General features: G+C 43.8%; 23 protein-coding genes across 23 annotated transcripts in view; 12 read left to right on the forward strand and 11 right to left on the reverse strand.

Moving 5' to 3' along the window:
* On the forward strand, positions 1 to 1,473 carry BDB00DRAFT_114796 (uncharacterized protein). The gene is made up of 2 exons (XM_053116108.1): positions 1 to 836; positions 917 to 1,473. Exons 1-2 carry the CDS (start codon positions 368 to 370, stop codon positions 1,348 to 1,350), a joined length of 903 nt encoding a protein of 300 aa, XP_052973728.1. The 5' UTR covers positions 1 to 367; the 3' UTR covers positions 1,351 to 1,473.
* A 477-nt stretch (positions 1,474 to 1,950) lies between these two features.
* Positions 1,951 to 3,494, reverse strand: BDB00DRAFT_885170 (HAD-like domain-containing protein; the record flags this gene model as incomplete). The annotated part of the gene is made up of 8 exons (XM_053128391.1): positions 1,951 to 2,042; positions 2,103 to 2,206; positions 2,292 to 2,394; positions 2,470 to 2,617; positions 2,816 to 2,962; positions 3,082 to 3,173; positions 3,255 to 3,323; positions 3,416 to 3,494. The coding sequence occupies 8 exons, from the start codon at positions 3,492 to 3,494 to the stop codon at positions 1,951 to 1,953; spliced, it is 834 nt and encodes a 277-aa protein (XP_052973729.1).
* A 1,113-nt stretch (positions 3,495 to 4,607) lies between these two features.
* Positions 4,608 to 7,510, forward strand: BDB00DRAFT_878494 (kinase-like domain-containing protein; the record flags this gene model as incomplete). The annotated part of the gene is made up of 6 exons (XM_053127733.1): positions 4,608 to 4,734; positions 4,851 to 5,990; positions 6,093 to 6,685; positions 6,760 to 6,948; positions 7,028 to 7,129; positions 7,211 to 7,510. 6 exons carry the CDS (start codon positions 4,608 to 4,610, stop codon positions 7,508 to 7,510), a joined length of 2,451 nt encoding a protein of 816 aa, XP_052973730.1.
* Positions 7,511 to 7,819: 309 nt separating this feature from the next.
* Positions 7,820 to 11,188, reverse strand: BDB00DRAFT_878495 (oxoglutarate dehydrogenase, E1 component; the record flags this gene model as incomplete). The annotated part of the gene is made up of 4 exons (XM_053127734.1): positions 7,820 to 9,111; positions 9,208 to 10,093; positions 10,204 to 10,439; positions 10,540 to 11,188. The coding sequence occupies 4 exons, from the start codon at positions 11,186 to 11,188 to the stop codon at positions 7,820 to 7,822; spliced, it is 3,063 nt and encodes a 1,020-aa protein (XP_052973731.1).
* Positions 11,189 to 12,212: 1,024 nt separating this feature from the next.
* Positions 12,213 to 13,442, forward strand: BDB00DRAFT_774341 (mitochondrial carrier domain-containing protein; the record flags this gene model as incomplete). The annotated part of the gene is made up of 4 exons (XM_053120150.1): positions 12,213 to 12,413; positions 12,518 to 12,848; positions 12,941 to 13,273; positions 13,336 to 13,442. The coding sequence occupies 4 exons, from the start codon at positions 12,213 to 12,215 to the stop codon at positions 13,440 to 13,442; spliced, it is 972 nt and encodes a 323-aa protein (XP_052973732.1).
* A 1,208-nt stretch (positions 13,443 to 14,650) lies between these two features.
* Positions 14,651 to 18,968, reverse strand: BDB00DRAFT_885173 (P-loop containing nucleoside triphosphate hydrolase protein; the record flags this gene model as incomplete). The annotated part of the gene is made up of 6 exons (XM_053128392.1): positions 14,651 to 14,776; positions 14,848 to 16,031; positions 16,139 to 17,051; positions 17,135 to 18,324; positions 18,418 to 18,644; positions 18,712 to 18,968. The coding sequence occupies 6 exons, from the start codon at positions 18,966 to 18,968 to the stop codon at positions 14,651 to 14,653; spliced, it is 3,897 nt and encodes a 1,298-aa protein (XP_052973733.1).
* Positions 18,969 to 24,609: 5,641 nt separating this feature from the next.
* Positions 24,610 to 27,074, reverse strand: BDB00DRAFT_114881 (regulator of G protein signaling domain-containing protein). Its single transcript, XM_053116109.1, has 2 exons — positions 26,225 to 27,074; positions 24,610 to 26,118 (listed from the first exon to the last, which is right to left on the reverse strand). The coding sequence occupies exons 1-2, from the start codon at positions 26,720 to 26,722 to the stop codon at positions 24,730 to 24,732; spliced, it is 1,887 nt and encodes a 628-aa protein (XP_052973734.1). The 5' UTR covers positions 26,723 to 27,074; the 3' UTR covers positions 24,610 to 24,729.
* A 3,026-nt stretch (positions 27,075 to 30,100) lies between these two features.
* BDB00DRAFT_792634 (uncharacterized protein) lies at positions 30,101 to 31,147 on the reverse strand (the record flags this gene model as incomplete). Its single annotated transcript, XM_053121139.1, has 3 exons — positions 30,101 to 30,124; positions 30,210 to 30,387; positions 30,597 to 31,147. The coding sequence occupies 3 exons, from the start codon at positions 31,145 to 31,147 to the stop codon at positions 30,101 to 30,103; spliced, it is 753 nt and encodes a 250-aa protein (XP_052973735.1).
* A 3,861-nt stretch (positions 31,148 to 35,008) lies between these two features.
* Positions 35,009 to 35,779, forward strand: BDB00DRAFT_114942 (uncharacterized protein). The gene has a single exon (XM_053116110.1). The coding sequence runs from the start codon at positions 35,236 to 35,238 to the stop codon at positions 35,623 to 35,625; it is 390 nt and encodes a 129-aa protein (XP_052973736.1). The 5' UTR covers positions 35,009 to 35,235; the 3' UTR covers positions 35,626 to 35,779.
* Positions 35,780 to 39,182: 3,403 nt separating this feature from the next.
* On the forward strand, positions 39,183 to 39,999 carry BDB00DRAFT_115040 (uncharacterized protein). Its single transcript, XM_053116111.1, has one exon. The coding sequence runs from the start codon at positions 39,303 to 39,305 to the stop codon at positions 39,750 to 39,752; it is 450 nt and encodes a 149-aa protein (XP_052973737.1). The 5' UTR covers positions 39,183 to 39,302; the 3' UTR covers positions 39,753 to 39,999.
* A 750-nt stretch (positions 40,000 to 40,749) lies between these two features.
* On the forward strand, positions 40,750 to 42,642 carry BDB00DRAFT_774372 (uncharacterized protein; the record flags this gene model as incomplete). The annotated part of the gene is made up of 2 exons (XM_053120153.1): positions 40,750 to 41,296; positions 41,390 to 42,642. 2 exons carry the CDS (start codon positions 40,750 to 40,752, stop codon positions 42,640 to 42,642), a joined length of 1,800 nt encoding a protein of 599 aa, XP_052973738.1.
* Positions 42,611 to 45,396, forward strand: BDB00DRAFT_853817 (uncharacterized protein). The gene is made up of 5 exons (XM_053125651.1): positions 42,611 to 43,682; positions 43,794 to 43,920; positions 43,984 to 44,428; positions 44,554 to 44,979; positions 45,069 to 45,396. The coding sequence occupies exons 1-5, from the start codon at positions 43,077 to 43,079 to the stop codon at positions 45,268 to 45,270; spliced, it is 1,806 nt and encodes a 601-aa protein (XP_052973739.1). The 5' UTR covers positions 42,611 to 43,076; the 3' UTR covers positions 45,271 to 45,396.
* Positions 45,397 to 46,767, reverse strand: BDB00DRAFT_853824 (uncharacterized protein). The gene is made up of 7 exons (XM_053125652.1): positions 46,525 to 46,767; positions 46,247 to 46,436; positions 46,067 to 46,154; positions 45,925 to 45,977; positions 45,748 to 45,856; positions 45,589 to 45,672; positions 45,397 to 45,520 (listed from the first exon to the last, which is right to left on the reverse strand). Exons 1-7 carry the CDS (start codon positions 46,600 to 46,602, stop codon positions 45,421 to 45,423), a joined length of 702 nt encoding a protein of 233 aa, XP_052973740.1. The 5' UTR covers positions 46,603 to 46,767; the 3' UTR covers positions 45,397 to 45,420.
* Positions 46,768 to 48,626: 1,859 nt separating this feature from the next.
* On the reverse strand, positions 48,627 to 50,654 carry BDB00DRAFT_892021 (uncharacterized protein; the record flags this gene model as incomplete). The annotated part of the gene is made up of 6 exons (XM_053128483.1): positions 48,627 to 49,254; positions 49,358 to 49,481; positions 49,769 to 49,959; positions 50,034 to 50,091; positions 50,339 to 50,522; positions 50,651 to 50,654. The coding sequence occupies 6 exons, from the start codon at positions 50,652 to 50,654 to the stop codon at positions 49,084 to 49,086; spliced, it is 732 nt and encodes a 243-aa protein (XP_052973741.1). The 3' UTR covers positions 48,627 to 49,083.
* On the reverse strand, positions 48,629 to 49,067 carry BDB00DRAFT_853826 (uncharacterized protein). The gene has a single exon (XM_053125653.1). The coding sequence runs from the start codon at positions 48,879 to 48,881 to the stop codon at positions 48,666 to 48,668; it is 216 nt and encodes a 71-aa protein (XP_052973742.1). The 5' UTR covers positions 48,882 to 49,067; the 3' UTR covers positions 48,629 to 48,665.
* Positions 50,655 to 51,149: 495 nt separating the features above from the next.
* BDB00DRAFT_792640 (uncharacterized protein) lies at positions 51,150 to 52,407 on the forward strand (the record flags this gene model as incomplete). Its single annotated transcript, XM_053121141.1, is given in 6 exon segments — positions 51,150 to 51,609; positions 51,672 to 51,726; positions 51,740 to 51,846; positions 51,900 to 51,950; positions 52,083 to 52,244; positions 52,355 to 52,407. The coding sequence occupies 6 exon segments, from the start codon at positions 51,150 to 51,152 to the stop codon at positions 52,405 to 52,407; spliced, it is 888 nt and encodes a 295-aa protein (XP_052973743.1).
* Positions 52,408 to 52,792: 385 nt separating this feature from the next.
* Positions 52,793 to 53,308, forward strand: BDB00DRAFT_885175 (uncharacterized protein; the record flags this gene model as incomplete). The annotated part of the gene is made up of 1 exon (XM_053128393.1): positions 52,793 to 53,308. The coding sequence occupies one exon, from the start codon at positions 52,793 to 52,795 to the stop codon at positions 53,306 to 53,308; it is 516 nt and encodes a 171-aa protein (XP_052973744.1).
* Positions 53,309 to 53,903: 595 nt separating this feature from the next.
* BDB00DRAFT_878507 (uncharacterized protein) lies at positions 53,904 to 55,199 on the forward strand (the record flags this gene model as incomplete). Its single annotated transcript, XM_053127735.1, has 6 exons — positions 53,904 to 54,038; positions 54,150 to 54,329; positions 54,420 to 54,555; positions 54,620 to 54,666; positions 54,741 to 55,093; positions 55,163 to 55,199. The coding sequence occupies 6 exons, from the start codon at positions 53,904 to 53,906 to the stop codon at positions 55,197 to 55,199; spliced, it is 888 nt and encodes a 295-aa protein (XP_052973745.1).
* Positions 55,200 to 57,327: 2,128 nt separating this feature from the next.
* BDB00DRAFT_878508 (uncharacterized protein) lies at positions 57,328 to 57,671 on the forward strand (the record flags this gene model as incomplete). Its single annotated transcript, XM_053127736.1, has 2 exons — positions 57,328 to 57,501; positions 57,600 to 57,671. 2 exons carry the CDS (start codon positions 57,328 to 57,330, stop codon positions 57,669 to 57,671), a joined length of 246 nt encoding a protein of 81 aa, XP_052973746.1.
* Positions 57,672 to 58,555: 884 nt separating this feature from the next.
* On the reverse strand, positions 58,556 to 60,060 carry BDB00DRAFT_853833 (uncharacterized protein). Its single transcript, XM_053125654.1, has 3 exons — positions 59,863 to 60,060; positions 59,336 to 59,762; positions 58,556 to 59,236 (listed from the first exon to the last, which is right to left on the reverse strand). The coding sequence occupies exons 1-3, from the start codon at positions 59,930 to 59,932 to the stop codon at positions 58,912 to 58,914; spliced, it is 822 nt and encodes a 273-aa protein (XP_052973747.1). The 5' UTR covers positions 59,933 to 60,060; the 3' UTR covers positions 58,556 to 58,911.
* Positions 60,061 to 60,921: 861 nt separating this feature from the next.
* BDB00DRAFT_115205 (transcription factor S-II, central domain-containing protein) lies at positions 60,922 to 63,327 on the reverse strand. The gene is made up of 2 exons (XM_053116112.1): positions 63,194 to 63,327; positions 60,922 to 63,125 (listed from the first exon to the last, which is right to left on the reverse strand). Exon 2 carries the CDS (start codon positions 63,015 to 63,017, stop codon positions 61,038 to 61,040), a length of 1,980 nt encoding a protein of 659 aa, XP_052973748.1. The 5' UTR covers positions 63,018 to 63,125; positions 63,194 to 63,327; the 3' UTR covers positions 60,922 to 61,037.
* BDB00DRAFT_853837 (uncharacterized protein) lies at positions 62,907 to 65,350 on the reverse strand. The gene is made up of 4 exons (XM_053125655.1): positions 64,323 to 65,350; positions 64,086 to 64,180; positions 63,194 to 63,276; positions 62,907 to 63,125 (listed from the first exon to the last, which is right to left on the reverse strand). The coding sequence occupies exons 1-4, from the start codon at positions 65,311 to 65,313 to the stop codon at positions 63,014 to 63,016; spliced, it is 1,281 nt and encodes a 426-aa protein (XP_052973749.1). The 5' UTR covers positions 65,314 to 65,350; the 3' UTR covers positions 62,907 to 63,013.
* Positions 65,351 to 65,440: 90 nt separating this feature from the next.
* BDB00DRAFT_853841 (S-methyl-5-thioribose-1-phosphate isomerase) overlaps positions 65,441 to 65,660 on the forward strand; it is a 1,677-nt gene continuing 1,457 nt past the window's right edge. Inside the window, exons 1-2 of the mRNA XM_053125656.1 lie at positions 65,441 to 65,503; positions 65,618 to 65,660. The exon at positions 65,618 to 65,660 is cut by the window's right edge and continues 477 nt beyond it. Of these exons, the coding sequence (XP_052973750.1) occupies position 65,503; positions 65,618 to 65,660 (44 nt within the window). The 5' untranslated portion in view covers positions 65,441 to 65,502. The remainder of the gene's footprint in view (positions 65,504 to 65,617) is intronic.

Consider the following 65,660-nt stretch of genomic DNA (forward strand, 5'->3'; position numbering starts at 1 on the left):
TATATATTTTGTAGTTAATAGGACTTAACCGGTATACGTACTGTAACGGTGTATACCGTTACGATGGTAAGTATCCAACCTGCATGGTTGACGATCGACAACGCATGGTTGAATAAGGAGCAGTAGGGGTGGATACTCTAGATAGAATGTATGATGTTGATCAATACATAGACGTTAGCTAGCCCTCTATTACTCAGCGTATATATAATGACGGGATCCTGAGCTATATGGATACCCATCGTTTTATCCTTTAATACATTCGAGTCTCACGCTGTTTTGTTTGTGATTCACATTGTCTACTCCTTTACGTTTCCGATTGTAATTATCTCCTGGGTCGACATTTTTGCATCTGGTAGCGAAAGTAAAGATGAACGATGAACTCTGGAGAAAGTACAACGACAGAAGCGAGGTTGAACTGATCGACTTGGTCAATGACGAGTGTCTACCATTGTGGCTTGCAGTGTCAATACTGCAAAAAAGGCAAATCAAGCGCAAGGCCAACTTTGAGCAACTGGTCAGAACGGAACATATATGGAAAGCCGCCCATGACAATTTTGCCCGCCAAGCTACTGCCAAGAAGCATGAAGACAATATACTCAAGGAGTTCAATATGAACAAGACTATGTACGAAGCGTGGATACAAGCCAGGCAAAAGAGAAAACAAAGAATTGCTGTATCCCAAAAAGAAGTTGATAAAGCTAGAGAAATCTACAGAGCTGCCATCAACGAATTGAACAAGGCAATCGAGCCAAGCGTCGAGCAGTTTGGACCTTTGTACGAATTTGAGGTTGCCAGGAGGGCTGCGCGCAAGAGTATCCAAGTTCCTGACGAAGAAGGCAGGAACAAATTAAGCTGTGATCGACGGTATGGATGACGAGGAAACTGAGAAGCTGCACAAGAACTGACTTCAGATTAGGGAATCAAGAGCGCTTGCCAAGCTGCCAACTATGTACGACGAATTCATGGACTTTCGCAACGAAGGACCCAGTCAGCCAAGCTCTTCAGAGCAACCTCGGGCAGGAGGAGTGCCACAATAAAAGAAAGGTAGCTTGGGAGGTTTGTGCGGCACTCGTGCAAGAACGACACGCCGTGTGCCGAAAGAAAATGACAAATTTTTCCCTGGCCGGAAAATTGGAACCGTCCCTCTCCGACCTCCCATTAAATTTGACGGAACATGGGTCGAATACCATGGTTATGGGCCACAGACATGCTTTTTCCACGACATACTTTTCGAAAACGATGCCAATGAACCAGGACTCGACTACTTGCGCAGGAAAACACTTACCGGACTTGACAGGTGGCACAAAGTTGACGAATATCCACTTGGATCAACTGGAGATTTTGAACTAAAGGAGGAGCCAAAGACAGTCGCGCGCGCAATTGGCCTCACCAAGCTCAAGCTCAAAGTTCCAAAAAAAAAATACAAGATGGGCATGACGTGCATCAGCAACCCAAACGCACACCCAGGGCCCCGATACTCTACTAGATAGAAGTATGATGTAGATCAATACTTTACATAGACGTCAGCTAGCCCCCTATCATACATGTATCGTTTGCAAATAATAGTGACACTGTTACACTCAAAGGAAAAGTTCCTAGAAGTGGAGCTGTGGATACTGCGCAAATTGTTTTTCACTGTGCGGCTTTACTGACTCAATCTCATTTCGCTCTTTATCAAACAAAGTACAAAAAAAAGATGATGATGACGATTCCCGAGCGATGCTAGAAAAAAATGCGCTAGCGCGCACAATAGACGACTTGATACTGCATATTGTGTATAGACAAATATTTATGTACCAACATAACGTACCTAAAATCAGATAACATGTAATAATCGACAACAGCAATCTATTATTTCTATAATGACTCTTTTGGTCTAGTTTGCTATAATAAACGACTTTCCTACGCTTGTTTATCGCTCTGGTGTTACACGGTCTACTGCCTCTTCTTTCACTGGCTAGCAAGATCGGCAAAGCTGGGAATGTAGTAGGTAGGTTTGATCTTGTTGCTGGGTGACAGCATTTCTTCCTTGCTCGTGATACCTGTAAACAACAAGTGGTTAGCAAAGCCAAGGTGTACATGGCTACCATGCCTAACGTTACCTGTCAGCACACAGAGTGTCTCGATTCCACCTTGGTTTCCAAAGTCAATATCGGTGTCCAAACGATCACCGATCATCACGGTCTTGCAGGGCTTGAGATCATACCTATATGCATAATTTCGCGAATCAGTATTCCGTTTGCTACCTATTCCTATTCAAATACACGAAAAAAACAACCCGCCATCCTTACTCGGCAAAAATAGCTTCCATCATGTTCTGTGCTGGCTTTCCAAGAACAGCATCTGGTCCTCTATTCAATGCCTTCGTGATGGGAGCAGCAATCGAACCGGCGCCTAACATGTGAAACAATTCAGTGATCCTGACTCTTTCGAACCGATTATACCGCACTGTATATGTTATGTACTTACCAGGAACAATGCTGCCATGTGTGGGGAACGTGGTGTCGCCGTTGGTCAAGATAAAATGACATCCAGGGTTACGCTTAAGGTACGTGAATGCTTTTGCATATTTTGTGTAATTAACGTGGAGATCCAAACCAATCACCACAGCGCCAACCTATTTGAAATGGAGATACAGATCCTCCGTTAATTGTTGAGTCATATCTGTAGGAATGAGATGATCAAATTACTTGCCTCTGGATCATCAGGAATAGGCTTGTCGTCATACACTGCACTAGCATCCTCCTACAAATGTTTCGGCCCATTAGTTTTATCGAAGCAAGAAAACCCGTCTCACATATAACCAGCAACTTACTTCTCCTCCACATGTGCGGATGCCCTCTGAATTAAGTTCATCTCGAATACCCTCCATACCAATGATGTAGACCTTCTTATCAGCCGGGAAGTGAAGCACCTGCTTCAAATAAGCCGCAGTGGCAAAGGCAGAGCTGAAAATCTCAGTCTACCCACGCGTCCATACAAAAAAAAAGATGCATGAGACTTAATATCCAGACCTGAACAGCGAACACTTTATATATACTCGTCCCACCAGTCAGCACACTTTCTCAAAGTCTTACATACCAAAGAAGCTTTGATCCCAAATCCCTGTAGTTTCTTCAAAAACGAGCTACGCGACTTGGTGCTGTTGTTTGTGACAAAATAAATATTTTTGCCTATATTCAAGCTTGCGTCATTAGCATTGACACGGAGGATGCTGATCGATGCTTTAACAAATGCTCTTTCAAATTATGTACCTTTGCTACGCAGCTCTTCCATGGCTTTTTCAACACCGGGAATGAGTTTTGTGCCCTCCCATAATACACCTAAATAGGGTTGTAGTATACTGATAAGCCAACTGTATCCATATCGGCGAAATTGACCAGGAGCAAAACAAAAAGGGATTAGACCAACTTGCCATCACAATCGAACAGAAAATTGTCAAACTTGTCGACAAAGGTTTTGCGCTCTTCAGCAGTTACAAGCTCTTTAGTCATTCTCGCGTGTTTCGTGTTTGTATGCTTAGTGGGAAAAAAAAAGAAGCTTTGAAGGGGTGCGGGTTTCCACAGGCTTTTTGCTAGTCTGGTGTTACACAGATTTCTGTTTGTTGCTGGTATTGTTTCAAAAAGCCATTTATATCTTATAAAGCAACACGCTTAAAGTCTAAGCATATCCAAAGGAGCTCGCAGAAAAATGAAATATACGAATCTACTAGTGGTTTCTTTGTCTTTATGAAATGTCAGCACTATGGTATCTAAGAACATCTGCTGGGGCGACTTTAATAGCGTCCTTGTAGCTTTAAGGGGTAACGATGATGCATATAACTTGCTTAATTAATGAAACTAACACAAAGAGGAGGCCAAAACACGGCACGAAATATCAAACTTAACTAGCTGTTTTCCAGGATGTAGAAGATAAAACAAGGCAAGGTGTTGGCGGCCAAGTACGAGTTAAGGGTATCTTAATAATGATCTGCGAACGTCATTATTGGGACGATGCACAGACCAACATGCTGATATGTATGGCCTAGTCATTGAACGGTAAGACAGGTAATCCACGGATAACATCTTCTGGACAGGAAGGCTTCCTTTTGCCTCGATGTGTGTCTATTATACCGAATACTTCCAATCAAGTGTCAAGCAGCGTGCCGTTGGACCTAACGTACAACTTTTCCGTTTCCATTCTTCCTAGTTACTGCACACATGACAGTGGTCGTCACAAGGAAGCATCAGCTTCTCTCCTGGGTTCTGTCATGACAACGACTGGAATAAATTCTGTTGCCATCAAAAAAGGCCACGGACAAACAAAGCTAAGAAAAGACGATCATCCTAGAAAATGCCAGAATCCTGCTTTTGAAATGGCGCTCGTACTACACCAAATGTCATCTGCCTGCATTTTGCTTTAACGTCTTGCCCTTCGTCGCTCGCCCTTTCTCCTCCTTTTATTCACACAGCAGCAAAAATACCAAGAAAGACTTGTGCCATGAGCTACATTTAAGCCGTCCTTTATACTCTTTGTCTTTTCCCTTGTCATTTTTTAGTATTCTCGGCTCCTTTCCTTCTTCTTAAACTTAAACTGTTCTCAATATACTCTTTCTTGCCCATACCACAATGTCGGCCGACAAGTCAGATTCTGATTGTGCCGATGACTCGTCCGACTGTTCAAACAAGTTTTGGCATCGTCCTCCTGAACAAAGCCCAGAAGCCACCGTGAACAACGATTCCTCAGAATCGCTGGGTACATATATACCATACTTTATCTTTTTCTTTTTTGTTATCATCGTACTTTCGCCTAAATCTTTCTTCCGATCATGCCCCTAATTTTGACACGCCACGTACCATTAATGCTGTTAGGAACCAAGGCATTTGGTGGTGTTTTAACGGGGAAAGCCAAGAATGGCATGGACGACGATCGGGGCATTTCAAAACGTCGCCAGACAAAAATGCTCTTAGTATCACTGATTGAATCTTTTTGTCGTGTTCATGGCGACACGCCCGAGGCCAATCGACGTGTCTTTTTCCTTATCTGTCAAACGCTCAGTTCACTTGGCTTTATTGATTCTGAGTTTGTCGATGAAATGGCGAGCGTGCGGTCGACCTTCCAATCTGCTTTCCAGACATTATTTTACACTGCTGTAGAAACTGTAAACGACCCGGGTTTTCGCAAGCCCATGATGATTGCTTCGACCGAATTTCATCAGCAACAGCAGCAACAGCAACAACAACAGCGCGTCCAAAACCAGCAACCACCCTCATCGTCATCGACGCCTCAGCCAGAACAACCACCGATATTTGATCTGAATATACAAAACTCGCGTTATCGCAATGATTTTGTTCAAGTCAGCTTGTTGGGTCGTGGTGGGTTCGCAAGTGTATGGCGTGCACACAACAAACTGGACAATATTGACTATGCAGTCAAGCAGATTCATTTGGGTCCTGACCTGTCGGATGATGCTCGCTGTGATGATGGACAAGGTCCATATGACAAGATATTCCGGGAAATCAAACATTTAGCACGTTTAGAGCACAAAAATGTTGTGCGGTACTACTCGTCGTGGTTGGAGTATACAAACCATATTCCCGAGAATGGCGGCAAATCATCGACTCAAGGTGAAGTTTACAACGACGGCAATAGCAGCGATATGGACAGCGTATTTGGTGGACGAGATCCAACCTTTGATGATGACGACAACAGTGGTGAACCATCCTTCTCTCCCGTCAAGCTATCAGAAGAAGACATGAGTCGCATCGACTTTGTGGATGATGGAGCAAGCAAAGATGTCGTTGCTGGAGAGTCCATCAACGCAGCAACAGACTATGTAACGAGCGAAATAAACAGCAGCAGCAAAAAAGACGCAGCTGTCTGCATTCCGAATTTTGAAGCGAAACGATCCACACGCAAGGAATACGAACGACGCGTCCGAAAACGAGCAAGAACAAGGAGCGGCTCTCGTTGCGGATGGACATTGTATATCCAAATGTATCTATGCCCTGGTATACTATTGCAAACCATTTTTTCCTCCTCCGGTCTTGTCGCTTTTGCTGTCAATGTTTCATTTCCTCCCTTTTTTTTGACATAATCTCTTGCCATAATAGCAACACTCTATGATTATATCAAGCATCGAAACGACACGGGCACGTCTGTTGACAAGGAACGCAATATTGAGCTTTTCACGCAGATACTCGAAGGTGCAGCGTACATTCACGCAAGCGGATTGATCCACCGAGATTTGAAACCAAGCAACATCTTTTTGACCATGACGACGACCAATGAATATCACAACAGCAATGGCAGACGACACTGGCGGTCGTCATCATCATCACTCAACAACACAAGAATGCACCATCAACATAGCTTCTCGTACGATTCAGTCCGCGGCGAAGACGGTACGCTGCGCGACTGTATGTGGAATGAAGTATGGATACCAAAGCTAGGTGATTTCGGTTTGGCTGCTGCTGTCATGACAACGCATTGTAAGCAGGCTCCACCTTCGTTGCTGTCGGCGTCATCGCCTACTACTATCACGGATCATCTGTCGTTTATGGATTGTCATACTGGATCACAGCATAGCTTGATGACCTTGTCTTCATCCTACTGTCGCCGTGGAAGCAATAGTAGTAGCAGCGAGGAGGAGGAGGATAGCCGGTTTGTAATGCAAAAACTGACGAGTGCTGTTGGCACGCGAACTGTAAGTCGACTTGTATAATGTTGGTTGGCCTCCCTCTGGATGGCAATATACTTATTGAGACTTTGCTTCCTTAGTATGCAGCACCGGAACAATTGGCTGACCCGCCACGACCATACGATGATAAGGCTGATATTTACTCGCTTGGAATTATATTTTTCGAGCTATTCCAGCCTTTTACAACAGTCATGGAAAGAGCATGCGCAATCCAACGGCTTAAAAAGGGTGTTTTTCCAGACGGATTTGTAGAAAAGTATCCAAAAGAGGTAAGCCCTCTTAATATCATTTTGCTCATCTATTCGTTCAACGTTCGAAGTATTCACCCAATTTTTTCTTTATCCCAAGTCTGCACTTATCTTGTGGATGATGGATGAAGAGCCAGCTCATCGACCGAGTGCTGAGCAGCTGTTGGAGTTTGAGCTATTTGTACCCCAACTGGCAGTTGTTGTACGTGTGTTTGCTATTTGAATCTAGACCTCAACTCGGATAAAATATATAACTACTGATGACCAATATTTAACTGCATAGGAAGAGAACATGTACAGCACCATACAAGCACAACTCCAAGCAAAGTCGGTGGCGCTAGATACAAAGGACCAAGAAATGGCAGCACTGCGTAAAAGGCTGGAGCAGATTGAGCAGCAAAATAAGCGGGATATGGATGCAATGCAGCGAAGAGTCGACGAGTTAGAACGCCAGCTCAGTGCACAACTAGGCGTTGCTGAATGCACACCCAGCCCTACAACGACAAGCAGTAGCGATAGCAGCAATGGCGAATCAATAAGAACCAAGGTACTACTTGGTCGTGATGATTCGCAATGTAAATAACAGTAAGCATGTTTATAAAAGAAAGGAAGCTGGTGCACAATATATGAGGAATGGATGTTCTTCACGATGCAAAAGAGGATTGTGTGGATAAATTTTATTCTTTTTATCTGCTGTTTTTTTGTTGTTTCGCATATTATCTTATGAGCAAGATATGCACATAGGATTGAGAGGAGGAAAATCTTTTATGGAGGAGGTGAAGGGAAGAAGACCATTGCTTGATTGGTGAAAAAAAATGATGTACAATTAAAATAAAAAAAACAGTAGGTGCAAGAAAAAATAGATGTGAAAGAGAATATACGGGTTGTTTTTTTAGGCTTCAGTCAAAAGGGCTTGGTTGAGCAGATTCTGCTCTTCCTGGTAATGCTTCTTCTTGTTACCAGTAGCGACGGAAGCGGAAGGCTCACGGCCAGCATACTTGGGCGACTTGCCGGCATGGTGGGTGGTTTCGGAAAGAGCGGTGGTGATTCTAGGCTGGACGTGAGCCCAAGCACCCATGTTCAAGGGTTCCTCTTGGCACCAGACGATCTCGGCGTTGGGGTACTTGTCAGCGTGTTCCTTGACCTGCTGGTAAGGGAAGGGGTTGAGTTGCTCAACACGCGAGATGGCGACGTTCTGGAGACCGTGCTGCTCACGGGCCTTAAGCAAGTTGTAGTAGACCTGACCGCTGCAGAGAATGTGCTTGGTGATCTGTTCGGGCTCAGCGAGGGTCTCGGGATGAGGTTCAGGGAGGTAGAGCTGGAAGCTGGTGCCAGCAGACATTTCTTCCAAAGAAGAGCGAGCAAGAGGATGGCGGAGCAAAGCCTTGGAGAAAGGAAGGATCAAAGGCTTGCGGAACTCACGGTTGATTTGACGACGGAGGACGTGGAAGTACTGGGCAGGCGTCGAGGCGTAAACGACCTGCATGTTGCAGTCCTGGTGCTGGCGCTGCAGTTTTTCGGGCGAAGGGAAGACGTATGGGTTGTCGTCGCACAGCTGCAAGTAACGTTCGATTCTGGAAGAAGAGTGCTCAGGGCCCTGACCGTCATAACCGTGGGGCAAGGTCATGACCAAGCCAGTGCGCTGCAACCACTTTTGCTCACCGGCAGCCAAGAACTGATCAATGATACACTGGGCAGTGTTGGCAAAATCACCAAACTGTCCTTCCCAAACAACCAAAGCATTGGGGTCGACAAGCGAGTAGCCAAGCTCGAAACCGAGGATACCGTATTCGGACAGCGACGAGTTGCTGATGGTCAGCTGGCCTTGCTCGGGCGAAATGTGGTTCAACGAAGTGTAGTGTTCGTCCGTCTTTTGGTCGTGCAGCACAGCGTGACGCTGCGAGAAGGTACCACGCTCAACATCCTGACCAGTGCAGCGGACGTGCTTGCCTTCCAACAAAAGCGAACCCCATGCCAAAGCTTCGGCGGTAGACCAGTCGATGTCCTTGCCGGCGTTGATGGCCTTGCCGCGATTCTGGAGGATACGGTTCAAGTTGCGGTGGACATTGAAGTTCTGGGGCAAGGCGGTCAACGAGGCACCAACTTGCTGGAGGGTTTCCATTGAGACGCCAGTAGGGTTGTGGGGCAAGATCTCTTCAGCGCACTCCTTGGGCGACTTGAAGCCTATACAACCAATGGCCATTCCAATTTGAGGTCAGGTTACCCGCTAATTTTTCAACTACGACACTCACTGTGAAACTATTCTTCCTCTTAATTTACCTGGCCACGAGCTGGACAACCATTCACGCGAAGTAGGCTTGTAGTCCTTGCTACGCGAGTAGCTCTCCTCCAAAATACCCCAGACACGCTTCTTGTTGGTATCGATCTCATCGGCAGTCAAGCTGCCTTCCTTGACCAACTGGCCAGCGTACATTTCGGCAACAGGCGACTGCTTGCTGATGGCCTGATACATGATGGGCTGGGTGAAGCTGGGCTGATCGGTTTCGTTGTGACCGTGCTTACGGTAGCAGACCAAATCAATAACGACGTCCTTGTGGAAGGTCTGGCGCCAGTCAGCTGCGAGCTGCATCACATAGGTCACGGCCTCAGCATCGTCACCGTTGACGTGGAACACAGGGGCGTTGATGGCCTTGGCGATATCGGTACAGTACGAGGTCGAGCGGCCGAAGCGGGGATCGGTGGTGAAACCGATCTGGTTGTTGACGACAATGTGGATGGTACCACCGGTGCTGTAGGCGGGCAAGTCGTGGAAGCCCATGGTTTCGTAGACGATACCCTGACCAGCAAAGGCAGCATCACCGTGCATCAAAATAGCCATCGAGTGCTGGTGCTGGCTGTCCTTGCTGTAGTATTGAAGGGCGCGGGTCTTACCCAAAACGACGGGGTTGACAGCCTCCAAATGAGAGGGGTTGGCAACCAGCGACAAATGGACGCGCTTGCCCGAGGGAGTAGGACGGACATAGTTCATACCCAAATGGTACTTGACATCACCGCTACCTTCCTCAGAGGGCTCGAGAGAGCCGCTGAATTCGCAAAAGATGGACTCGTTGGGCTTGCGAACGACGTTGCTGAGGACGTTCAGACGACCACGATGGGGCATACCAATGACAATGGACTCGACACCCAGATCGACAGAGCGATCAATCTAAAACATCCAAGTATGTGTGTTAATCATAGATAGCAAGGAATATTACCAGTACCAACAGAACCCCGCTTCGGTGTAACGTGACGTTACAGCCCGTTTTTGTTACTTACCAGGGCCTTCATACCGGGAATAAGAGTTTCACCACCTTCCAAACCGAAACGCTTTTCGGAGGGGTACTTGGAGGCGACGAAGCGCTCAAAGCTGTCAGACCAAGTTAAACGGTCAAAAATCACACGCTTCTCGTCGACGCTATATTTGAACGGCTGAGGAGTCTCGATACGGCTACGGATCCAGTCGCACTGAGCACGGTCAGGAATGTGGATATATTCAATACCGATCGAACCGCCTAGCGTTGTATATAGTTTCCTTATTTAGTTTTCTCTCAGACAATCACTCAATCTATTTGTAATGGCTCCAATCTCAACAGATAACACAAGAAAGCTTACAGTAGGTCTTGCTCAGGTTGTCGATAATTTCACGGAGAGTCAAGGACTTGCCGTTGTCCATAAAGGCAGGCAGGATACCGGGACCGAGCGAGAAGGTGCGGTCGAGGTCCTTTTCGCTGAAACCATAGTACGAATGCGACAGCTCAGGTGGGCTGGAGTTGAGGATATCGGCGTGCTGGATTCCAAGGGGATCCAAGTTGGCGAGATGGTGACCGCGCACCTGATATGCTCTCACGAGAAGTTGGATCTTCATATGGTCGACGATTTCTGACGACGAACCGTTCATGGCGTTAGGGATGACTGCGTCGGGCAAGCTAGGGAGGCGAGCGCTGCCCGAGGGCACCAAAGTAGGAGGAGGTGCATAGGCCTGGCCGGGTGAGACACCGTTGGCCATGTTTTTAAAGTACACTTGCCACGACAAGTGGACAGACGAAGGGTCCTTCAACCAAGCTTCGTACATTTCCTCAATGTAGTTTGCGGCATTGCCCTGAAGGAATGCATCGTTCGTCTCGGGAGCTGTCTTGGCGAAGCGAGATTGGCTGGTGTGGAATGAAGAGCTGGCAAGAACAGGTGCGCGCTTGGGTACCTGTTGAGCAATTCTCGAGGAGAGGGGTCTAGCGGCACGCGAGAGCGCCGTCAATCTGTACATTGTTCAAAAAAAAAAGATCGAAAAAAAGAAGAAGAAAGTGGGGATCGCCGGGATTCTTAGGCGGAGGAGGTGGTGTGCCTTTATTATTTACGCGGCCCTTCAAGTGTGTTGTTTTGGCAAGTTCTTTTTGTTTCCCACTTTTTTAAGTGACGTACGTTTATCCGGCTGCGGTAATTTTCGGGTTACGGTGCATGTGGGCGTGGATATGCCGGTAAATCTTTTTAACATTGGGTCCTTTACTGCTGCTATTATGTATCTGAGGAAGAAATTTCTAGCAGTAGAATGATCATCCTCGGTTTCAGGATCATTTGTTGCAAGCCAACGCACACATACGCACACGCACACAGGGACGTGGAAACGCACCTTACGCTTGGGTGTTGTGTGGGGCTAATAATGACAAAAGAGAGCGGCTGTAATAGAAAAAGAAATTGAGGGGGACGCTTAATCCGAATAAATTCCGGGACACCCGTAATTTCCCATATTGTTTGCGAGGACTTACTCGGGGCAACCGCGTTGCCATGGTTTACTATTGCAGCTTTTATTGATTTTCAGTTTTTCAGGTACCATTGGCATGGTGCCTTCTTTGTTTGTGGCCATGGGAACTATTATTGAGAATTACTATGGCAACCAAATAAACAAATGCGTCATGCCTCGAATGATCGACAGGAAGCTTTCGATATAAATAAAAGTAATAAGGAGCATCTTATCGCGGCGCGTTTTTATGTACCACCAAGCCAAACAGCTGGCAGGCAGCGCTGAAGTTGTTTTGTTTACGTAGGCAAGATTAGCGGCTGGGTTGAACTATTTTGCCAGGGTCCGCTGAACTCCGGTTGTCAAAGAGACGAACAAAGCATGCTTTTCATTGGCTGAGCACCTCTTTTCCCCCCTGACGAAAACTTTTTTTTTTTTGCGCCAGTAAAGTCGCTGACCCTCAATCGACAGGGAGCCGAGATTGAAAAAAGAAAACAAGAACGGGCGGTATATTCTTGCTTCCTTTTCCGCATATCTTCCCTTCATATAAGCCATGTTCCCCTCCCAGCAGACCTTGAAGAAGAACTTTTTCGTCCCCTCGGCCGGTGCTGATGCCGCTGCCCCTACTGGCGCTAACTTGTACGCTCGTTTCGCCTTCGCCGGTGCTGTCTGCTGTGCTATCACCCACGGTGCCATGACCCCCGTCGATGTCGTCAAGACCAGAATCCAGTTGGAGCCTGAGGTCTACAACCGTGTAAGTAAAAGCCCCCCTTCCATATAACATTCCATCACCTTTGAAAAGATGATACTTTAAGGCGAAATAAGATATTGACGTTATTGCCTGCCGAATTATTTTAGGGTATGATCGCTGGTTTCCGTCAGGTCGTCAAGGCCGAAGGTGCTGGTGCCCTTCTCACTGGTTTCGGCCCCACTGCTGCTGGTTACTTCTTGCAGGGTGCCTTCAAGTTCGGTGGTTACGAATTCTGGAAGAAGACCTTCATCGATGTCATCGGTGTCGACAAGGCCCGTGAGAACCGTACTGCCATCTACCTCGGTTCGTCCGCCATCGCCGAATTCTTCGCTGACGTTGCCCTCTGCCCCTTGGAGGCTACCCGTATCCGTCTTGTCTCGCAGCCTGGCTTTGCCTCTGGTCTTGGCAGCGGTTTCGCCCGTATTTTGAAGGAAGAAGGTAATGTGTATAGTTGAAAAACGTGGTTACCATTGAAAAAAAGGCCCTCAGTGAGACAGAAGACTAACAATTCGTTAATCGGTGATTATTAGGTGTCGCTCGCGGTTTCTACTCTGGCTTCGGTCCTATCTTGTTCAAGCAGGTCCCTTACACCATGGCCAAGTTCGTTGTCTTCGAAACCGCCGCTGAGAAGATCTACGCTTCGCTCTCCACCCCCAAGGACCAATTGGCTCCTAGCACCGTCACCACTGTCAACCTTGGTGCTGGTATCATTGCTGGTACCGCTGCTGCCATCATCTCGCAGCCCGCCGATACCTTGTTGTCCAAGATCAACAAGGCTCCTGGTGGTGAGGGTCAGTCCGTTGCCTCGCGTCTTGTCCAGATGGCTGGTCAGCTTGGTGTTAAGGGTCTCTTCCTTGGCTTGGGTAAGTACTCCTAGTATAAAATGATCAAAAACAAAGATGCTAACTATTTTCAATTCCTTTAGGTCCCCGTATTGTCATGGTTGCTACCCTTACTGCTGGTCAGTTCGCCATCTACGGTGACATCAAGCGCGCCTTGGGTGCCACTGGCGGTGTCGAAATCGCCAAATAAGCGTATCACACTCATATCAACAACAGCAACAGCAACAGCAACAACCACAGCAACAGCAACAGCAACAACAACAGCAGCAACAACAACAACAACCAAAACAACAATTCCTTTTATACACACCTATAAAACTACTACCATCCGGATAGACCAAAATCACTCTTATAGATGCGATTGTTATAAATACACGTCATTAGACTTTTTCTCATGTACTGTACAAAGTAAATCTTTGTCCGTGTTTACATTTTTTAAGTTTTGGGAGGGGTTCGGGATATCTTCACGTGTGGTTGGCCGTTGGTTGTAGGACTGCGTGCTTAAAAAAGACCGACGATGAAAAATCTTAAAAATATACTACGATCCGTATATGGATACACAAAATGTACCAATGCTTGCTCCCATCAATGCAGAGGCGCCATACAGACAAGTTGTATTCTACAAATGAGATGCTCAAATTCCAGTGAATATTTCATCTAACATTATGCTACTCGAAAAGAGTAGACTTCTAAATAGTAGTAATGTACTATGCACGCCTTGCTTGATTATGGTATTTTGCTCATCGCGACTATAAGATTTTAGTTATCTTTATATCTTTTGAAACAATGATTGAACTGCAACAGTGATGTCGCACTGTACTTATAGCGTGGATGAAAGAAAGCTCAAGTGATGGATGGCTGATGATGTGCAGTAAAACAACGTTACATGGCGCATTTTATGTAGGCATGTATGATACGCCAACCGATTTTTGGGTATCGACAGTCCGAGCATCTAACACCATACTAATGGTAATAGCTTCTTTATATCAGTTTTATCATATTCTTAATAACGAAGCTGACCCGATGTATGGATTACACTTCAATATCGTTAGTTTAATAAAAATACGCTAGTGTGAAGGGCTTTAAGTTTAAGAAGATTTTATGGATATACATGCTTATGCCCATCCATTATACCACAAAAGTCCGTTTGCTACATTAATTTACCTTACTATTCGTGTTAATGATTTTTTAATAGTAGCTACATACTATTGTGGTCGTTGGATGTCGTAATCAGCGAATTTCTTTTTCTGAGGGCGAATCAGCAGCATTAAAACGACATCATCTTTTAGAAAGTTTGGATTTTTCATATTAAATGATATGATATTACATTGTAATACGGTTACAGTGTATTAAACAGTTTGGAGTATTGACAATGAATTAATTGCGAGCTTCTAATCGTTAAATGGTGCTCAATGATTGTTGTTGAACCAACTCGGTATATATTCCATTTAGCTTCAGCAAGTCCCAGTGAGTTCCTTGTTCCACTATCCTTCCGCCCTCAATAACGCAGATTTGATCAGCACCCTAAATAATATGAGAAGTTAGTATACCTATAGCAACAACTAGATGACTTAAAAAACATCGAATTAATTTACTTGTATTGTTGATAACCGATGAGCGATTGTGATTGTTGTACGACCGCCTTCGCTAATAACGTTGTCGATAGCATCTTGAACAAGCTTTTCAGATTCGGAATCAAGCGCACTAGTAGCCTCGTCTAGCAGCAATACTCGTGGCTTTCGGATCAATGCACGCGCTATGGCAATGCGCTGCTTTTGACCGCCAGACAGCTGAGAGCCCTTGTCGCCCACACGCGTTTCATAACCATTCGGTAAACTGGTAATAAAATGATGTATGTTGGCGGCTCGACATGCGTGTTCCACTTGTTCTTGAGAAACACCTTTTTCAGACAAGGCACCAAATCGAATGTTTTCGCCAATAGTCAAATCGAACAACACTGGCTCTTGGCTAACTAAAGCCATGTGACTTCTGAGATTATGTAACGAAAAGGATTGTGTGCTATGCTCGTCCAGGCGTACCGTGCCAGCTGTAGGATCATACCAACGCTCGAGCATTCCTATAGTAGTTGACTTTCCGCATCCTGAGCTGCCCACCAACGCAATCGTCTTGCCTGCCATGCCTTGCAAAGCAAATTCACCACGGAAAATGGGTACACTTCGGGTAGGATACTGGAAACCCACCTTGTCACATGTGATATCGCCTCGCACAGTATCAGGTTCCACCCCTTCCAGCTCTGGATCGATTTTAGACCGCCGCTCAATGATCTCATAAGCAGACAATGCTGCATACTTGGCCTTGGCAATACCCGACATGTAAGTAGTGACACGTCCGATATTTTGCGATGTTATCATGACAGCGAGTAGCACCACCATCATATCTTGGAGTGTAATCATTTCAATTTCAATCAAGCGTACGCCTCCATAGAATGCAACTGCGTGAGTGAACAAGCTGATGGCTTGACCCAATGCATAGCCAATCGATGCAAGGTAGGCTTTCCGTTGTGCGAGTTTGTGAGGTCGTTCTATTGCTTCTTCATACTTGGCTTCAAAATAATATTGCTTTGTCAATGATGCGACAGTGCGAATGGCTTTGATGGCTTCACCGGCAACCTCGCCGCTTTGAGCACTCGCTTTTTGCACATCGTTAGCATAGCCCATCTCAACCTTGGATTCGTAGGCGGTAGCAGCGACCATAAACGGAACACATCCCAATACAATCAATGTCAATGCCCAACTATGTGCAAAGGCAATAACAAAGCCTTTTTTCAGAAACAAAGAAAGAAAAGGGTTATTTTTAAAAAGCTTAGTTAGACTGAAATTATGAAATACAAGATAATATATATGCAGATGTCTCCAATATACATACCTGTGACGCCGGTAAACATGAGACTGGCAACTTCACCGCAAATCTTGGACATGAGTTCGTTTACATGCTTTGCATCCACCGCAAGCATCGATGTTAGAGCCCCGACATTGTTCTTTTCCTCATCGTAAAATGCAACTTCTTGCTTCATGTAGGCCCAGAAAATTCTGCTTCGTAACCGTTTCGTATATCGTTCGCCTGCCACTTCGAATGAAGCCATCTGAATAACAAATCCTAGCAGAGCTGCAAGTCCGACGATTAAAAAGAGAAATGCGTACAGGTTCGCACCCTGCATCGGTCCTGGGTTAATCTCCATGTGCGGGTCAATGATAATGGTAATAACACGCGCCAGTAGTAGAGAACACACGGGAAAAACGGCGCCTGAGATCATAGCGCCAAACGTGCCAGTGATAATGAGCAGCCATTCGGGTCGCATCTCCATCAAAACTTTGAAAAATGGCAACTTTGGTTTGCCACATTCTTTTTCTTGTATCTCCCGTTGAATTTCCATTTTGACTTCGTGTTTGGATGATGCTGTGCTATTTGTTCGTTTAAGATCCAATATGTCTTGTTTATTCGCAATGACAGCGTTATTATTTAGCGCTTCAGTCGATTGCGAAATATCCAATGGTTCGTCGTCGTGTAGTTTTTGTTGATGTAGATCCTCCTTTTCTTCTTCTTCCTTCATTGCAATTTCTTGCTTCCGTACCAAGTCTGCATATGCACCATTCATCTCAATAAGCTCTTGATGATTGCCTTGCTCGACCATAACACCTTGCTTAAGGACAATAATTGTGTCGGCGTTGCGGATGGTTGATAACCGATGGGCGATGACGATTGTTGTACGATTTTCTGCTGCCGCATCCAAAGCATTTTGTACTAGTCGTTCAGACTGTGTATCCAGCGCAGACGTCGCCTAATTGGATGATTTTTTAACATGGGTAATTTTTGACCAATATACACTTAAAGAACAAAGTATACTAGTTAAAATAAGATTACCTCATCAAGTAACAAGATGGTCGGATTCTTGATAATGGCACGAGCGATTGCAATCCGTTGTTTTTGACCACCAGAGAGCATACCACCATGTTCTCCCACTGGAGTATCATACGCTTCGGGTAACTGTTTGATAAAGCCGTGACAGTTTGCCTTTTTACATGCTTCGATTATATCTTCGTCGGTAACATCATCGCGGGTCGTGCCCATCAACAAGTTTTGTCGGATCGTCATATTGAACAATACGGGCTCCTGCGATACAACGCCAATTTGTCGACGTAGCCAACTGACATTGTATTCCTTGATGTCCTTCCCGTCCAACAGAATTGAGCCGGATAATGGATCGTAGAAACGTTGCAGCATCTGTACAACCGTGGATTTGCCAGAACCGCTTGCTCCAACCAACGCGATCGTTTTGCCAGCATGGACTTGAGCATTGAACTTTTGTAGTACCTGAATGTCAGACCGTGTCGGGTACGAAAAGTCGATATCGCGGAACTGAATATGGCCTTGAAGTTTGACATTGGCAATGCCATCGGTCGTGTCGGGATCAATATCAGGTACGCGATCAATCACAGCAAAAATACGATACGCAGCACCGCATGCACTCGACACGGCAGCCAAATTGAGTGGCAATGACAAGAGCGACATTGTACCAATGAGCATGGCATAAAAGGCAATCAAGACCAACGGGCCAGATAGTTTTTCTTCGTCCGCTAACTTGGAACCATACCAAAATGCCAGACCATAGCTCCAAAACAAGATGCATAAAAATACACCAAATTGACAACCCAGCAGCACACCACGCTTGCTGCCTGTTACACAGGCCTTTTCGAGTTCCTTGTCGTATCGTGCAGAAAAGCGGCGCTGGAGCGAGAAAGCATAAACCGTACGAATACCAGCAAAGACTTGCTCGGCGATAGCGCCAGCATCGGCATAAATGTCTTGGGTACTTTTGGTGTATTTTGAGTAGAAATAAGTCATGGCAGTGCTGACACCGGCCAAAAGAGGGATTGGTGCCAGCATAACGACTGCCAATTGCCAACCTTTGACAAATGCAACTACGACACCTGTGATAACCGCAGCTACCATTTGAACGAGTAGTCCAAGCTTCTCGGAAATACCGTCTTGGATCATCTGAGTATCTGTGGCGAGCCTTGTGGTCAGCGATCCTTCTTCTGACTTGTCGAACCCTAAGAACAGCCAAAAAAAAGTTGTTAAGATATTACTGCTACTAGTTGTTTAAGATGAACAAAAGCAAGAACAACATTGAAAGAGGACATTACATGACATATCTTGTGCCAAGATGGAATGAACATAGAATTGACGTATCCGTCTTGCTTGGCTTTCGCCAGATAGAACCCAAAAAGCGTGAGCAACATAGCCGGCAACAAAAACCGCGACACCCATATAAACAAATATTAAGATCATATCTAGCGTTGCTGCTAATAGTTCATCCGAAGTATACAGCGTGCCTGCGAGGTTCTCGAGGAATTGACCGAAAATGATAATGCTAAGTTACAGTTATACATTAGCAAAAAGCATCACCACTGGTCGATGTTTGTATGGGCCAAAGTTACCTCACCGGATGGATCACACCGATCCCGATAGAGCCAGTCATGGCCACGGCGATCATCAAAAAATCGGTTTTGCTGGCAAATCGAAATAACTTGTAAATTGGTACCGAAGATTTTTCATTCTTCTTTTTTGAATCATCCTGCGGTGTGTGTTGTTGTTGCTGCTTGGAATTGTCATCACCAGGACTACCATCATCCTTGATGAAAGCGTCGTTTTTGGGTTCGTTTTCCTGATTCATCAGATTCTTGGCTTGTTGCATTTTAGAGCCAATGAGTTTTATATTACTGTTGTTCTTTTCAGCTGTATCTGGTGCTTCAATCTTTTCATTGATGACCGTATCATGTTGATGGTTGGTTTTTTCGGGCATCCGATTATTGCTTGGTATGAGAGAGTAACAAGACAACCCGGAGCAATAACAATTAGATAAAGAAAAAAAGAAGGAGAAAAAAAGGAAACGGTTCTCTGTTGCGCACAATCCGCGTGTGTAAATTCAAGCGGCCTCCATTATATACCGAACTTTTGATTTACAGACAATCCGTCCACAAGAGCCGGCAAATCCATTCTTGGATGGCTCATTCGCCTGTTCTACCACGCCGGCTACAGAGTCTTATAAACACGTGCTGTTGCCATCACTTTCGATAGGAACGTACCCCATGTTACCATACGAAAATCGTCTTCTATACCTTGATCTCGTCAGTGAGCTCTCGCCTGATTCATGCCAGGAGATGATGCTATGTAACGACCTTTTCGGCGTCAAATACCTAAGAAAAAAGTTAATCTGATAACGTGAAATGCTCATTCATATATTCCTCACAATCCATGGTACGACCTGACATATCATATGCCTATACAATGCTCAAATACTACTGGGATCAAACCAACTTCATGGTTGTGATGGCCGAAGATGCCCGGACTTGTACTCTTTTCCTCGGGTCTTCCACTTCCCTCTCTCTCTATTTCTGTTTTGTTGCTGAAACAAAGGGCCTTCTCCGACTACACGGCAGTTACAACCTCAAAGCTCAAACCGCGTTCCTTTCTCCATCTGGCTTTTCAAGCCGAAGATCCCCGGAATTGTAAGCACGCATCGGCTGATGTGTTGTTACACAAGCGTTTCAAAATGCTGGCGGAATTTTTTTAAGACACCCTGCCTACGAGCTTGTATGTTGCTTTTTTTCCCTTCTCTTACCTGTTGTAAAGGCCATGGACAAGAAAAGGGTACTAAAAAGAGCAGCATTTACACTCAATCCTGCTTGTGCAGCCCAGTCTTAACGTCGCCGGACTCTTTACAACAGCAGCAGCACCACCAATGGCCATGTCTATGCATTCAGGTAGTTCCTTCACACCAGATTCGACAACAGTTCAGCTTAGTGCTTATTTGGTCGACTCGTGCTGTTAACATATCAACGTGGCTTTACAGAAATCCTACAAAGTTATATTGTCGCGAAGGATGTGAAATGATCTCATACACACAAGTGTATATGAAACGCACAAGCTCTTTTACAGAACTCTTAATTGATAGTATGATGGCCAAAATTAAGAGATTCTTTGACCCAGTTTGAATGTTGTTATAGACTTATTGTAAAGTGCTCTGAATCTATGTGATCCTTCGCAAATGGCGCAGCAATCCATACAATGTTATAATGCTCGAACAGTGGGCGGCTATGTAGTACAAAATCGCCGGAGGAGCAAGGATTACGCAGGATCGACGCGAAAGAAAATGTATACTGGCACTGGGGAAAGTGCGACAAGTGTATAGTACGTTACAAGTGAAGTAATATATCATAACCGTGTTGGTAGTTATTATGATTGTGGAATATGAAATGAAATGGATGGGTATTTTTTGGATCAAGCAGGAATCATTACTTATAAATTTTATGCTGCCAAGGCAACCTCGGCAACCCATTCGCTGTATTATTCTTTCTCAATGTTATCATGCTCTAGACAAAGCCTATTGTTGGTGCCTGTGTTCGTTATAGCGTTTCCCAAAACACGCAGCGATTTTATCGATCTCACCAGGAGCAGTGCCCTGCCTTTATCCTCCGTCGTTCCTGAGTGCTTAATTCGCATTGGACTGTAAATTTTTATCATCTCGGAATCGTCTTGTAATTGACGTGCTCATTGGAACGTGTTGGCTTTCAAACTTCTTGGTTTTTTTGACGTGTGCACGGACGATCACTTTTTTTAAAACAAGCGGCGACGGTATCGGAGGATACACTCAGCATATAATAGTGAAACATTTTCAATGTGATAGTGACACACACGCTGATCACTGCATATACGTCTTCTTGACGATTGTCACCACATGCTTTTTTCACTTCAGACGCCTAAGTTCAATATAATGGCGCTCTTTACAAACTAAAACGAGCCAGCCAGAAATTATGAAAAGTCGTAAAAGTGATTACATAATTGGTTTTCCGCAAAACAAATTTTCTATATAAAGGAGCCCCCCTTCCTGCTAATTTCACTTCCTTCGGGTTGCCAGCCTACGTGCTTGAAAGTTCAGGTGCGTTGGCTAACACATGACTTTCCACACACGGAATCTTGACGCTTGACAGTGACTGTCGCATAAATTGTCTGTTTTGCAAGCCGCCTTTTGTTCCCGTTACTGGACATGTACCTTCCTGGTACCTCTGTCCTCAATCAAAAAATAATAAGAGAAAGATAATTATAGAAAAAAAGCTGTGTGCCTGGGTCTTTGCAATATCTTGCTTGCTTGCGCATGCACTGTGAGCTCTAGAAGTATACCATGGCTCCGTTTCAGAATTAAATGTACAGACCATGCTATTGTGTATAAACAAACCTGGTGGTTACGTGTGGCTATATTATGATGCAGGATCCTTTCGAAAAGAGTGGGTCATTGATAGAACAGCTGATACGCGTTTGTTGTCGAGTCGAACAAGACTGACAGCGGCGCAATCGTCATAGTAAAGGATGTTGCGAAGATCATTTATTATAATGTTATATACGTTATTTTGCTGCTTTGAATCCAAGGGAATGGGGCTGTAAAGCGATTCGGTACACGCGCGGTCTCCTTATAAGTTTAAGACGCCGAATGTTACGATAGAGAACTATTTGACAGCGATGCTGACGGATCAGCTTGCATTACCCCTCTTTTCATACCATTCTGCTTTCTTCTCTCGTATGCTCTCCTCGCCTCTTTGATAACTCTTCGTCACACATCCGCGTATTACGGATCAATAATACTGTATACTGTACATATTGTTATGTGCCACTTGAATACTACCATTTTTTGTCGTGGACCCTTCTATCAATCTTCTGTATGGGACAATGATTTCAAAAGAGGTATACTGCTATAGTGTATATCTCGACAGGTGATGATAGAGTATAGCTCTTTAAATCATTGGAAATACAAAGTTCCGTGGAAGGCAATGAATGTTATGTATAAATTTCTTGTTTCGTGTCTATTTGCTTTGCTTTATTGAAAACAAAAACGCCGAAGTGGAGCTTTCAAAACACCAGTACTACTAGGTCAATAGATAATAAGGGAAGTGACATAAGAAGAGGGATTGAAGATCAATAAAAGGTGCAAAAATATCTGGTATCCCGGATGCTGCGGACCAAGTAAGTGAGCTGCTGTAAGTTCAGCTTTCTTGCGCTTCTTCCCAATGAATGCTGATACCTTTAAAGGAACTCAAACCAAGTCTTACATCACCGTATCCACGGCGAGAAATTGTAAGTCTCTGTACTGGTTAACTTAATGCTATTGGAGCTATGATAATCATTCGTGTTGCTCTCATAAACTATGTACATGTGATTTTAACAGAATAGAACAACCGCGATGATGGCTCCCTGAATCCCGCCTGTTTGTATTACTAATGAGTCCATGCCATTTGGTTAGAAGCTTTTGCGCCTTTGACATATTATTAGTAATCATCGTACGATAGACTGTTTAACACTGCAGTGTATCGAAAACGATATTTAAGAAAGAGAAATTGCTGTTTCCGTGCATGCATTAAGATATTGGAACTTTATCATAAAAGACTTGTGGCACATACACACTCAACAACTTATAATTACGATCCCTCCTGTTACGCCCTCCACTTCAGCCGCTGCCACAGATATAGTCAGACTGCAGGATCAATGTAGCACTAGATTAACATCCTAAAGCTCGAGAATATGTCGCATAGCTCGAGATATAATAAAAAGCAATGTTGCAAAAAGCGGGCCTAAGTGTATGGCACATCCGGAAGAATCTCTTTCGGTGGTTTAGTAGCATGGGGGTTGTTGGCGATTCTTTTTACCAACCCTTGGGTCCGCGGATGAAATGCGACTTTTTGATCTCCGTGCATTCTCCTGTCACACGCTGTTCTTGTTTTAAGCTTCTTTTATACAAAAAAATTTGTTTTAAGCTTCAGACCTTTACGCGTGGTTAAGCATACTTATCTTTTCCGTATAGACGATGCTGATGATGATGTTGAAAAAAAATGCGACATGGTATGAGAATGGCAAGATTTCAGTTGATAAAGAACATTCTTACATCTGGTGCACTTTCCAACTATTATATAAGCAGGTCCGCATGCACTCACACACTCACACACAGACAAAAGGCAAGTCTGGTAACTGAATATTCGTGGTGTCGCGCTCTTTGACTTTCCGTGTCTTCTTTTTTTTCCCTTCTCCCCCAAAAAAACAAGAGAGATTTTTTCAGCCTATCATATTAGTAATGCACTGTAACAGAGGTTGTATTTATAAGCTATATAGCAATACAGTTACACAGACTGGGGTGTGTGTACCACGCGATATCGCGAAATCGAGATTGCGGTCGTAAATCGGATTTCCAGCAGCGCAGTGACGACAATTGTATTTCTTGATAATATATCATGCATATCATCTTCCGCTAACCATCCTCTTTTTCCTTCTTTCTATAAGCGCCCTCTTTGCTATTATTAGTGTTAACCAGAATGAAGTCATACAGTACCTACAATAGCTTCCTTTCTCCTTTCTGGGTTATCTTCTTCTACGAGACCTTCAATATTAAATATATGGAAATGCTGCTTAGTCTCAACATGAATTCCCGCTTATATCGCAAAGTGATTATCGGGTTTACGGGTTACACTCAGCAAGTAGCCAATCATTGATATGCTGTTACTTCTTAATTGCCTTACAGGGGGGTGTGCTGGAAGCTTTCTTAACGAGCGGAGAGAGAGATGTAACTTCTGCAAGTAAATGAAAAAGTTGTCTATAAGGTTTAACTTAAAAGCAAACCAGCTGCAACCCCATTACAAGCAGATAAGCGACACAAGATCAGTAGTTGCCGATATACACTAATGCTATATAGGCACCATGCTATGAGTCTTTACAACAAGGAATTTGAAAGTAACATGGAAGAGTGATACAAAAGAAGCAAGTTTCTTGTTCTCTGCCAAAATCACACTTGTAAATCGTTTATATAAACCTGTACGTTAAATTTGTTACACATTATATCGCGGAAAGTTGAAGTGCTCGTACATTTCTTCGAAGAGACCCTGGCTTGTTGTACAACGGTGGAATCTTCGGGACTGCAGGCTCTACTTACTTTCGCTAGCCTAATGTAGGGGATAAAAATGATCGCTGACGCACATTGTACAACTGTTGTACCCAAGGGCCCAGCGTTTCGCTACACATACACGGAATTAGAGACTGGAAAGGAAAGTATAGGGATATACAGAGTCGGCCGCACTGTTCAGACACATTTCTTTATTATTATTAATATTATTGTATAGGAGCATGTAAAGAAATCTAAGTGACAAAAATGAGAATGCATATTGGAAATGTATCATTGAGCGATAAACAGAAAGGGGGAATGTGAGCGAGAAGGGGCATATGGTACATATAGTAGGAATGATGGCGTGCGTGTATGTCGTTTGAATAAGTACAGAATATGTTGATTAGAATGAATGAGTGAGCGAACCTATATGAAATGTGGGTACTACTATGAGAAAAAGGAACTGGAGGTATATATGCTATATATTGAGTGTAAATGTTATATGTTTTTTGTTTGTTTGTTTGCTTGGTTTGCTTTAGTCGGCTCGATTTGAATCGCGGTTGGCAATCAATCTACGATACTGCTCGGTACGTGTAAAACGCGGAACAGAATCTTGCGCCATGATACGGCAGACGTGGTCATTAACGCGGTCGTACAGCGCGATAAGTTCATTGAGTGTATCACCACTGGGTCCATGCACCACAACGGTCCTTTGGGCAGTAACAACCTGGATGGTGCCAGATGAGAAGGGGAGATCTCTGGTCGCACCGGCAGCAACTGAGAAGGTCGAGGTAACCAACTGGGTGATTTCTTGGCGTAGGGCATGGTCAATGTTGACCTCCGAAGCAGCATTCGGACCGAGAAATTTCTCGTAGATTTTGTATGAAGCGGACAAGACGTCTTTCTGGTTAGCGCTGTCGCGGCGCAGCTTCCGTAGTGCGAGGTATTCAACCCAAAAGTCAATGTTCTCATCGCAGTAGCTGTTTTTCATAAAGTTGCGAAAGTACATGCGTAGTAAGGGTTCCTCAAGAATCTGTTTTAGTCGCATCCATTGCGAGTCCTTGGGTAGATTGTTGCTGGATATTGGCACATTGTCGCTGCTTTGCACACTATCGTCGCCTACATCCAACCCACTATCTTGTGAAGACGACGACGAAGACGACGTTTCTGAACGCCTTACAGATCTTCCTTCAATGCTGCTACTGCCACCACCCGTCGACCGCAGCTTGAGTAACTTTTGAGTTATCTCGTCGAGTTCTTCTTCTGAGCTCTTGACGCTGGATTGATCGTCCGGTAAAGATGCCGCATCGTGTTGTTGCTTTTGTAGTTGCTGCTGCAGTTGCTGTTTCGTAAATCCAAAATCATACTTTTTGCTGCCTTCCGACTCAATGATTAGCTCCTTTCCAGCAGTTCCTTTACTGATCGATTGTGGCTGTTGCTTGCGTTCGTTAATGGTGGCCTGAGGAACACCCATGATGACGACATTCTCCTCTGTAGCAAGCAATCGATTGGCGTGTTTCTGTTGTTTCTGTACCAGTTCTGTCTTATCACCGTTAGATTGGTCGCTGGTGGACTCGACGGAACTTGCTTGGTCATCCACTTTTTCCCATCCAAGCACCTTTTGCCCTCGCTGTGTCACATAGTAAAGCGTGCTCCTCGTCATTTTGAAACTCGTCGTGCTGTCTTCTTTGATATAATTGACTCTGTCAGCCTTGTCAAGGATTTGCTCGATCCATCCGTACAGTACAAACTCTGAAGCCGCTATTTCGGCCTCTTGCGGCGTCACTGCAGTCGTGTACTCGGAAATCCACTCAAAACACTGATATCCGTAGAACGAGAACCGGAAGTCACCCAGATTCCGCTCCTTGACACCGCCCACATCATCCGCTAATAGCTTTTCTGTCGGTAGCCACGCCATCATTGTCTAAAAAGCGCGCTGTAATTTAGCCTCCATGCACAGCAGCAGTTTACGGAAGAATCGTCCGATTGAAGGGGAGGGGCGCAGTTGCATTACTATCACAATATCTTACCCGAAAGCAGTTCGTCATATTAGTCCGGTTGAACGCCAACCTATCGTCGTTGTTTAACCGTTCAAACGTGAAGATCTTGAACGTATCTATTCGCGTTAAAGAGTCCTGCATATGACTGACAGAGACATGCGCTCGTTTGGAGAATTGCTGAATCATATATTTGGCTTTTGGTGTTGGTCGCCATATGCCCTTGTCTTTCATTGTGCGATTCTGTGGATTCGTTGCATCTTCTGCTAGTCGTGCGTTAAGGACGTGTGTGCCTAGCGTCTTTGCCATGGTTGGTGTCATGCTGAAGGTGGTTGTGGTGCGCGTGGAAATCTGTCGCGAGGGATCTGCTGGATCAGGGGTTCGAACGACATGAGTGAATTTCAGGTCTGCGAGCGACTTTATTGCTTCTTCGGTTGTGAACGTGCCGGGGTAGGTGCGAAAGAAAGAGCGGTGTTCGGTGAGAGGCATCTGTATTAGTAAGGCTGAAAAGAGATCGAACAAATCCTGCATAGACAAAGCTGTCAATATTTCCTGTCTCCATCTACTAATTTTCTTTGTCCATCAGTTGCTAGGCGATGATTGCTATGACAACTACTAACTCTAACATAAGGTCGACCTGTGGAGGTGACGCGCATCATAGACGTGTATGTGGATAGGTGGCTATTGGGCATAATGGATGGTGGCGGTGATGATGATGGAGGGGAAAAGCGGTGTATGCAAAAAAAAAAAAGGAAAGAAGTTTGTTTTAAGGATATAAAGAAATAGGTTTAAGGAAAAAAGAAAAGGAAAAGGAAAAAAAGAGGTCGTGTTTTAGCAAGCCTAATAAGTTGGTGAAGAAGAAAAAGTTATCGCAGCCCAACTACGACCCAGAAAGGCTGGCTCTTTTTTTGGGGGAGGTAGAGGATGAATTGGGCAGAAAGGGGGGGAGGAACAAGGGCCAGAAAGGCGATGTTTCTTTTATACAGCAAGTAAGCTGGCGAGAAGAGAGAAAAAGAAGAAGGATACTAAAACGAGTTAAAGATGATCGATTCGAAGTTTCGCAAAGCAACAGACCAAGAACTTTAGCATTGTTGCACGTGGCTCCACGGTGCTTGCTTCCCACTAGCTGCTATTGGCCGTCAACCTTGCACCACGTTTTCACAAGCGAGAGAGCAAGAGTGCATAGAGCGGGTGCGATGGGCATTTTGTTAATAGCATCATGAGCAAACGAGAATTATGGGGGGTCTTTTAAAAAACCTAAAATCCAGCTTTGTGCCCAACTGTCTGTTCTCTCAATAGCCATTTTAGTTCATTCAAATCGCGATATGGCCGACAAACATCCGCCCGATGATGAAAAAATACTTACCCAGAACACCCCAAACGGTCTAGAGGTTCCATCGATCATTCGTCGCTTAGCTCAAGTAGTTCCTTGATCCCTTCTTTTGCGCTCAATCCCTCCAACGCTTCTCATTTCCGCAGTGTCTCCGCGGCGCCCTTTGCATCATTGTGCTATGATTTATCCCAGACAGCTGAACAGATTACTGGCGCCGCTACACTTCTGTTAATGATATATTAATTAATAATAACCGCCCTTCTTTTAGGGAGTGAAGCAATAGCGAGAAGCTTATCACTTGGTAGCTCTTGCTAATGGTGTGATGCTGAGGAGTCCGTGAGTATATAGTGCTGCTGAGATACAATGTGCTACTATCTGCTATATTTCTTTGAGCGTCAAAGTGACGACCTGCATAGCTGACTTTGTGTGCCCTTAGTCCAGAATAAAAGCATTATGTGAAAGAAAGAAACGCGGGCTGGGTATTTGAAAGAGATAATTCTTTACATCGGGCGAATTTATTGTCTCACAGGATCGCCTTTGTGATTTGCATCGTTGTTGAATCTCGCTTCTTTGCTTGTTGTACGTTGTGTTTTGATTCGTTTTGTAACATGTATTATGCTGGTACATATTTTGGGGACTTCGGAAAATGCTCCGCGACATGTGTTTGAAACTTCTAATTTATAAAACTAGTTTTTTTTTTCGCCTTGCTGATAGTACATGTCAACAACAGCAAAATTATATGGCGTGATTTGTCTCCGCGTGTTCACACGCTCTTATTTTTTCTGAATATGCTAGCCTAGGGATACTTAATAACCTGTGATACTAGATGTCCGTGCATCACTACTGGTACACATTCATTGTTCGGCCCGGGTACCTAACAAAGCCCCTTTAGCTCCGAGATGAAGAATCACTTCATAACAAACAAGGTTCAAGTTACATTTTTCTTTTTCCTTCGCACACATTAATAAGCTCGGAAGCGCATACATACGTCCGTAAGAAAGAGGGACACGCTAAATGTTTTTATGCACAAATTTCGGGTGCCTGCTTCCGCCGACCTAGAACAACTTACAATGAAAACATGCACGCCACGTTAGACCATTTAGTATATAGGTTTTTTCTTAGAAATGGCGGATGATTTATTTCATAATGGCGCTGAGTTCTTTTAACATGGCAGTTGGGGGAATATCATGATGGCGCGATGTATTTTTTGGATTTGGCACTGGAAAAGTTTTGATTTGGCGTCACTACAGTATTAACGTGGCGTATGACGAATCATAAGATGACGGCTTGCTTTTTCAACATGGCGTGAAGTCGAAACTATCATGGTGACGAGATGACAGATTATTAGCTTAATTTTCAATCATAAAGAGCACTGCCAAGTGTTGCCTAAGCAACTCTTATGATTTTTAACTTATAGCACAGTGATCCAGCACAACAATGATATGTCACCTATAGTCACACTCTCCAAGGACACAATCGACCTCATTGGGGTTGCTATGTCCTGCACTGACTTATATGCCCGACTCGGAAATGGACTTCCCCATCGTTCAAGACAAGACAGGTGTTATCTGCAATATCACTTAACACTGTCTTTTTTATCCATATCACTATCAGTCTCATCGCATGGTGAGGTTTGCTCTCACCTGGACTCACGTAATATTAGTCTGTTCAAGCTGCCGTCGTAGATAAGCGATTGTTAACAATAGAAAGAACATGTGTTTTTGCAATAAAGCGATCTTCAGTCTTTTTGGGGTCTCGTTGACTTATTCTGTCTCCTTGATACTTTTATTTGCTTGATATCTCAAATATGTCAATTTGACTGAAACAACACCTGAAACAACCAACTCGGGCAATTCAAGTTCATGCAATACAAATCTTCCGCCCGTTCTTCATTTATCAAGTCTGGCTTTACTCTGGTTCCATTATGATATGAATGGAAACAGATTAACTCAGGTACGGTCTAATGTACGACTGGTCCAGTGATGTACTTCTTGGACTTTCCTCTATTATCCGGCCCCAATCATGCCAAAGAAAAGGATAGCTTTTGTCTCGTTGACTTACTTTGTTATACGTTTGTTAATACAGATTACAGAAAGCATGATTATAGACGCAATTAACTATTCCCCTTTCCGAGCTATTCATCACTCTTGCCATTGAGACAAGTAAAATATCAGCAATAGAAAAGAAACTAATCAAGTCAACGAGACCGAAAAACTGCTGATTTTATTATGCATTAAAAGATCTTATTTATATATGTTCTTATCCGTAGAATCGCACCTGAAGTTGGCCAATGATGAGTAATGCTGTGATCTCGGTGTAGATAGAGAGGAACAAAGCTTTCGTACGGTGGATCATGTCTAAAACATATTTAGAGCATTGTAGTAGCACGAACTCAAATGAGAGAACCCATATTTTAAGCCTCAAGAAATAGACATTAATGACTTAGGAAACGGGATAGAAAACAAATTTATTGATGTGTGTGGTATACACATGTCCATATAGAAAAGAAACATGCTAAACGTGTTTGTGCATATAAGAAATGATGTGCTTGTGCATAAATTTTGGGTCTTGAATTTTTACTTGCGTCTGCTTCCGCTAATCTAAAGTACGCATACCACGTGAGACTTCCATCTGATTTACTTTCTTTTCAAGTTACATATAAACATAAACATTTACGCCACTTACTTGTATGAAGCGAGACACGAGCTTGTCCATGATGCCCTTATCTAACTCGCACCATTCGACCTTCCACTGTTCACCGTCTTCAAAGTTGTCCATGTCCATCCAGCTTCCAAATACAGGTCGGTTATCTAGTGGTATCGTTCGACCGGAAGCCGTAGTGATTGATAATATTTTTCGTGTACTAAACGTTGCGATGGTATGGATCTTGTGCGCTAGTGTAAGACCCGTCTCCGTCGTGTCAATCTTGATCCATACTCTGTACTCCTTGTTGATTGATTGTACTGTAATTTGACGAACTGCTATTCAACACAAGAAATTTAGGCGGGTAAAAGAGCATAATAAGTAGTCTGATTTTTTTCGTGCTTCCAAGGCATGCTGCATTTGCTATACTTGCTGTTATCTGTCGTCTTTCGCTTGTTTGGCGCAGGATCGCTTTTAGGCCGCTCTTTTTCGCGCAATATTTGTTGTTGTTTTGATGTATGATAGTCTATCTCCTGCTCTGGAACAAAAGGAGGCGCCGGTTGTTGTTGTTGTTGCTGTAGCGGTTGTTCATATAGAATTGGTTGTTCATAGTGTGCCGGGGGATGATCCTTCTCCGGATATTGAGATGGTGATATTGGCTGCTGCTCCATCATATATGTCGGTGGTTCCATGGCAGCAACTGTACTAGTATTAGTAGTAGGTGCTACCTCTCCTGTCGTCGGAGGAAAAGCCCAGCCAGGCGGTTCAGGTTGATACCAGGATCCAGCATCCGCTATTGCATTACTCATAAATGATCGACGAGGTGGTGGTGGCGGGGGCTCTTGCGGCAATGGTTTGGAAGGACAGGATACTCGCCATCCCTCGGGCTGCTGTTGTTGCTGCTGATGTTGACCACCAATTTTCCACTCTTCGGCAAATACGGGAGATGGATGAGCACCACCGTCAACAGCAGTAGACATATTGTTATGATCTACTACCATTGTTGGGATCCGCTGCTATGGATTTTTTATGTAGAGATACAAGTTAATTAGCCATGGTTACACGCTTTGCAAAATAAAAATATATTCTTCCCGAAAAAAATTACCATTTGGTGATAAGGGTCGTAGTAGTTGAGCGGGTAGCTCATGGGCATCTCACGATCGTCATGTTGATCTTGGTCGCAACAACACAATGGGCAACCGTTAGCAATGTAGATTCGCAACGGCGAGCTTGTTCTTTTTTCCACAAATATACATACCTCGATAATAATGCTGGTACGTGGACATCATTTCAAAAACTAAAGTGTATACAAGAAAGAAGATCTGTAATATCTCCGGACAAACAACAACAATAACAGAATCCTATATAAAGGGATATCCACTGGTTGTTTATGCCGCAGTGGAAGAGCTTTGTGTGCTCATTCTATTTCTGTATACATGCTGTGTAATGGCGCTATTATAGCATTGTACTGCAGAAGGCAAAAAGATCAAGTTGTATTGATTAAAATCGATCCTTTCATTGCCTTAGTTGGGATGGACAATAACAATGGGATGTGGCGGCGTTGTTGTCATTTCTTTACCCCCTAACTCGGTACGACCTACTAATAATAACGCCCCGCCCGCATGATTCCAACAACTTGGCACTCGCTTAAAGTATTATTCCGGTATGTTGTTGAGCGTATTTTTGCAAGAAAGAAAGAAGGGAAAATCTTGAATATAGATTGTCGTCGATAATATTTCACCTCAGATATAGCCGGCGAGAAGCCATACAAGAAACTTGCAAATACTCAACTGATTACCATACGATATCATTTTAATTTGCTGTACACAGAAAATGACGTGCAATAGCGTTTCGTTTCGTCTTCTGTTGTTTAATAATGCTATGATGTTAAGCTCATTGACAACTCAGAGGTTCATTCAGACTTTTCAAAGTATGATGATGTTTTCTAGTTTGCAAGAAAAGGAAACTATTTTTTGGAGCCTATTTGGATGCTCAACCCAAGGAAACAAATCATCTTGTACTAAATCTATCCAGCACATATAGTAAACGATTTTTGAGCGCTCTCTCATAGACACAAGAAGAGAGGCGGTCTATCAACCTTTTCGTACTTGATCTACGAAACAGCAGCAGCTTCGTGGTACACGGGGTCGTCGGCGTTTTATCCTGTGTACGGATGTGAGCTATTTTAAAAACACGGTGCATATTATTACCTGTATCATACAGGCCCGTGCTTGCATGTATAATATTTTGCAACAAGTCCCGTTGACATCATAACTTTCAGAGGTGTTGAATGGCACCAGATGAGCCAAGCAAGGGGGTGTAGGGGTGAGGCAAAGCTTTTTTTCCAAATGGCCATTCTTGGCATTGTTGCCAAAGATGGGTTGCTACATGTATCGTAAGTTGCAGCTCTTGCTATGCAATACGATACCAATGGGGACATCTTGAGTCGACAAAGAGCCTGGTCATAAGCTGAGGACCTTTTACAATACTTTAAAGTATAGTTTGGGCCATTGTCCAGTTATCGATGTACAAGGCAAACGACAAGAGCCTCATCTAAATTATACATTGCTTAATCAGCGAGGTATCGTTTTGTTACCGTGATACCATCCGTTGCTGCTGCTGCTGCTAGCACTATAGGCGTGGTTGTAGTATTATATGTAGTGTAGTAGGACAGATTTTCCACTCTAGCACAGAGTTCTCAGGAAATAAACCTAAATCACGAAATTGGTGATAATGCACATTTTGAATCCAGGCACGTATATACTTGATTTTTCGCTGCCACACCACACGCACACTTTCCAATGTACCTTTTATAGTAATAAATGCCAGCAGGTTAGTCTTTTCTCTTCTTTCGTTCCGGCGTATAGCACGCACCATTACAGTGAGTTTATTAGCACCCGATCCATACGGTACCGACATTGTTGTCAAAGTTGTGCAGGCTGTTGTTCCTGTCAAACTGGACGGTAAAATGGCTAAACGACACATGTACACAATACTTTTTTCTTTCAACCCAACTTGTATTATAGATGCTGTAGTTAGATGGCGCAGAAAATGTTTCGCGCGTATGAACATTTAGTAAGAGACCCTATCGGGTGCATCATTATGAAATCGCAGCAAGGTAACGTTATCATTGCTCACACGCAGTCTGCATACTCTATAGCATTATGTATTACCAGTGGGAATTCTTAAGACGTGTCATATTTGTCCTGATGATGGTTAATGATGTGTCGATCTTATATATGCTAGAATTTATATATTATCAGGTGGTAGCGATGATAGCTCAATCAAGAAGCAAAGCAACAGGAAGAAGCCAGAAAGCAATGATACAGTAATACCACTGCAGTAATGGAATCACTCATATTCATCAGGTGCAAGTTCATTTGAGGAAAAGGCGAGCAAGATGGCTCCTTTCGTAGATGGCTTGTTGAATTGAAGGCGTCCATTTGCGCCCTTCAAACTTCAGAAAATTCATCAAGCAGTATCTATACATAAATCAAAGTATGCAAGCGAGATCTACTCTTTACTATTGACCTTAGCACTGTCGATTCTTTGTTTCCGTTTAATGTTTTCTTAGCGCACTGACATAAGAACCACTCACTAACATCAAACTACATTTATAATACAGACGTCATCATCGATCTACCCAAAGGATACAAATTCGAGCAGACCACAGAGTTTACAACGCGGTCAACATGCATAAGAGCTATTTGCACGGTCAATGCGCAAGCTTTATCGCCTTCTTGTCGCCTCTTGGAAGCGACGTTTGGTTCAAGAATCACGCTTTAAAAAAAGGCGCAATTTTCTGCATCTGAATCAGGTAAAACCCAAAATGACAAGAAAACCCTGTTGTGATAAGCTACGTGCAGGAAGAAAGAAAGGACGAGCAGCTGTAAACAGACTTTCCAACTTGAAGATCTGGCAGTTATACATGTCTGTTGGCGTACGCTCTGGTGTTGCCTCTTAGAAAAATAACCCCTTACCACAAGGAGGATCGCACCATATCCGCGGTAACAAGCAATTTAGGCGATCACAGAAGGTGAAAAGGCGTGTCAAAGTGTGATAAAGCGCGTTGTGATCGTGTTACTGTCGGCTACGATACAGATTGTTCTCCGCTTTGTTTAGCACAGAGCTGTGGGTGGGCAAAAAAATAAGGAACTTGTCAAGCACATGAAAAAAAGGCAAAGCAAAAAATATAAAGCGGTAAAACGTTTATGAGAAGAGTGCGAAAAGAAAAAGATTGTTTTATTTTGTTTATCATTTTTTTTATTTGTGTCTAATAAAAAATAAAAAGTTCGTTTTAATTATCCCACCACATACCCGAAGGTACGTGTCCACATTCCCACTGGTACATTGCAAAAGATTTCCTCCGAGCGGACCACTAACTCCAGCCAATCCTCAGAATCCTCTTGACAATCGCCAGCACAAGCATATGACCCGATCATGGCACAGAGCAGTGCATCTGTACTACAGACCAAAGCTGTACCAAAACGAACTGAAGAGAAGAGAAAAAGAAAGGCGAAATTGCTTGCTTTATATAGACGTTTTTTGACTGTCACGCTCGGGACTTCAAAAAGTTCCACCAAGTTCCATGGATTTTCATTGGCTTTTGCTTAATAGTATGGCTTTCAGCATATGATATGGCTCAAAGGGACTATCACGAAAGGAAAAGAAAAGGGGTGTGCTTGGTGGTCATCTAAACAAATGTGCTGCGGCGGTAGTGGTACGTGTCTCTCACCATGGGCAGCTGTACCCTCCGATGGTATCGGCGCTTGTTTGTGAGTGGGGCCGTGCACGGCACCGTGTCAAGCAAAAACAAAAACACGAATGCGAATGAGCATGTAGATTCACGGAAGAAATGCTTTTCTGTGAGCAGTAAATGACGGAAATAGGAGTGACTGACAAAGTAGACAATTTACCATCAGTGAACAGTGAGAACACAATCCACCCAGCAGCCAGTTTACATTCCTTCAGCCAACAAGGCAAACAGCGTGTGTATATAGCGTACTTCACAGACAAATCCACAGTACTTTAATATTATCTTTTGACTGTGTTTGTGGCACGTAATGTTATGTGTGCGCGGAAAAAGATACTTCCATCGCTGCAGTTTATAATAAAGACCCGTTATCTTCTATGTTTAACCGTGCTCGTCAACTGTTGCTTTACCATTGTCGCTATACGCCAACAGTTCTCTCCTCCATCTTCCATCCCAGTTTATGCTACTGTTAAAGTTCTATCCTCCATCCCAAGTATGTGCTGCTGCAGATCAGTTAGCCCGCTCATTAATAAGTATCCGCTGCCGCTACTGAAATCGACTCATCCTTCAGTGTTTTACATTGCTCCTAACATAGTAAATCGGTTCGTTTGTTTTTGTGCGGTTCTACGTTCTTTTAAAGCAGCGTTCAAGATCCATTGGGACGATCAGAAGAATAACACTACAAACGATGACTTCAGCTTTTGACACTTTTGCGCGTAATTCGTTGCTCCAGTGATCACCTTGTTCACTCGCCATCCCTTTGTGCATTTCGAGTGCGAAGTCAATTGGCCAAATCGTTGTGTCACAATGCGCATAGTTTCCGTTTCAGGGGAAAGCTGTTGGAACGTTCAAAGATTTGACACACGCGTAACTTCGTCACTATCCAAAAAAGAAAGATCTGTGTTGCACTCTTCCTGAATTCCTCATTACTAGACTACCTTTGCTTCCTGCTGATTTACGTCCGTTATGCTTGGCGTTAGTGTGGGGTTGTGCGTACGCGTTCATAGCCTTCGTTATGTGATAATAATAAAAAAGAGAGACGTAGCGAATTTTCCCCTATTGTTACCTACTATTTCCACAGCAAAATACACATTGTGCCTCTGATCGTCTCTTTGCAGACTGCTTGTCGTTTCCGAATTAATGAGCACCGTTTACTGTGCATTACGTCCCACTTAGCTTAACATATAGTCCCTTTTGGTATAATTAAGATCCGCTTAATATTTTATTATGTCTTGTCTTTAGATGCCACAGAAAGTGCGCTGGGGACGAGCAGCTTCTTCGCTACAAGACTTCCCTCAGCAGTAATTCTATTCACGACTGGTGTGTTGACTGGTGGCAAGGTGGCATATCAATTAAAGTTGGCAGGGATATGATAGTAATATGTGTTTGCTCTTGGACTACATGCGTCTTATGTAGGGCTTGCCGTAAAATGGACGCTTCAAGGCTACGTTTTTTGGTAATTCTATTTCACCAAAATCTGAGCCACTGATTCGGTCAGTGTACGGAAATGTTCACCAAGCTGATGTCAACTTTACCAATAGGTCAAGAAGGACTTAGTCTCTGGATCGCTTTCACAGGCACTGTATATTGTGAGCGACGACTGATAATGAGCGTCGAAATGACTATCTGTTCCCCCCAATAGGGATCGTCGCTTGACAGAAATACTTTTCAATGGAAGTTTTCCCAACAGTGGATTATGATGTTTGGGGGAATCGTTTGGTCATATAACTGTGTGGACAGTAGCATATATCAAATACATAATCTAAGGAACAAGATGGGCGGTGGGAATAAAAAAATCACAACGTGATCTGCCGACGTTGGTCAACATTTTAAACTTGCGTTGAATCGTTTTTAAATATAATGAGGATAATCATGAAATTTCTCCAACAACCACTGGAAAAGAAACGTCGTATATTTGGGCAAGAAAACCATGGCAACTATCATCTACATTTTTAAATGCGGTGCTTCCCGTCTTTGCACCATCATCTCATCGATTATACACGCCGCTCAATGTTGTTACTGTAGGTGGAAGTTCAATTTCATCCTGTACGTGGCTGGACACGCTTATAATTACGCCTTGCGGTATCAATCGACGCTCAAGCGAGGCGTGCCGTTTCCCCATTATGTTATCGAACAATTGATGAAACACCTTGTTAGATAGTCTGCAAGAGAGACATTACCGAAACTACAATAACGTTTATGTGCAATACAGTAAAGTGTATAACAATTCAATAGAATCTGTACAAACGACCAATCTGGACGCATAACCAAAACAAGGAGACCCTCAATATGTATACAAGCAATGATGTATGGCGTGGAGGTGGACTACGATGCCCTTGTGCAAACAAAGCCTGGGCGAAAAGAACCGAAACTGGAACACTTGTAACAAACATGAACAAAGAGATAGCAAGGGTGAGTGTTTTTCAACAACAGCGCAAAGAATGTGTCATTCCCATTGCTTAATATAAAAGACGGCATTAATTTGGGCTACAAGAATCTTTCTATCAAGTGATATAAAAGGATCTAGAGATGAATAGTCTAATGTAAACGAACAGTAACGCAGCTGGCATAGTTGTACATACTGCATAAATAGCGTTCTGTTCGTACTAGATACTACTTTTTTTCTTCCCCGCCCATGGGTATCTTTTAAAAGAGACTTGGCAGGAGCAGCGCGGGCTAAACATAGGTGATTGATGGACATCTTCGGGGCTTGTAGCAGCACATGGAGACACAAGCATTGAATCTATACCAGACAACAATAGTATTACCGTGCTTGCACAGAACAATCTGTCACTCTCTAGATTTGTGCGTAGCAATTACTATGAGGTAACTTCTTCTTTCTTTTGCATACACACCTCCACCTCTCTGGTATTATTTTTAGTATACTACCAACTCTCAAAGAAACCCTCATCATGTGATACGGATAAAAAGTCATTGGCTTGATCTTTTTCGAAAACAGAACAAGCTTACTGCTACATACACACAAAAAGTAAGAACTTGGGTGTCAAAATGACGTATGTAAATCTCTCTTGCCGATACACATGATACAAAGAGATGTCACCAACGAAGAGTATATGGCATTGTGGATGGTATGGACCATCTATGCTAAGTACAACAGTACATTAGGAGGAAACCGTGAGGAACACTGGAGAATACGATTCAAAGTTACAATATGTGGCATGATATGCATGCAGTATGAGCTGCTGCTGCAGGATCAAAGTTTGTGCTGTTTGGTGGCGGCACCGTGCGCATGTGCACTACCACCACTCACTTTACAAATTATGAAATTAAGCTCCAAAGTGCTTTAAAGAAAAGGCGGAATGGCTAACTATTATGGCAAAGGAAAATAAGACTGGTTTAAATAGAAAAAGGGACTAAAGATGACAACTGTGTAATACGTCGCACTATTTTACAACAACCTGACAAGTGCACACATAGTAGAAATGTGCGGCCTTAGCCACGTATATGGGATCATCTATATGTAGCTTTATAAACTGATTTTCAAAAAGCTAATTTAACAGGCAACAGTGTTACATTACTTGAAGGAGCTTCATATGATTAGTAGGCCGGTAGCAGCAGCAAAGGCAATAATATGAGTAAATAGCAGCGATATCAGCCCATATGAAACGACATTTCGCAGATAAGTAGCCTTATTCATTTAATATAGCTAGCTCCATTTTTCTACATCAAATATGAATGCCAGATATCAACAATTATGTAATCAACAATATCCTATATATCTATCGTCATCAATTAGCTATAGGATAAAAGTATCGCTTTGGCACTATTTGGAAAACTCATTCTAAAGAAGTCGATGATGTTTCTCCTATGTATGCACCGCTTTTTTTTTGCTTTTTCGCGATCTTCTCATAGCAGGTACTTTTAGAAAGAAATACCCATAAATCTGACATTTCTGCCCTGCCGTTTTTCATATAGATTAGCTCGGTCTATCCTTGAAATTGATGTGTAAAGGGGCTCACATATACAACTGAAACGTGACAAACACAGATCCATCAACATGCTATAAGCATGAGATTCACATATGCCCGCTACAAGATCGGACCTCTTCGCATTAACCATGGAGCAGACAAGACAGCAAAGTCCACGCTCTAAAAATATAGATTCCAGTAATGTGAGACCCACTTCTTCTCGAGGTTGTACCAAGGATAATGGTTTCTGCTAATACAAATATTGTAAAAAAACGCTTTTTCCCCCACGGATAACGTGTGACACATACACAACAGCGGAGTGTAACCATGAGAGCTAAACTTAGGAAGGCTGGTTTATTCTCTTCGTGCACCTTTCCTCTTCTCTTTCTCGTCCCTGTAGCCCGCCTTTTTCCAGTCCGCTACTTTTTAACATACTCCTGCAGGATCTCGCTCATGTTTGGTTCAAAACGACCAACGAGCGATGAAGAGCTCACCCTCTCTCGGAGACAAACCAGCAGGAGCTCAATGGAAGCTTTACGGAGCCATACCTTTCCAACCTCGTATAACAAAAGTGGCCAGCAGCAACAACAACAACACCGCAACCCGTTCATGACCAACGGATCGCACAACGCTACTGCCAATATGCCCTCGCTTTCACTTCATCGGATACGACGATTATTAAGCCATCGGCCAGCGTTCCTGTGGTGGGGCATTGCTTGCTGTTTCCTGCTATTCCTTTTACTACGGTTACCATCGTCGCCGCCACCATCGCAAAAACGGCGGTACGAAATCCTTTTCACCCACGACCTTGTTGAATACCAAGACACTAGTCAAATGACAGATTACGCTCTTCTTGATAAACTTCTTAAAAGTGATCAAGGTAGGTATAGCTTTGGAATATAAAGGGCAACACTTAATTAATTGAATTTGGTGTTTGGTCGGGGAGCAATAAAAACGCATATACGCCATGCTTACATACGGCATATCCTTTTATGTGTTTGTAAATTAATTTGCAGAACGACGTGAAAATACCCAATGGCATGTTCAATTTAACCGCCACGAACGTACGCCTAATTGGATTGCTAACGGCAAAGATCGAGCATCCGGATCGTTTTCAAAACAACTATTGCAACACAAAGTCCGGGGACACTCGTCATACGAATTGGAAAAGCTGGGCGAGTCAGCTCCACTGCATTTCAAAGACGAACATGCGCGCACGGTCCCTGTGACAGCCATCATTTACTACACCAGTAACGGACAACTTCACACTCAAATTGGATCCATTCTCGCACAAAGCGTTGTGCCTGAGGCATTATGGATCGTGTGCACACCAGACGTTCAAGCGGATGTTAAGAGCAAGACTGTGGCATTCAAAAACAACAAGCGTGTCAAGATCATGATTTGGGAGCCGGTCGAATGGCTACAAGTCGCATTACGCGTGTCGTCCGAATATCTGTGGATTGTCGATCAAGACATTGCGCCTGGAAAACGCTACCTCGAACGGTTATTACGATTATCCAACACAGAAGAGTATCGATCTACTTTTTTGGGCACACAGGCCGTGGTCTTCAAGCAACAACACCGGAATGCTCCTTTGGAATGCATTGCAGATATTGTTGAGGACGGAAGCTTACCAAGCGTGAGTCAAAGTGTGGATATGATATCGGATTTATGGTTATTACGGCGATCCTGGCTTTCAGCCGTTTCAGAGGACTCGAGCATAATCCAACACCAACAGCAGCAACAACCGGATCCACATTTGTTCGGGCATTCTGTCAGCCGCAGCCTTCGCATTCATGCAGATATACCCTCGGTCGTCATACCTACCGAATCTTTGGGCCATGATTATCAGATCAAACGACTCTCAGCAACTGGCACGGCGGAGGTGGCGAGAAAAAATATGTGCAGTGCAATTGAAGGGTATTTGAAAGAAACATGGGCAGTAGGAACTACGTGGCGCGAGTCCATAGCAGCTCCTGGAATTAAATCCTACGCTGCATCCACCAAGTCGCCCGTCACCTTTATCTTCGATGGGGCTCAGCATGTGGCCCAATTCATACCCCTTGTATGTGAATTCGATCGAACCGGGTTGACGGATATCCAAATTATTGCAACGGGCAAGCAGCGAGGATTGTCAGCAGCCGCGTTACTCGAATCCCTGCAGGAGAAGAATCCGGCATGTGCAGCAGGTGTTACTGTGCATGATTTGGATATTGGGTTCTCTTCTGCCGACACCTCCATTTTCCTAAATCAAGCTACGCATGCATTTGCCCACTTGTTTTCACTCATTGAGCCACGGGTTACTATCTATGTCGATCACAATGGTCCTGCAAAGAGAAGCATACAAGCCGCTGCCGAGCTTACCAAAACCGTCGCCATCGGGTTGCCTCCTCGGGATATCTTGCATGCATTGTGGATGGCTAATTTGCCTGCAGAATCACTATCCAGTAAGTCTCTCTTTATAATGTCTTACCTCGCTTAAACCTTATACGTTATAACTAACTCTCTCGCGTTTGCATATTGACTTTTGAACTATATAGAATGGAATGATTTTACTGTCAAATTGGTGATCATTACAGACCGGAAGCCGCAATCGCTCGCCCGATTAATTCGCTCAGCGGCCCGTGCACATTATTTTGGGGACACTGTTGACATGGCAATAGTGATGGAACAGTCCAGTGACCGTGTCACACAGGCCTTTGTCAATAACTTGCCTTGGCCACATGGCAACAAAGATCTGCGGCACCGAATAACCAAGGTGAATCGTATGCCTGTTTATGTGGAATCGTGGTATCCTGCAGACGATCACGAGTACGGCATTATTCTCGACGACAGTGTTGAACTTTCTGAAATGTTCTATGTATGGACCAAGTACGCGATCCTTCGGTACCGCTATGGACATGACCTGCCCGACGACGCCAAGGCCATGTTTGGTATCAGCTTATACTCGCCGCATATGCTGGAAAGTGATCCGAACGGCCGTCGACTGTTTGAGCCATCATCGGCTCTGGTTAGCAATGAGTATGACGCAGGATCACCTTATCTGATGCAAGCGAGCAATAGCTTTGGAGGCGCTGTGTATTTTCCAGAGCACTGGCGCGAATTCCACGACTTCATCACTGCACGTGTCACCGATATAAACAAGAAACAGCTCCAGAACGTTACGGTGCCTAATGCTCGCTCAAGCCAGTGGGTAAACTCCTGGAAGCGCTTCATGGACGAGCTTATCTTTATGCGGGCGTATGTCATGCTGTATCCAAACTTTGAAAACTACGTCAGTCTGTCGACAAGCCATCTTGAGCTAGGCAGCCATGTGATGGGCGACTACTCACAAGCTGCAGCATTGCTCCGAGTGCCCTTGTTGACGGGCGACCAGGAGCCATTGCAGCGCCAGCTTCCTGGCCACCAATTGCCAACGTGGTACAGTCTGCCTGTGCTCGATCTCTGGGGCAATGTCGAACCTATGAGTATCCTGCGGGAGCGTGGCATGGCACTGCAGCGCAGTGTGTCATCATGCACACCTTTGGGGCTGAAGGATCATCTACATGATCCAAGTGATCTGCTATGTCCATCTGCAAAGCTGGTTGCCGTTCCAGTCACATCAGAAGATGATCCCGTTCCTGATTTTGCAACCCGGGTCGTTACCGTATTTGTCGATGCGGAAGCTACACCCGATCCACAGCACGCCACCGCAGACGCCCAGAACACCGAGCAGACGATTGATGATGATGATAATGACGACGACGACAACAACAACAACGGAAGCAATAATGAAGAAGTCTTAAGAAACTAACCAAGCATTGGATCTCCTCAGACACCCCACATCACTTATTAACCACCACCTCTCAACATCCCACCACAACAGCAGTAATTATACACAAGCACATATTACACATATATACATATATACGCTAATGCAACGCACATCAATCACACCACACACACCCACACATACAGCAGGAAGGGAAAGAAGGCATTCGATCTCTCTTATCTTATATTGTAAACAAGCACGCGACTCCATTTTTATTTCTATTGCGATTTTATTTTTTTTGCCAGTTACAGATAGCGCTCCTCTAATGGTTATTTTTCTTTTTCAATGTGTACACCTCCTTTGGCAATTCCTCTTTACCGTTTTGCATACAAATAATATCAATCCAAAAAAAGGATTAATCGCATTTTCCCTTATCTCTCCATAGTATTTTGGAGAAGTGCTCCTTAGTAACTGCAATGGAGGATTCACATTCGCCATTGCAACAACAACAACCTCCACTTTCTTCTGTCACCGGCAGCATAACGGACGATAAGTCAGCAGCAGCCGAGGATCTGTCGCCCAGTCAACAACCCCCGCCTATCACCACCACCACAACAACAACGAGTGCCAAGCAAACAAGTGCACCACAAGCAACCACAACAAAAGCAACAGCCCCACAAGTGTCATTACTGCAACAACAACAACAACAACAACAAGGAGTAGGCGGCGGTGGTAGTGGTGGCAGTAGTAACAATCGTCGTCTAATGAACAAGTTCCCGACGCTGCATAATGACAATCAGCTCGGACGCGACTTGTTTGTCAATAACAACTTTGACCGGAACTTGACCGTCGAGAAGGCGCGTTTCGATGCCCCACAAACGCTGATTACTCCTTCTGATGAAGTGCCACCGCAACTATCCAATTATCCTCCTGACGAATCGCTGTTGTCTTCTTCGGCTGAGGGACGCTACCCAACGGTCTTTTCATCGTCTACTTCAACCAATGGTGGTGGCTCTGGATCGCCCATGATGCCAAGTTCTTCGTTGAGTCCATACTCCACTCTGACAGACCGCGGTTATGAGGTAATGGGAGAGAAATATAAAGAAGAAAAAAAAACACCTTACGAGAATACTTTTTTGGCGATTGCTGAAGGCGTTCTTTTTCCCTTTGCTCTCTCACTACCACCATTATAGACTGAACGAGGGAGTCGACGAACAACGAACAAAAAGCGAAAGCGACCTTCCATTCCAATGAATGGTACTGCAAGTCCAGCAGAAGTGTTCCATCGTAATCTTATTGACGCTGTATCAAACGTTGAAGGTATTGAATAAAAAAAACAAGAAGAGACGAAAGAATTAATTTATGTTAAATGCTTCTCATAAGATTCCGACGAAAATGAACGCTATGTATACCATACGTCGCATGGATACAATTCGGATTTGAACCATCACCCTTACTCGCATCGAGTGTATAGGTTGCCAAAGGCGCAAGATTTGGAAAATAGCCGTCGATGGCTAAGCGATTGGTTTCGTCCTGTCGCTGCTGCTGTAAATGGTCCTTCTCATAAACAAAGTCGGGATGAGGATGTGTCGTCGAATTATCGACCCAAGCTTCGTTATGTGATGGATTATCCCCATCGTTCCAAAAAAGAGTACTATGATAATTATCCAGACAAGCTGCGGCACTCGTCAAATAGACGAAATCGGCCCATGCAATACTACGGCGACGGTGGTGGAGGATATACGAGTGACGACGAGGAAGCAGCTGCACCTTTGCTCAGCAGGACGATGGCGGGCAGGCAGCAAAAATCACCAGACAGTGCATCATGGTAACGTCATATACATGATTATGAAACCTTGTTCAAGGAAAGAGAGAGAGGGGGTTAATCAAGTATTTCATGAAATGACTCATATACTGAATCATTCCATCGTCGTCCTTCGTCATCGTCATTAGCGGCCGAGTGTGTTTCAATATCACCCTGGGACTATTTGCTGCACTCATCTGCATATTCCTGCTAACTCTTTATCGGGCTACACCCTTGACCGATATGTCGGTCGAGTTGGGCAGAGTGTTGGCCAGTGACAAAGAACTCATCTTTGATCTACACGTCCATGCGAACAACTGGAACTGGTGGACTGTACATATCGCAGATGCCGATATCGGTGTGTTTGCATTCAGCCAAATCGTACCGCTCTCGGCACCACTGTCATCAAATATCACAACTGCAGCAGATCCAGTTCCCGAATACCTGGGAAACTTTTATCATTTTGACGAGCCGTTATCTTTCCCATCTACGTTTATCATCGACAAGCCAGCCAAAGCCATTTCGCAAATACGAATCAAAAACCCGGGTGGAGATAGGACCGGTAGTGAGAGATGGTACAAGAAGTCATTAGAATATCTTTATAAAGATTGACAGGTCCCTTGGGCATCAACTCATTGAATGTATGCATGAAATACAAAATTAGGTCTAGGATGATCCGCTATCCATATGGACTCGTCACGCGTGGTGTGCTCAAGTACGATCCCATATCATTTGTAGCCATCTACCCTCAATCTGCCGTCATTTGTAACGTTGTTCGAGTAGACCCAACAACAGGAACTGTTTCAGAAGATCCGGATCAAGGATATTGTTTAAAGGAGAGCAAGCATCAAATTCATCGTTTATAACTTTAGAAGATTTTCCCCACATCGTTATACCCGCCCCCAATTCAAAGCAACAATGAACAAAATTTCAGTCATCATGTCTCTTTCTCCGTACCACGGAAAGATGAAAAGCAATAGTGAAATAAACCTTTTTTTTTATTTTTTTTTTCCAATCTAAATCTCATTGAATGCCGTTTTGCCATCCTTCGTCAAGATTTCGATTATTTTCCCGCTTGTTAATGGGATTTCACCCGTTGAATAACCGTGCAATTGTCTATCGGATAAAAATATATTTTTAAGTCTCTTTTTTTTCTGTTCTCGGGATCAAAGTCAAACACTCACTTTGCTACTGTCTCAAGGGGTGTCCAAGACGAGAAATCAGCATCAGGCATGCCTTGTCTGTTGGCAGGGGTATCTAATGTAACACTGAGAGCAAAAAAAGGATGAATGTCTCTCATCGATTACTGCTATCTTACATCTCACTTGATGAACCAAACTTACGGGCAAATAGCAGTGACTTTTGCACCTTCGGGCAATCCACCATTAGGAGCTGCCAGATCTTGTACAAGATGATGAATTGCAGCCTTGGAGATGCCATAGCCGATCATGCCTGATGCATCAAAAAAAATCCCGGGTTTAAAATTTTGCCATTGTATTGCTTGAAGTTTATTACTTTACCTGGTGTTGGGTTTAGAGCGGCCAGCGCACCTGTCAAAACCAAAAGTCCGTTGCTAGAAAAGCCAGCACAATGGTCAGAGAGCGTGTTTTTGTTCCTTTATGCAAAAAGGGCTATGGTAATCAACATATTGATACGACATACTTATCCAAATGGCGTGCAGCCAAACGAGCAGCAATCAAAGACGAATGGACCGACTGCTTCAACATCAGATCACTGTTCTTGATAAAGTCTATTGGACTTTGTTAGAAAACCCTCTTCTTCTTTTGTTCTATGCTGCCCCCCCACCCATCAGTGCAATAAACTTTTTTTGCCAGCACTTACTCTTGCTCGCAGCACTGCCACCTGCCCATCCTCCGGCTACACAGAACAGGGCCTTTAACTTTTCTCCTTTGAGTGTCGCCTCCATGCTTTGATCCAGCTTTGCTGCTTGTTCCTGAAGCTCCTCGTTGGCGTTTACGAGTGCGTTGAACTGTGCTGCTTTATTCTCGACGAGATCAATGTTGGTCACGGCCTATCATGCGTATCCATTTATGAATTACCCACTGAATGAGATTTCCTGTTCACAGAATATGAAGCCCTTGAGAGATCTGAACACATACCCAACCACGTGCTTTGAAGTAGTCTACAAGAACCCTTCCGAGTGCACCAGCACCACCATAAACTGCAAGATGGCTCATGATTGAATTGTATGAAAGATCGTTTGACAGAGAAAGACACAAGCGCGACAACAATAGCTGCACACACTAAATTTGAAGCGTAGGACAGAGCGTGGGATTTTTCATTCACACTAAAATAATACGCGCGTGCGCGTGTGTGTCTATTTCTTCCTCCGAAGTTGCTGGCAGCCAGGCCGTACCCGTAGAGACCTAGCCAGTAAAATTTACAGAATAACTGCGGCATTGTTATTTACGCCAATAACAAAGGCGAAATAAAGTTTGTCCAATCAGGAATGAAGAATAACATTCAGCATTATACAAAGCTTGAGTGTGTCCCGCGGTATATATATGTTATAGCTGCTGGGAACCCTGGTGCAGGATGAATACTCGGGCTACTGCTGCTACAACCACTTTGACACGACACTGTCAAAAAGTACTTTTTTACGTTTGACATATCTACACGCAGTGAAGTATGTTTCCACTCAATTGTGCTCATTTAGTAATGTGATTGGTCAGAATGCTCCTGCATAAAGAACCTGCATCTGCACCTGGGAACAGGTGCAGATAACTTTCGCAAGTGCAGGTCGGCAACATTCCTATCCAAACATGGCAACAAGTAACACCAATACGTTGTACGAATTCCCTAAGCAGTTGACGTGAGTCGATGAAGAAAGAAGAAAGCGCCAAGGAGCAGTTAGACGAGACCAGTTGTACAAGTCTTGAACTGGATCTAAACTAGAAAACCTAGCAGTGAAAGACTTAAATATACGTGCGGCACACTCAAAGTTGCAGATGTTTTATGAAGTTTTATTGGTCAAAAAAATTCTTGCACTTGCACTTGCACTTGCAAATAGCTTTGACAAGTGCCTATTTATCTGTGCGCCAGTCATTAAATTGTTCAATCCTAAAGTAAAATCAGATATAAGGTGCTCATTAATTTGACATGTTTCCGCACTGGTAGGGCCTCTACTTACACAGTTTGCATGATACCAAGCATGATATAAGTCAGAGCTTCGATCGGACGGCCTCGACTTCATCGAACGTTATCGCAGGCTTGAGCAAAAGGCGACATGCATCAACGAACTTCATCCAGTGATTGAACTTGCGTTTTTCCAAACACCCTTGCAACAAAAATGGCGAATAAACGAGACACCAGCTTTTCCATTCAGCTGCCTTCATCCCTGAAAGGCCCCCGCTTATCCTGTCTGCTGAGAGCACATCGAGATCCACCGGCAAAACGAACCCTTCAACTGATTTCTTCATATCCCGAAGATCAGCTGCAGTTAGGTAACCCTCATCCTGCCAGAGCTCCAGCATTTTCTTGGTCGTACCATGGAGCAGGTTATGCATCGGATCGATGGCAGTGAAACGGACTGCATCAAAGTACTCCAAGCGTTACAACTTGGACCAACGCGTGCCATACTTGTGTTCAATATCGGCGCGATCCTTTTTTGAGGTCGCATTCTTCCATTCTGTTGCATGAACTGCCACATCGCTCACGCTACCGACATTTTGCCAGCGCCCTTCTTCGACGTCGAATCCACCAGCAAGGTTAACGCGATCCCTATTATCATCAACGATAAAGGTGCGGTTGCACTTGTAACAAGCTCGACGGCTGGTAGGAGCAGTAAATCCACATGTCTTGCGAGCGGCGGGTATATCACAGGCAGCCATGATTAACGCAGCTTTCGTAAGGATGCTCCAGCCGAGCGAGGAGACATACACTTCGATATCATCTCTAAACAGCAACGCTAACTCATTAACAAGGCATGACAAGTATTTGTTTAGCTCTGTCGTATGCGATGCGGTTGGGCCTGGCATGACACCGACGAGAATGGCCATGACATGTTCGATTTGAAGCTTATGAATTTCGGTCAGCATAATACAAACGTCCGGACTACTATAGCGATTAATCATGACAGGATCGCAAATAGTTACATACTCGATATGGCCTTCGCTTTCTCCTCCTTTTCCCTTACCTTTCGGCTATAGATCTGCATACTAGAAGGTGGGGATCGGATAAACCATGTAGGACAGATGTCCTTTATTTTTTGTATGAAAGATGTTTATTTAAATTAGGGGCTCTATGCCCTAATATTATTGGTGGAGTCAACATTAACAGATGATGATAGAAATGTGTATCGCGCTAATAGGGAGATAAGATGGTTCAAAGCTATAGTGTGATTCCAAGGTGTCTGATCTAAGACAGAATGCCAGTGTATGGCCCAAGTCGTTTGGAATATTAGTCCTATTTTTGCCATGTTGCGCGCACAGAAGCTGTCGGCTGAAGGAAAACGCATAAGAAGAGTATCCCATATATTGTCCAAAGTAACCGAAGGTGGGGCGTGTATGGTCCGCAACGCATCAAGCCAAAAGGTTGTCTTCAAAGGTGTAGGACAGATGTCTCAAAGTTTCGCAGATCGTCAATTTCCGTTTTTTTGAGTGTTTGGTGCAGGATTTGTGATGATTCGGTGATGCAGCAGCTGAGTCAGTTCGATTAGTTTAAAGAAGGACAATACTTTGTATCGATGTCGTATTGTTGTCCCAGCCTTCGTCATTGAGCAAATTGCCCGCAGCGATCCCAAGCAGCTTGTGGGAAACTGTGTCACCTTTGTTGCTTATGCCTTTTAAAACGACTCTTTCTTCTGCATTCGGTGCAGTTCCATTGATCCTCTATAAAATTAGAACGTGTTAGACGTATTGTGCATTAACTCCCTTGTTGTCGGTACAATGCATCAACGACCCAAGAGCAAACGATGAATATCACTGTACTTACGTATTTCATATACATTTTAATGACTGCGTCGCTTTCAGAATCCGGTTCAATACGTATATCACTGATATGCGCAGCAGGCGGCTCCTCGGCCTTATTGGAAAAGGGGAGAGGTTCCTTGAAGCAACTATATTAGCTTTTGCGACTTATCAAGAAAGTACTCGTTAAAGAATTAAAAAGGGATAATACAGAAAGACACTTACATCGTCACGGTGATCCAACCCTATCACTCTGTTGGCAAGATTTTTCACTGCATTTTTGTGCGCAGAAAAAAGAGTGAGTAACGTTTCCCGATGAAAGAAATGTTTGTTAAACTGTTCATGGACGCTATTATTCAAAAACCTAGAGTGAATACTCATGCCAAAATGACAATCACGGTGTTCCAGTATATATCGACATAGCTGGGTAACTTACTGTCTGTGCACGCCACTCAACGTTCTGAGATCGTGGCTATGACCACTCGCTGGTGGAAAAAAAGACTCAGAGCGACTGGAGCCGGTGCGTTCGGTGCCACGGAGTAACGTTGACACGGTTGCAGCTGCGGATGAACTACTTGAAGTGAGTGTTCGCAACGCGTCGATACGAAACCTTTGGCCGGTAGTGCGCTACACGAAAGATATATCAATAATGTCAACAGCGAACTATTTTATATTAGACTTAACACCGCTCTCGTCAGTACCACTGCGTCAACTTCTTCGTACACCTGTTCCCAGTCGTTCTCGCATATTTTACAGGGCCTATCAGCGGACGGGTAAAGAGCATCTCATCCTAACATGAGGACGAAGGACGAAATGTTCTTGGTTGTATTATTCTTAGCTAAAATTAATTTACTGTTTACAGTAAAATTAATTCTTAAGGATCGACACTCTTTGTTTAAGAAACCTTCTATAGTGAGAGGCAAAGGCATATTGCAAAGTCAGCAAATTCAAACATTGTGCGAGTTAACTTTGCATACGCATGCGACGAGCAGCAAGCGATCCTCACCTGAGTGATACTGTTGGTCTCAACTTTCGTAACTCATGAAGAAATCGGCTTCTCCATAAGCTATACAGTGTCTCTGGACTTGTAATGTTGCTTGCTGCAAAAAATTGAGCGATCACTTGACTGTGCTCTGCGACAAAGCCATCCGCAGTAGGTTTTCTCGTACTGGCAATGTAGTGTTTTAGCTCTGAGCACAGAAAGTGCTACAATTAGGGCGAAATATGTAGAGCAAACGAAATGACTTCCTGCACCTGAGCTGGGGTCGGGGTAGGGCGTTTTCTAAATTTCACGGATGAGTTTCACTGTTCGACATACGCATGTCGAGTATTTTCATAAGAAAAGAAGGAAAAGAACTTACACGTTTTTAAGCAACGGGGCTCGCCCCTCCAAAAAGAAAGCTTCCCGAAACCTGCGCCGGCATGTCAACGGTGCGTCTCACAACGTATGAGAAAGACTCTCGTCAATCCCATACTCATTGCACGGACTCGGCCGAAGCTTTATTGAACGTGACGTATAATAACATCACTGGAAATCAAGCAACATAAATGCCCTTTGCTCGGGCGTTGTGCTCCCAGTAGTAGCCTGACAAAAACAAAGGAGCGAACCAAAAAGGCCGGCCCCTTTGGGCAACAGAGCTGGAAAATGATTTAAGCAGATAGCAGTCTACCTAGACTGACAACGTACATTAAGGCGACGCACACACAAAGCAACTGCAGAAATGATGTGTTATATTTACAGTACTAAAGCAGCGATTCCTTTCTTTGTTCTGGCATTCATCCTTAAGCATGTAGCCTCTGTTAACGATGGAACAATTATGTACGATGATTTAATACCTTATGCTCCCACTAGCGGATTTGTGGTCACCCACTCCAATAACGTCGACATGATCGAAGAACATTGGAATACATGGTTCGATATGCACCTCACCGTACCGCCAGAAGGCTCAGCAGAGCCTCGTTTTGATATCGTACCGGAACGCGAAGAGCCGATCGTGCCAGTTGGTCCCGATGACGACGATCCAAGCAATGAAGGTGGAGGGCCTTTCGGGTTTCATCGCAGGGATTTCGACGTGGATGAATTTGACGAAGATGAAACAAACAAAGGTCATTGGAAAACACACATGCTCGGTGCTTATCCCTGTAAAGCTGCGGCAGAAGCAATGAAGCCTCATTGTACATATAGCTTGATCGTATACAACACGGTCATTGCTTATTACAAAAGAGCTCCTCTTGTAACGTTCTTGGGTAACTTATTCCCTGTCTTTTTTTCCGAATGTATGTCACTATGTATATTATGTATATAAGCTGATGGATACTAACCTATTATCTTTCTCTAGTCACTCCCGATTTGGTTGATGTCGACAGCATATATTGTTCAGGTGATCCTACAAAGTAACTTCGCAAGAACTGACGAGCTGGAGGCTTGTAAACTGCCAGGATGGACACAATACATATTCTTATACCGTATTGCCAAGATTGTCTTGCAAGTGTACATGAATCGTCGAATGGATGGTATCCAGCCGATTATGGATAGTATCAGTTACGCTTGTAATGATGCCTTAAAGACGGTGAACCGAGACTTCGGGTACTGTATCTCAATGGATTGAAATACAAAGGTAAGAACACTGAAAATAAACGAATGTATACACATATTCTAAATAATAGTCTCTAACCACGCAACGATAGCGACGAATTCATCTCTTCAAGTTAGATATGCAAAAATGTCGAAAGTATTTTTCACGGTGTAGTCGATAAGGTCGCGTTGGGACTTTCGTACATTCTTTTCGATTTCTCCCTTCCGAATTCTGTCCAGTCCCATAACGATGGTCGTTGGAAGGGGATATGTCGCGGATCTGTCTCTGGTGGATCCGTCGTGCTGCTGTGGAATGATTTGCCCAATTTCTTCATTGGTAAGTTGGCTTAAGTCTGCAAAGTTCATATAGTACCACGATGCGCGGCTTGAAAAAGTATAGAGAGTATCGTAAAGTAGAATTCAACCCACAACTGAATCCATTTGTAGGTGACCTTTGGGTCAGTTTTTATTTGCTAGGATTGTATGTAGCAATTTCCTGAATGAGGTTTTTATTTTGTAGGTCACGTGTCCGTGAAAAATTTAAAACGGCTGGGGCACTCCTGCTTTTCGGATTTTCCGATACATACATCAAAATGCGACATGGGAATTTGTTTCCTCCGGGCGTACGCATCCCGGGGTCTATACCACGCATACTTTCGTAATCCACTGGCAGTGTTTCGGATAAGAAGAGCAAAATCATGGATATTTGATTTAACTCCCCTCCATCCTTTGAAAAAGTATATAAGCAACCCATGGGACTGTTCCAAGGACCATCCTTCGTTGAATTCTCTCTCTACTACATCTTTAGTAGATACAATTTAAAAAAACACATATACACACATATCACATCCATAACTACAAAGTCAATCAAATCAATTTATCACCATGGACAGTTCCTACGGTAGCCCAGTTTCCTCCTTTATCGGCGACTCCTATGTCCGCTCTACCTGGATTGCCTTCTTTACCTTATGGGTCCTTTGGGGCTTAGCCTACATCTTCCGTCACGCCTTCCTCAGAGATGACGAGGTTGCTCCTACAGCAACGGATCCTGCGGCGGCGGGGACAGCAGCGAATGCAGATCCAGAAGCAGCCAACAAGTCATCAGGCTTTTTGTTCAAGGCGCGTTCTGGTTTTAACCGTCGTTTCCGCAACTTTTACAGTGTCCTGCGCGATTCCTTGCTCATGCTTCTGAGCGTGGTTGCCCTCAACACCCTTGGTGTCGGCTCTACACGCGCTGTGCTCATTCTGGCCTGGATCTTTGTCATCTTTACCATCCTGTACGCTATTGCCGACTTTATCTTTGAGCACCGTTTTATCCGCATCGGTTTCTCCACTATCTTGTACGCCATTGGCTTGGCCATTGGTGGCTCTGCCATTGCTCGTGGTTGGAAGCTGTATTAATCCAAACGAACAAACAATCGATTAATCAGTTAAAACAAACAGCGCTTCTGCCTGTTTCTTATACTATCCCACTTAATAGCGCAGCATAAAAAAAAGTACTTTATTCGTTGCATAACATCGTAGTAAAATTCTTAATCCTTATCTATAGAAATCGTCTTTTCCTTTGTAATTATCTTCTTTTAGTGGATCGTTTCTTCCTTCCACTCTTGTTAATAAACAAACATTCATCATCAATATCCAATCTACTGTTTCAAGCATGGATTATCTCAGTCCATTTTTATGCCGATCGGGGGACTGACGTAAAAAGACACTAAAATAAATGTGTCACACACGTAATGCAAACCCTCGCTATCTCTTTCACTTTCCCTTCTCTTTCACATCCTCCAACATGTTTGCTGCACGCTCTGCTGCCTCTGGCTCACTACGCTTCAGACCACTGGGAATGGCAAGTGATACTTGAAAATTCAAGGCTCTCTCGTGTAAATTTTGATATATAACTATAAAATCGTAGTCTGGTACTCGCGTGTGCTCGTATGGGACTACTACAAACCCCGGTGTTTCACGTAGCAACAGCAACTGGACTGTAACCGCATCCATGCTTGCAACCACGACAGCCGGCGCTTACTATTATTTCTCCAATAACTATTTAAACAAGACCCAAAATCGTGCTTTTGCGGATGCTGCAGAGGCTCCCAAAGCTTTTAGTCCAGAAGAGTTTCGTTCATTCACGGTAATAATCAAGGGATGAAAAAGAAAACTCGGGAGTAGACCACAAAAAAAAGTGCGAATGCCTGCGAATTCACATGGCGCTAAACTATATCTGTTATGTGTGTACATACAGCTCACCGAAGCCCACCCGTATAATCACAACACCAGCGTGTTTCGATTCAAGCTTCCATCCGATCAGCATGTTACAGGTCTTCACGTTGCCTCTTGCGTAATTACGCGATATCCCTTCAAGAAGAAAGATGGAAGTACGGGATATATCATTCGGCCATATACACCAACATCTCATGAAGAGGTATGCATCAATGCGGGTATATACGCTTTTTCGCGTTAGAAGGAACAAAACGATTGACATAATCATGTTGTACTGGATGACGATACATAGGAACAAGGGTTTGTAGAATTTATCATCAAGGATTACCCGCAAGGAAAAATGAGCAAGCACATTCATAGTTTGAATCCCGGTGACACATTGGAGATCAAGGGACCTATCCCAAAGTACAACTGGGATCAAGGCAAAGGTACTTTACATTGACAAACATATTCTACTGACGTATACTAAATTAAACAATCTCAAACTATCAGTCTCAGATGTGGGCATGATCGCAGGTGGTACTGGAATCACACCCATGGTAGGAAAATATGTAAAACACGAATTAAAAGAGGAATGTAAGTATGCTAACCGGGATATATCAAATTATTGTAGCTTCAAGTGATCCGCAAGATCTTTGACACAAATTCCAAAGATGACAAGACAAAGGTGACCTTGATTTTCACCAACCAAACAGAAGACGATATTTTGCTACGAGAAGAGCTGGATGGATACGCAAAGAAATATCCAAACCGTTTCAAGGTTGTTTATGGATTGGATCGTCCACCCGCCAAATGGGGAGGACACACTGGTTTTGTCAGCAAGGAGTTGATCAAGAAGAATCTGCCCGCGCCGTGCACGCCTGACTCGGTCATTTTCGTATGCGGTCCAGATCCAATGCTTGCTGCCGTGGCTGGTGCAAAGGCTCCTGATAAAAGCCAAGGCGAACTGGGTGGTGTTTTGAAAGAGTAAGTGGATGGGTTTAGGATAGGATATCAATCAGAAAGAAGCTGCTCACACTGATATTCTGATTTTAGATTGGGTTATGGACAAGACCATGTGTATAAATTCTAATCGAGCCCAGCATCGATTTCAGAAAATGATATAGAAATAAAGAACACATTCGCTTGTCTTGATCTGATTAGCTTTTTTAAGTATCAACTAAGACCTGAGCCAGATTTACAGTAAGGCGCGGAAAGATCTTTGTTTTCAATTGACTGTAGGCACATTACAGCTCTGTAAACTTATACCAGAAATAAATTGAAACACTCGTGCAATCCCCTCTTTGTTCTGAAATATCACCCATTACCATTGGTACTGCATATTTTTTTTTCCTGGCAATCACATAAAGCATCCGGCGCGCTAAGAATGGTGTCGTTATCTAAGTCTTTATTTGCTAGTGCAAGTGTTATAGCGGAAGAAGTATACATAATCTGATGCAACCGAAATTACAAAGATACATATCGTTAGAAGGTTGCATTTGAACAAGGAGATAGTTATTAGAGATTTTTTTAGCGCCAAGTAAACACAAAGAACTCCAGTAACAACAACAGCGGCAATGGCAGCAACTGCTAAAAGAAAGCCCCTCAAGCAATATCAACGACAATACGGTGGACTCCTGCATAGTTTCCGTCACTATAGAAGACTATTATCTTACGACAACCCCACATGTATCATAAATTTCAAATGTCCCAGATCAGATATAACATGCTGTGTATATGGGATTTAGCTTCCAGTTATATGAACTCCGTGTTATGTGTTCCTAGTATGTTTAAGCTATTGTATAACCAGAGTAGATCGCGTAGCATACATTTAGTTAACTGTGATAGAAAAGACAGAGATCATTAAACACAAACTACAATCGTTAACACCAAAAGTGAATGGGGTATATTACTGGTCACGTCTTCCACGGGCAAGCATTTTTTATGAACAATGAATGTGGCGTCAATGGCAGGCGTATGTACCATCGCCCACAGTCCGAGGAGCTCTAAGTGTCAGCACAAGACGCAGCTTCTAAAACACCTAGGCATCCCACAGGTTGCTGTGCTTTTTAAAAAAACCATGTCATATACACCTACTGGATGGTCCATCCAAAGAACGACAACATACGAAATCAGAAAATATCATACTGCCGAGTAGCTTGACAAAAATCCACAATGCCAAAGCTTGAATGATAATTATTATCCTTAAGAAAGAGATTAGAAAAAGGTCATATGTTTTGAACAAGAGAAGGAAAAAACCTAATAGTTTATATCGACACAAATCATGGCTAGCCGTTGTCTAGGATCACTATCGGCTTCCATAGCAGTCACCATGGATAATTAATGGCTCGTTTGAATGGAAGAAAAGTACAAGCAGATTTATGACAGTCAAGGAGACGCTAACATAAATTTCCACTTAAGCGAGTGTAGTAATGTTGTCGCTTATTATGCTTAAGGAACGCCCTATCATAGCATCCTGTCAGAAAGAAAAAGATACGTTCCAACACTGCGCATGTCAACTGCAACTTAAAGTGAAATGACGTTACTGTATTAGGTGCGACATACTGGCTTCTAATAAAAGCAGTATATGCTGAAGCACTTGCTTGTATGCCCTGATTATATGATACATGCTTTTTAAGTGCAATGATGATCGCCACTTATCCAAAACAAATTGGCCGCCGCACGAATCATTTGAGAACCGAGCCTACATAGGAACCAGCATAAATGACAATAATTTAGTAGGCAATACAATTTATAAGCGATCATCATGTATACAGTATTGGTCGTTCATTAGGATAGAAGTATGAATTGGTAATTTGGATACATATAAAAAATTTCGCTTATCCGTTTTAAGCAAATTTTAGATAGGCACTCTTCCTAATGGAAGCTAATATTTAGTTCGTTCTTTAAAAAATTGATAACCATGCCTTTAAATGATAGCTTGAAGCTAAAACAATATTACATGCAACATTCGTCCTTGCGGGGCCATCGTAACAATTCCCTCAGCAAATACATACAGGTGACATCTGGGAGAATCCTTTGTGCCACTTTGTTTGGAAGGTGGCTTGATATACCACCCGCCGCAGACTCGTTTCCGACCAGATCTGCTGGATACGTCTTCCGTTATCACGCTCGTCTCGCTGGGGGTGTAGAAAGGACTAGAATCGTGACAGCCGAATAATAACCACAGATCGACTCTGGTGGAGCTAACCAGCCACAACATGCCTCCAGGCAAAAGCCAGAATACAGAAGCATTTGAAAGGAGCAGTGTATTACTGGTGACGTACGTTGGCTGCCCTGTCGATGAAGATTATATGATCAAGTTGGGAAACGCGCCCCATCCGTTTCAACAGCGAGACAAGAAGAAGCGTCTTGGTCACTACTTGTATGCAGTTGTATACCTTTTACAATCAAGTGATCTCCTTGATTACATATAGCTTCCTCATACTTTTCAAAAAAACATCGCTATTATTCTTAACATAATTATTTTTAGATTACGGTTGCCTTTTTCAATACGTGCATTATAAATTGCTGCAGCGCAGCTGCATTGACATCCGGCTGTTGAAAAAAAGAAAATTTGTGCAACGTTTTATGGCAGGCCTTCTTCTCGTCGTTCTGGGAAAAAAAAGAGCTGGGTAGTAGCCCAGCAGCAAATATGTTATGATACACGGTAGTAATACGAGCCAATTTCCTGCATGTTGGCACTTGAGTGAAAATATCTTGGGATGTTTAAAAAAACAACTGCTAATAGTGCTTGGCACTGTAGAGAAATGCTGCATTCTTGTAACCTCAACAATAACAGCAACGAAGCACACTAGACGCCGCCACGGACCGATCTGGAATAGACTAGATTTTCTTCCTACATGTGCTGCATATTGGGCCAACATTCCGTTATGCACTTGCATACCTCTTGTTTAAAAGTGTTCGACAATAACTGCTGTGGGCGTAGTATGACGTGCAATGGTTGTTATTTGACTCTTGGAATACTCGCCCCACCCCTCCTCCTTCTTTCCATCCCCTTTTTCCGTTAGAAAAAGAAAAAAAGGTTTGCGCTCCCAATAATTCCAATCACTACAAGCTTGTTGCTCGCCTGTAGGATCTACAGTCGTACATAAAACTTAAAATCGCATCTCAGTTTAAACAAAAAACTTCGCACACATGAAAGCAATGACATACTTTCAAACCATATGTGAATTGAAGGGACTGGGAGAAATCTCGATGCGCGGCGTATGTAAAGAGAGAAAAAAAAGATTGGTATGATATTCAAGATCTACAAGTATTGTTATTACCAACATATTATATTAATGATCGCCAGTTAGAAATGAAAGAAGTAGCGTACAGTAACAATTAACCCTGCTTTCTATACTTTATCAATGTGCCAGAACCAGCCCCCCCTTAAAAATATTAAGTACCTGCAGCTCGCCAAAGAAAGCAAGTGCTCTCAAGGAGTCTCTTTGTCTTATACGTGTGGTCTTGTTTAATATATAGATATGATTAATATGTGTACATGAATTGGATGCTCGAGTTGTGTGTAAAGGGAGGGGACTGCTGTGTGATGTTGCTTTGATGTGGGGTAAACTTTTGAACAGAGCAAACAGCAGTTTCTGATATGCAGAAATGGTTGTTGTTGTTGTTGTTTGGGGTATACATTGCCCTTTTTGATTTCTAAGCTAATCTATATGCAAAAGATGAACTATAACCGACTCATCGAAGAAAACACTGAAACTGCTCGGCCCGCTAGCAGTTGTAACAACGAAAAGGTTCGAGTAAGTGAATATGGATGAAGGGGGGTGGTGGGGGCGGTATTACGTTCGTCGTCGGTTTCGTCGTTGACGTCGTCCAAATGTGAACTCTGGCATGGGGCGTGTGTCCAGATCCGGGCTCACGTTCGCAGATGCCTGGACCGCATCGATCCACAACACGGCACTTCGTTCGCTATCGCATCGCACTAGGAACTGCGGGCCGTTGTGGATCCGAATACGAAGAACATGACTGTATTTGCGGTAATCAGTCGCCATGCCGGCCTCGGCCTCTTGCATCGTATAACTCCAAACTGGCGTTTCATCTTGTTTCTTGGGCTCGCGTTTATAAGCTCTTATGGATGTTCCCCACAACATGACATAGAGATTTCTATTTAAGATCATAGTTTATAGCGTCAGAGAGGATATTTCTTGGAGTGGGGCTTTCAGCAGTAGCAGAACCGAAAATAAAAACCAACTTTCTACTTACTTCCAAGATCTTTTTTTAGCTACTTTGTCTTGACTCTCGCGTTCTTTTTTAACATGGACATGGCCGACGCGTGATACGGTGCATTCATACGGCGGTAATTCTTCGTTTTCCTCTTCTTCGTCGCTATCTTTGATTTCATCGTCTCGGTCTTCTTCTTCTTCACAGTACGGTCGTACGGCCCATGGGTGGCTCGGGTCACTGTAAGATGGAGGAGGAGGAGGACAAGTTATCGTAGATGATTCCGGTGATGGTAATAGTTGTTGGCCCTCTGTGTCACGGATAGTAGGGCATTCTGACTCCGGCTCGGGTGTATCGGATGACCATGCGGATGAAAGCGACCAGGTTGATTTAACGAGTCGTAGTTTGCCTACGAGAATCTGCGGCCATCGTGGCTCCGCTTTGCTTTGCTGTATAGCCAGTGCCGTTGCTATATTTATTATAAGAGAGTCAGTTCCCAACACTATTGTTTTTTCTTTTTCGTGCCAGCTTGCTGGTTTTCATTCTCTCTCTCTCTTAGTGGTGCCAACCTAGAGTGCGGCGTTGTATAACAGCAGTGCTGTTCGTCGTATCGGTAGGCTGTTGCGTGTCCACTAGCATTTTCCTGTGGATGTTGGCGTTGCAGAAGGTGGAGTAGGGAGGGGTATCGAGAAAGTCAGAGAAAAAGAGAAAGACGAGAAGGGAAAAAGAAGTGCAATCAAAATAGAAAGGAGAAATAAAAGTATTTGTACTGTGTTTGTGACAACAACCATTTAAGGTAAACCTATTACTCGCCTAAGGAACCATATGCTGGGTCGATCACACCCACACACCCACACACACCGCCGCATCTACAGCTGTGTGTGTGTCTCTAGTACACCCACACACAGGCTCCTTTCTCTTGTGCCACCCACACATCTGCCGTTTCTACTGCCAAGGGTTACTGCCGCTCCAGCCCAACCACTACTATCACATACGTCCGTCCGTTACATAACGCCTCGCCCACCATATATGGCATCCTGGTGACAGTAATAAATTACATACATGCCATGTAAAGCAGCCACAGCATGACAGATACTACTCACGCTCCCCCTCATTAGGATTGCATGTGGATTGTGCTGCTGCATGAGAAAAAAACATATATCGTCTTCTTTTAAAGAATGTTTATCCTGGATCTCTATAAAGCATATGCTTTTAACTTGTAGCCACAAAGAAAGACAACAACAACAACAATAATAATAATAATAACCAAGGAAATGGTTGGTTCCCCGGGCCAAGCCTTAAACGGGGGGAAAATGGAAACAACGTGTCCTTACTATGTACCATCAACTGCAACAAACACACACTAACGCCCGTTCCATTATCTACAAACAACCCCCACTCCCCAAACTTTTTCTAAGAGAAACATTTGTTATTTACGCATTTAATAATAATGAAGATGAAGATGATATACATGTGATAATACATAGATACGACGCACTAGACGAGCAGTAGTACTCATGTACCAGCGATTGACGTTGATGACAATAAAGTGTAATGTACTATAGGGGGTGATGATGATGATGTATAAAACAAAGAGCCAAAGTAACGGACAAAGAGGGGCGGGTCCGTAGCATTGACCTGATAGATTCTTTGATAAAAAAGAAGACACTGTCTTTTCTTTGTTTCCTCATGGAGCAGGGGGTTGATAGTACATGGTGGATCGATACTGGGGCATTCGATGTCGCTATTGTTGTTGTTGTTGTCGCTGCTGCTGTTGTGACGCGAATGAATACGTTGGCACTTGATAATGTTGTTGTTGTTGTGGCTGCTGATAATGATACTGATGTTGCTGAGCTGGTTGTTGTTGTTGATGATGCTGCGACACTATCGGCGGTCGTGGCAATGGTGAGGGAACTGCGGGTACTGCTGCGGGTACTAATGCAGGTGCCGGCACTACTGGTGGTGGTGCTGGTGGCCGTTCCTGATGCTTCTGAATAACCAATACGCCAAGGAACATGTCAGCATCACGCTGCGTTTCTTCGACGCGCACCACATACAAACAATCAGGCAACTGCTGGGTCTTGTATAACGGAATCAAATAAAAGTCCTTGACCTTGGTCTTGTTGTGTCCAACAACACCGAACCGTTTGCGAGAGTCAAAATATTTGATGAGCGTCTGTGCGTTCTTGTAGTTGTCGCCTGTTGTTGTTGTTGCCTCAATTTCCAGCAAGACAATCTCACGGCTGGTGGCGTATTGTGTTTGGGTCACATACTGCGTAACGCGATCGACAGGTATCCGCCCTTCGATCCACATGGTCGGTGAGAGCACTTCAGCCCATTCGGCTTCGCCCAAAGTCCGGCCTCCCACTTGTCGTGCACTTGCTTCAAATTCAGAGACTTGTGGCATATTGACTCGGCCTTGCCAGATGGTCGGCGGCTTGGGTGGTCCACTTGGCACAGCAGGTGGCGATGCTGGTGGCGGATTCGGAGGCGTAGTGGTTTTTGCTTCCATGTCATCATCACCAAACTCGGGTTGGTAGTCATCCTCGTCGCCTAGCAACTTTTCCATATCAATTTCCACCTTGCGCTTCTTGGGTCGATCGGCGCCATCCAAGGGGCTATTGCTCGTGCCGCGCTTACTGCTGCCTCCTGCATTATCGCCACTATCGTCTCGGCTACCAATGCCAATTTTCGACAAGATATCTTCAAATCGTTGATCATCCTCGCGCTGGTCACGGCTGACGGCAACAGGGGTGGTGGGTGTTTCGCTGAAGCTCGACTTGCGGCTCTCGGAGTCATCACCTCCGCCCAATGCATCAACACTTGATGATGCGCTTGCAGTATTGATCCAACGCGGGCCTTCTTGTCCATGGTGATAATGGTGGCGGTGCTGCTGTTGCTGGTTACTTTCCTCCTTGTCAGGCGTGCCAATCATGACAATGTCACCCTTGTGCGTCTTTTTGATAATAGGCACATTTGCGCGTTTCATGATGGAGTTCTTGATACTCTCTTGTCGCATGGACAGAGACTTGGATCTGAGTTCGGGATTCGCCATGTCTTCCGATGACATTTTGATGAGTTCAATGGGCGTCAGTTCGCCGGTCACGACACGGAGCTGAAACACTTTGTTGGCTTTGTCTTTGAGATTGTAAAGCAATGACCGAAACTTGTTCTTGTATTGGACGCCGGCGCGTTTTGTTGCGGGATCTTTGAGTTCCTTGAACATGACTTGTTCAATCGCGTTAGCCAGTTGATCGGCCATGACTTGAGGTGACGGCTCTTCTTGTTGTTGTTGTTGTTGTTGCTCAGCACCATCATGACCACCAGCAGTAGTTGTTGTACCAGTAGTGGCAGCAGAAGAAGGAGAAGAGGCACTGGAAGTAACGTGTTCAGAAGCAGCAAAGAGACCTGGATCTTTATCTGATGCACTTTCAATAATAGTCTTGAGGATCGTAGACATATTTTTAACTACATTTTTACGAATCGGATCATCTTCAGGAGCAACAGCAGATGTTCCTTGTTGTTTCTGTGATTGTTTGGACGATGGTGGTGGTGATGATTTTGGTTGTTGTTTGATAATAGCCTTTTTGTTATCCGTTGAAGTCGAGGAAGATGATGATGATGAGGAGGAGGAGGAGGTCGTTGATGTGGTGCGCGAGCGTCGTTCATTGGGAGGAGATGGAGACTTGGTCGGCACATAATCACTGTCTCCAGGCTTTCTCATAGAATCTTGTGCGGCACAAACATCGCTGCAATATGAATCGGCTCGTGTTCTGTTTTTGCATGTTGATAATAAACACTTTTTTGCTCGTATTTGTCGTGTAGCATATGGCTATATATATGTACAAATGTTGTCAGTCCATTCGCTCCTTGTTTATAACGAAGACGATGCAAACTTACCCTTCCTGTGGTTGTGGTTGTGGTCGTAGTCGACTGTTGATCCTTGACCGTCGATTGCTCCTCGTTGGGCGTGTCTTCTGCAACTAAGTAAACAAGAAGAAAATGTACATATGCATAAGCATGCGCATGTGAGAATGATGAGACATCAGATCATCATATACAAAGTAACAATCGTCATATTGCTGGTAGTCCTTCTTTTCATAAGGGCAGGAACGGACGCTTTTGTTACCATGCTGAAAAACATTTGAGAAATAAGAACGACATTTGAGGGGTTGTATGTAAAACTTTTTGATATCATAAAAATGGATAAATGAAGAAAGAAAAAGATGCAAGTGATAAGCAAAAGGAAACGCTGTAGAATCAAGCATATACTCCTCTTAGCCTTGCAGTGGTAGAAAGTAGTAGTAGTAGTACATGATATATGGTCAATAGATAAGAAAGGTGAATGAGAGAAAGTGAACTGAGTAAATCCATGTTTTTCTTTTACCGCCACTTGACGCAATCACGCTAGTGTACGGTAAGAGTTGCTCGAACAATATAAATGGACCACTGCTCTTCGCTTTCTCTGTTTCACACACAGGCTTTAGGAGATACTAGTAGCGAAAACGTTCTCTTTTCTGTTGTATTTTTGGAAAGCGAGATAGGGGAGTAGGGCGGGGGGGAAGGATAGAATAAAGAAAAAAGGGATTGTTGATAGCAATAATAATCTAATCCAACAAATATGGCAATAAAAGAAAAAAAGACGAATAGATGGAGAAAAAAAACCCCAATAGCGCTATGACACCATTCACATTTCCTTCCTTACATAGAGAACGCACGCACGCACGCCTATGTAAGGCTACCAGCAATACGACAACACAAGGAAGAATATAATAATAGGATAGTGACGTACCTGACTTGTCCTGTTTATCTTCACAATTCTTACAAACCCATGTTTCGATATCCTCTGCCTCATCAGGATCGAGGTCCACGCAAGCACAGTGAAACCTTAAAATAAAAAACCACACACACATATATGCAGTTAGTGTTTACTGGCTTTCATCATGCACTCAACAAGCTTTTTCTTTCTACTTTCCCTCCCTTGTCACTAACCAATCCGTGCATTGGTCACATTGAACCATCGGCTCACCCGTGTAAGGTTGTTGACATATACAATAAAGCCTTTTGCCCTTTGTTTTCTTCTTTGGCGTTTCCGTTGTAGTAGTAGTTGTTGTTGTAGGATTGCTGGAGGGCTCCTCGTTAGCCGGCTTGTTGCTGACCGTAGTTCGCAGTCTCAGAGACGACCGTGTCTTCATCCTTCCCGTATCCACTTCTTCTTGTTCTTTCGCCTCTGGTAATTCAACATTTGTGGCCGATTTATCGCTATTATCTTCATTATTATTATTTTTCATCGTATCGTTGTCGGTAGCGATGGTAGTAGTAGTAGTAGTAGTAGTAGCCGCAGCAGTAATAGTTGGTACGGGTGACGCTGTTGACGATGCAAGAAGCAAAGGTGGCTGTTGTAAAAGCATCTGTTGTGGTGGAATATAGTGCTGTTGTTGCGATACGTTTGCAGGTGCACTCGAAGCATCAGTGTTGGCTAATGGTACAACTGCACCTGCTGCTGCTGCTGCTGCTGCTGCTTCTTGTTGGTTTTCATTCATGAATGCTGTCAGTGCTGCAGTGTTCATATCTGAAGCTGCAAAAACAGATGCCCAACTTGCGCTGTCCAGTGGAAAATAAAATGGTTGATTGGGGTCGCCCATTGTGGCTGCTGCTGCTGCTGCAGAAGTGGTAGCGCCAGTGGCTGCATTAACGACGCCATTGTCGTTGTTATTGGTATTGTGGGTGATGGGGGCATGCTCAGGTGCCAAGCTACCGTCTGAACCTGTCATATTCCAGGTAGATACTGTCGCAACCGCACCATTCTCTTGTGCTGATAGAGTGCTATTATTATCTTCTGTTGCTGCTGTCGCCGCTATTGTAATAGCGTTTTCACCGTTCGTCATTAGGGTTGCTGTTGAATTTGGGTGTTGTCCTGACTGAGACTTGATTGATTCTCCTTGTTGCTGAAGTAAACCTCCTTCTTCGTGCTGATCGCGTAAATCGAGAAACTCGTCAAAGCTACTGTGAATGTCCATGGGAAAAGATAAAAAGTAAAAAAATATGTTATACCGGTTCAGAACCCGCAGCAAACAAAACCAGCGTGACGCGGGAATTTTTAAAGACGTATTTTCGTTAGTCGGTTTAAAAAGCCGACGAACAAAACGACTGTACGGGCCTCACTTGCACATACACGCACATCACACACACACAAATCGCCACAAAATAGTAAAGTTTTTTTTTATTTATTCTTTTGCTGTAAAGTTCTGCAATTACCCATATGAGTTGTCACTCACTCTTTGGTGCTTTCCATCGAATATAACTGGGACTCACTTACTATAGTGTCGCGTACACTTGAAGCCATTCAATACACACGAGGCAATCT

The sequence above is a fragment of the Zychaea mexicana genome, assembly GCF_025766255.1.
Source record: "Zychaea mexicana strain RSA 1403 chromosome Unknown BDB00scaffold_138, whole genome shotgun sequence".
NCBI lineage: Eukaryota > Fungi > Mucoromycota > Mucoromycetes > Mucorales > Lichtheimiaceae > Zychaea > Zychaea mexicana.

Excerpts from the sequence above, each read along its gene's own strand:
- BDB00DRAFT_114796 (XM_053116108.1), top strand. The coding sequence starts at position 368 with ATGAACGATGAACTCTGGAGAAAGTACAACGACAGAAGCGAGGTTGAA. Across the intron at positions 837-916 it reads CCAAGTTCCTGACGAAGAAG|GGAATCAAGAGCGCTTGCCA; the intron begins GCAGGAACAAAT and ends ACTTCAGATTAG.
- BDB00DRAFT_114881 (XM_053116109.1), bottom strand. The coding sequence starts at position 26,722 with ATGCAGGATTTGTTCGATCTCTTTTCAGCCTTACTAATACAGATGCCT. Across the intron at positions 26,119-26,224 it reads ATATGACGAACTGCTTTCGG|ACAATGATGGCGTGGCTACC; the intron begins GTAAGATATTGT and ends CGCGCTTTTTAG.
- BDB00DRAFT_114942 (XM_053116110.1), top strand. The coding sequence starts at position 35,236 with ATGTGTGCGCGGAAAAAGATACTTCCATCGCTGCAGTTTATAATAAAG.
- BDB00DRAFT_115040 (XM_053116111.1), top strand. The coding sequence starts at position 39,303 with ATGTTTGGTTCAAAACGACCAACGAGCGATGAAGAGCTCACCCTCTCT.
- BDB00DRAFT_853817 (XM_053125651.1), top strand. The coding sequence starts at position 43,077 with ATGGAGGATTCACATTCGCCATTGCAACAACAACAACCTCCACTTTCT. Across the intron at positions 43,921-43,983 it reads CGCTGTATCAAACGTTGAAG|ATTCCGACGAAAATGAACGC; the intron begins GTATTGAATAAA and ends GCTTCTCATAAG. Across the intron at positions 44,980-45,068 it reads AGGACCGGTAGTGAGAGATG|GTCTAGGATGATCCGCTATC; the intron begins GTACAAGAAGTC and ends ATACAAAATTAG.
- BDB00DRAFT_853824 (XM_053125652.1), bottom strand. The coding sequence starts at position 46,602 with ATGAGCCATCTTGCAGTTTATGGTGGTGCTGGTGCACTCGGAAGGGTT. Across the intron at positions 45,857-45,924 it reads CGCTCTAAACCCAACACCAG|GCATGATCGGCTATGGCATC; the intron begins GTAAAGTAATAA and ends TTGATGCATCAG. Across the intron at positions 45,521-45,588 it reads CCCCTTGAGACAGTAGCAAA|ACAATTGCACGGTTATTCAA; the intron begins GTGAGTGTTTGA and ends TTTATCCGATAG.
- BDB00DRAFT_853826 (XM_053125653.1), bottom strand. The coding sequence starts at position 48,881 with ATGCGTTTTCCTTCAGCCGACAGCTTCTGTGCGCGCAACATGGCAAAA.
- BDB00DRAFT_853833 (XM_053125654.1), bottom strand. The coding sequence starts at position 59,932 with ATGCTAGTGGACACGCAACAGCCTACCGATACGACGAACAGCACTGCT. Across the intron at positions 59,763-59,862 it reads TATACAACGCCGCACTCTAG|CAACGGCACTGGCTATACAG; the intron begins GTTGGCACCACT and ends TAATAAATATAG. Across the intron at positions 59,237-59,335 it reads GCTAAAAAAAGATCTTGGAA|AAATCTCTATGTCATGTTGT; the intron begins GTAAGTAGAAAG and ends GATCTTAAATAG.
- BDB00DRAFT_115205 (XM_053116112.1), bottom strand. The coding sequence starts at position 63,017 with ATGAGAAAGCCTGGAGACAGTGATTATGTGCCGACCAAGTCTCCATCT.
- BDB00DRAFT_853837 (XM_053125655.1), bottom strand. The coding sequence starts at position 65,313 with ATGGACATTCACAGTAGCTTTGACGAGTTTCTCGATTTACGCGATCAG. Across the intron at positions 64,181-64,322 it reads ATGTCAACAACCTTACACGG|GTTTCACTGTGCTTGCGTGG; the intron begins GTGAGCCGATGG and ends TTTTATTTTAAG. Across the intron at positions 63,126-63,193 it reads CAACCACAACCACAGGAAGG|CCATATGCTACACGACAAAT; the intron begins GTAAGTTTGCAT and ends ACATATATATAG.